Source organism: Oncorhynchus tshawytscha, linkage group LG24 (genome assembly GCF_018296145.1).
Source record: "Oncorhynchus tshawytscha isolate Ot180627B linkage group LG24, Otsh_v2.0, whole genome shotgun sequence".
Taxonomy (NCBI): domain Eukaryota; kingdom Metazoa; phylum Chordata; class Actinopteri; order Salmoniformes; family Salmonidae; genus Oncorhynchus; species Oncorhynchus tshawytscha.
Window position 1 is genome coordinate 7,300,138 of NC_056452.1, and position 72,089 is coordinate 7,372,226.

At 42.4% G+C, this 72,089-nt stretch overlaps 2 protein-coding genes and 1 pseudogene across 3 annotated transcripts; 1 reads left to right on the forward strand and 2 right to left on the reverse strand.

Annotated features, from left to right (window-relative positions):
- Nucleotides 1-23,256: 23,256 nt before the first annotated feature.
- naglu (N-acetylglucosaminidase, alpha) lies at nt 23,257-39,967 on the reverse strand. 2 transcript variants are annotated; one of them, XM_024386991.2, is made up of 6 exons: nt 39,447-39,967; nt 28,733-28,880; nt 28,374-28,520; nt 28,191-28,276; nt 27,759-28,015; nt 23,257-27,449 (listed from the first exon to the last, which is right to left on the reverse strand). In XM_024386991.2, exons 1-6 carry the CDS (start codon nt 39,854-39,856, stop codon nt 26,242-26,244), a joined length of 2,256 nt encoding a protein of 751 aa, XP_024242759.1. In that variant the 5' UTR covers nt 39,857-39,967; the 3' UTR covers nt 23,257-26,241. The 2 variants fall into 2 exon arrangements, with proteins under 2 accessions (XP_024242759.1, XP_024242760.1); XM_024386992.2 differs by having other exon boundaries at nt 39,691-39,780.
- Nucleotides 39,968-62,690: 22,723 nt separating this feature from the next.
- LOC112223308 (C-reactive protein) lies at nt 62,691-64,141 on the forward strand. Its single transcript, XM_024386320.1, has 3 exons — nt 62,691-62,798; nt 62,971-63,041; nt 63,323-64,141. Exons 1-3 carry the CDS (start codon nt 62,695-62,697, stop codon nt 63,937-63,939), a joined length of 792 nt encoding a protein of 263 aa, XP_024242088.1. The 5' UTR covers nt 62,691-62,694; the 3' UTR covers nt 63,940-64,141.
- A 3,617-nt stretch (nt 64,142-67,758) lies between these two features.
- Nucleotides 67,759-68,533, reverse strand: LOC112223265 (annotated as a pseudogene).
- Between the last annotated feature and the right edge of the window lie 3,556 nt (nt 68,534-72,089).

Here is a 72,089-nt window from a genome sequence, read left to right on the forward strand (position 1 = left end):
GCTTTTTAGAAAACTTTCTCAAGCAAGATTTTGCTAGGGCTTTCTGCGAGTGGTCTAAGTGGGGAAGGGAAAAATGAAAACTAGCTTTTATTGGCAGAGGTTTGGAACTCTTTGATATAGGTCTATTAACCAATTTACTGCAGGGTGATGTCACCACGGAAAGCTGAAATTCCCTCCCATGTAAACCTGCTGATTTACAAGGTTCTGTGTAAGTTGCTCGTTCAAGATACAATCATCAGGAAATAACACTGACGTCACACTTTTGCAGTGTTAGTTTTATCAGCTGTGAAAATGATATAAAACACAAGCAAAGCTGAATTTTTACCAACCTGGGCCTTTAGATCTGCTTGAAAATCAGTGGTAAGGTTTGAATATTGCTGTCTATGAATGATTCCCAACCAAATGTGCTGAGCTTGATCAATTCTGGGGGGAAAAACAATGGGTATATGTTACTCCAAGTTATGCAAAGTTGGTAGAATTTATTCACAGCTGTATTAGCTGCCAAAGGTGGTGCTTTCACCATTAAAGGCAGAGTGCACTCAAAAATGTTGATAATGCTCTTTATTGCAAGAGCGGTCTGAAAAGATGACTTGAAATTTCAGCCTGTCTGTGGCATGGAGTTTTCGCATTCCACGGTGATATCACCATGCAGTAATTTAGTTAATAGACCAATAAGAGAGTTCCAAACCTCTGCCAATAACAGCTAATTAAATTGATTCCCTCCCCACTTAGACCACTCCAAGACAGTCCTAGCACAATTCTCGCTTAAGACATTGCCCTTTGAATAAGAAGCTATTTTTGACCATTAATAAAAAATAATTACAATAAGGTACTTAATTGAATTTGAGCCCAAAAAGGGCTGCATTGTACCGTTAAATCCAAGCTGTTAAAACACAGTGCCTTAAGAAAGTATTCACACCAAGACTTTTTCCACATTTTGTTTTGTTACAGCCTAAATTGTAATTCATTAATTTGAGATTGTGTCACTGGCCTACACATAAATGTACAAATTAATTACAAATGAAAAGCTGGAATGTCTTGAGTCAAGTATTCACCCATTTTTGGTAAGCCTAAATAAGTTCAGGAGTAAAAATGCCCTGAACAAGTCACATAAATTGTATAGACTGACTGTGCAATGTGTTTAATGTAATCATCTCTATACCCCACAAATACAGATAATTGTAAGGTCCCTAAGTTGAGCAGTGAATTTCAACCACAGATTCAACCACAAAGACCAGGGAGGTTTTCAAATGCCTCTTAAAGAAGGGCACCCATTGGGAGATGGGTAAAAATAAAACAGACATTGAATATCTCTTTGAGCATGGTGAAGTTATTAATTACACTTTGGATAGTGTATCAATACACCCAGTCACTACAACGATACAGGCATCCTGTCTAACGGAGTTGCCGGAGAGGAAGCAAACTGCTCAGGGATTTCACCATGAGGCCAATGGCGACGTTAAAACAGAACTGAGGGTGGATCAACAGCAGTGTAAGTTTCCTGGGTTGGGGTCAATTCCACATATTCAATTCTAATTCAAATCTCTCTCCCTATAAATACCATTTAAATTCCAGGTCAGTCTTTTGTATTAGAGAATTAAAATCCTCTGAAATTGAATTCCAAGATTTCAGTTCCCAATTCAATATTATCACCAACAATTCCACATATTCAATTCCCTCAGGCTTTCAGGCTGACCAATGCACTGTTCAGATAGCCAAGCGATACTGGAAATAGGAATGCAGGTTGAAATGATTAAAATCAAATCCTATAGTAAATTCTGTTCCATTAACATGGGAAATGTAAAAATATTTAATTTCAATTCAGAAGATTCAATGTTTTTCCAATTCAAACACAATTTTAAAAAGTCCAAACAGTTTAATTCCAATTCAATAACTTTGAGGTTAAAAAAAATTACTACTACTACTACTACTACTACTACTACTACTACTACTACTACTACTATTATTATTATTATTAATAACCTACCTACCTACTGCCTTCGGAAAGTATTCAGACCCCTTGACTGTTCCCACTTTGTTACGTTACAGCCATATTCTAAAATATATTATTTTGTTAAATCCTCAGCAATCTACATACAATACCCCATAATGACAAAGCAAAACCATACCTTATAAGTATACAGACCCTTTGCTATGAAACTCGAAATTGAGCTCAGATGCATCCTGTTTCCATTAATCATCCTTGATGTTACTTCAACTTGGAGTCCACCTGTGGTAAATTTAATTAATTGGACATGATTTGGAAGGCACATCCCGGTCTATATAAAAGGTCCCACAGTTGACAGTGCATGTCATGGCAAAAACCAAGCCATGAGGTCGAAGGAATTGTACGTAGAGCTCTGAGGCAGGATTGTGTCGAGGCACAGATATGGGGAAGGGTGACAAAAAAAATGTCTTTAGCATAGGAGGTCCCCAAGAACTCAGTGGCCTCCATCATTCTTAAATGGAAGAAGTTTGGAACCACCAAGACTCTTCCTAGAGCTGGCCGCATGGCCAAAGTGAGCAATCGGGGAAGAAGGGGGTTGGCAGCGTAGCCTAGTGGTTAGAGCGTTAGACTAGTAACCGTAAGGTTGCAAGAACAAATCCCCGAGCTGACAAGGTACAAATCTGTCGCTCTGCCCCTGAACAGGCAGTTAACCCACTGTTCCTAGGCCGTCATTGAAAATAAGAATTTGTTCTTAACTGAATTGCCTAGTTAAATAAAGGTACAATTTAAAAAAAGGCCTTGGTCAGGGAGTTGACCAAGAACCCTATGGTCACACTGACAGAACTCCTCTGTGGAGATGGGAAAACCTTCCAGAAGGATGACCATCTCTGGAGCTCTCTACCAATCTGGCCTTTATTGTAGAGTGGCCAGACAAAAGGCACATGACAACCCACTTGGAGTTTGCCAAAAGGCACCCAAAGACTCTCAGACCATGAGAAACAAGATTCTCTGGTCTGATGAAATCAAAATGGAACTCTTTTTACCTGAATGGCAAGCATCACGTCTGGAGGAAACTTGGCACCATCCCTACGGTGAAGCATGGTGGTTGCAGCATCATGCTGTGGGGATGTTTTTCAGCGGCAGGAACTGGGAGACTGGTCAGGATCGAGGGAAAAATGAACAGAGCAAAGTACAGAAAGATCCTTGACGAAAACTTGCTCCAGAACACTCAAGAACTCAGACTGGGGCAAAGGTTCACCTTCCGAACAGGACCACAAACCTAGGCACACAGCCAAGACAAAGCAGGAGTGGACAAGTCTCTGAATGGCCCAGCCAGAGCCCGGACTTGAACCCAATCGTACATCTCTGGAGAGACCTGAAAATTGCCGTGCAGCAATGCTCCCCATTCAACCTGACAGAGAGGATCTGCAGAGAAGAATGGGAGAAACTCCCCAAATACAGGTGTGCCATTCTTGTAGCGTCATACCCAAGAAGACTCAATGCTGTAATCGCTGCCAAAGGTGCTTCAACAAAGTACTGAGTAAACTGTCTGAATACTTATGTAAATGATCTGTTTTTTGTAATACATTTGCAAACATTTCTTAATCTCTTTTTGCTTTGTCATTATGGGTTATTGTGTGTAGATTATCCTCAATTTTATATATATATATTAGAATAAGGCTGTAACGAAACAAAATGCAGAAAAAGTCAAGGGGTCTGGATACTTTCTGAATGAACTGTATATACACACATAATTCATGTGTACATTACTCTTTATGACAACCTGAACCTCCTTGTCATCCAAGTGAGGATAAGTACAATGTAATTACTTGGTGTTACACTTCATTTTAACCAGCTAAATCCTGTGCATCTTGGATGTGTATTTACTTGTAATTATTGTGTAGCTACAACGCACATGACCCATTCTGACTATCTAAAATAACCACAGTAATACACCACAGAGTACATATCTGCATAAGTACAATGTTGTCGCTAGTTGTTACACAGGAGTTAGCTACTTAAAGGTGAAGTGTGACTTCAGATTTACTTATGACCATAGCCGCGGGAAGATGTTTGGGGGTGCTGCAATTGTTTTTGCATGCACTACAGACGCTATATCAGTCTGCTATCAGAGGAAGAGTAAAAGCTCAGTGAACAAATTGTGAGAAAATATTTTCTAATAAAATGTAAAGATGTTTTTTTACGGGTGCAGCACCCTCAGCACCCCTACTTTGTCATGCCTTGGTCTTAGTATTTTGTATTTTCTTTAATTATTTGTTCAGGCCAGGGTGTGACATGGGTTTATTGTGTTGTCTTATTGGGGGTTTTGTAGGCATTGGGATTGTGGCTGATTAGGGGTGTGTCTAGCATAGGCTTGGCTGCCTGAGGCGGTTCTCAATCAGAGTCAGGTGATTCTCGTTGTCTCTGATTGGGAACCATATTTAGGTAGCCTGGGTTTCACTGTATTTTGTGGGGGATTGTTCCTGTCTCTGTGTAGTGTTCACCAGATAGGCTGTAATTAGGTTTTCACGTTTCGTTTGTTTTTGTATTTATTTTAGTTATTTCATGTATCACTATTTTTTCATTAAAGAACATGAGTAACCACCACGCTGCATTTTGGTCCGAGTCTCCTTCAACAGACGAACGCCGTTACAGAATCACCCACCACACCCGGACCGAGCGGCGTGGTAACAGGCAGCGACAGCAGGAGCAGCGAAAGGAGGAATGGACATGGGAGGACGTTATGGACAGCAGGAGTATGGAGTATACGAAGTGGGAGGAAATAGACAGGTGGGCGGTCGACCCAGAGAGTGCCGGAGCCCGCCTGGGATTCGCTGGAGCAGTGCGAAGAGGGCTATAGGAGAATGGAGTTGAAGAGAAAGACACGGCGGCGCAGAAAGAAACCCGAAAGTCAGCCCCAAAAATTTATTGGGGGGGGGCTCAGGGAGAGAGTGGCAGAGTCAGGAGTCAGACCTGAGCCAACTCTCCCTGTTAATCGTGAGGAGCAGCGATCAAAGGACTTCTGGACTTGGAAAGAGATATTGGACGGAAAAGGACCCTGGGCACAGCCTGGTGAATATCGACGCCCCAAAGAAGAACTGGAGGCGGCGAGAGCCGAGAGGCGCTGGTATGAAGAGGCCGCACGGCGACGCGGATGGAAGCCTGAGAGTCACCCCCAAAAATGTATTGGGGGGGCTCACAGGGAGTATGGCGATGCCAGGTAGGAGACCTGCGCAAAGTCCCTGTGCTTACCGGGGGCTAAAGAGACCGGGCAGGCACCTTGTTATGCTAGTGAGCGCACGGTGTCTCCAGTGCGGGTGCATAGCCCGGTACGGTACATACCAGCTCTTCGTATTAGCCGGGCTAGAGTGGGCATCGAGCCAAGTAAGGTTGGGCAGGCTCGGTGCTCAAGAGCTCCAGTGTGCCTGCACGGTCCGGTCTATCCAGAGCCACCTTCACACACCAGTCCTCCGGTAGCAGCTCCCCGCACCAGGCTTCCTGTGCGTGTCCTCGATCCAGTACCACCAGTTCCAGCACCACGCACCAGGCCTTCAGTGCGCCTCGCCTGTTCAGCGCTTCCAGAGCCTTCCTTCTCTCTAGCGCTGTCGGAGCCTCCCGCCTGTTCAGCGCAGCCAGCGTTTTCCTCCTCTCCTGCGCTGTCGGAGTCTCCCGCCTGTTCAGCGCTTCCAGAGCCTTCCTCCTCTACAGCGCTGCCGGAGCCTCCTGCCTGTTCAACGCAGCCAGAGCTGCCAGTCTACATGGAGCAGCTAGAGCTGTCAGCCTGCAAGGAGCAGCCTGAGCTGTCAGCCTGCATGGAGCAGCCTGAGCTGTCAGCCTGCATGGAGCAGCCAGAGCTGTCAGTCTGCATGGAGCAGCCAGAGCAGCCAGTCTGCATGGAGCAGCCTGAGCTGTCAGTCTGCATGGAGCAGCCTGAGCTGCCAGTTTGCATGGAGCAGCCAGAGCTGTCAGTCTGCACAAAGCTACCAGTCTGCATGGAGCAGCCAGAGCTGTCAGTCTGCATGGAGCAGCCAGAGCTGTCAGTCTGCATGGAGAAGCCAGAGCTGTCAATATGCATGGAGCAGCCAGAGTTGCCAATCTACATGGAGCAGCCAGAGCTGTCAGTCTGCATGGAGCAGCCAGAGCTGTCAGTCTGCATGGAGAAGCCAGAGCTGTCAATATGCATGGAGCAGCCAGAGTTGCCAATCTACATGGAGCAGCCAGAGCTGTCAGTCTGCATGGAGCAGCCAGAGCAGCTAGATCCGCCAGTCAGCCATGATCTTCCAGATCTGCCAGTCAACCAGACTCTTCCAGATCTGCCAGTCAACCAGACTCTTCCAGATCTGCCAGTCAACCAGACTCTTCCAGATCTGCCAGTCAACCAGACTCTTCCAGATCTGCCAGTCAACCAGACTCTTCCAGATCCGCCAGCCAGCCAGGATCTGCCGGAGCAAACTACCTGCCTAAGCTTCATCTCAGTACTGGGCTTCCTCTCAGTACTGGGCTTCCCCTTAGTACTGGGCTTCCCCTCAGTCCCGGGCTTCCCCTCAGTCCCGGGCTTCCCCTCAGTCCCGGGCTGCCCCTCAGTCCCGAGCTGCCCCTCAGTCCCGAGCTTCCCCTCAGTCCCGAGCTGCCCCTCAGTCCCGAGCTGCCCCTCAGTCACGAGCTGCCCCTCAGTCACGAGCTGCCCCTCAGTCCAGTGGGGTTCTGGGTGAGGACTACGAGGTCATGGTCGGCGGCGAGGGTGGACTATCCCAGGACGCAAGGGGGAGGAACTAAGACATTTATGGAGTGGGGTCCACGTCCCGAGCCGGAGCCGCCACCATGGACAGACGCCCACCCGGATCCTCCCTATGGTTTTGAGGTGCGTCCGGGAGTCCGCACCTTGGGGGGGGTTCTGTCACGCCTTGGTCTTAGTATTTTGTGTTTTCCTTAATTATTTGTTCAGGCCAGGGTGTGACATGGGTTTATTGTGTTATTGGGTTTTTTGTAGGCATTGGGATTGTGGCTGATTAGGGGTGTGTCTAGCATAGGCTTGGCTGCCTGAGGCGGTTCTCAATCAGAGTCAGGTGATTCTCGTTGTCTCTGATTGGGAACCATATTTAGGTAGCCTGGGTTTCACTGTGTATTTTATGGGTGATTGTTCCTGTCTCTGTGTAGTGTTCACCAGATAGGCTGTAATTAGGTTTTCACGTTTCGTTTGTTGTTTTTGTATTTATTTTAGTTATTTCATGTATCGCTATTTTTTCATTAAAGAACATGAGTAACCACCACGCTGCATTTTGGTCCGACTCTCCTTCAACAGACGAACGCCGTTACATACTTCCCTTGGCTATGCCTATGAGGAATTACTATATAATGACATATTACTCATTACCAAGTGAAAATACCTACAGCCAAAAGATGAGTTTCTACTTTGGTTAACTTTATAGCAACATGTAAAAAATAACTTACATTTCTTACAAAATAAGGATTTTTATTGTTAGATTAAACAAAGATTTTAGCCTACTCAATAACATAAAACAAACTTTTAGTGGTGACTCAAATCTATAGTCTATAGTATGGCGAGTAGCGTAGATCGCTAACTAATTTAGAAAAATGGGATTGTCTTTTTCTTCCCTTTAACATTACAACAATGGAAATCGACAACTCTGTCTCTTCTCAGAATTCATTTGATTATTTCTTGTAAGCATTTCCCATCCTGGAGTCTGAGACCTTGTGTTTTAGGTTATTGTCCTGCTAAACAGTGAATTCATTTCCCAGTGTCTGGTGGAAAGCAGACAACCAGGTTTCCTCTAGGATTTTGCCTGTGCTTAGCTCCATTCAGTCTTTTTTTTCCATCCTGAAAAACCTCTGTCCTTCAAAATTACAAGCACACCCATAACATGATGCAGCCACTACTATGCTTGAAAATATGGAGAGTGGTACGCAGTAATGTGTTGGATTGGCTTTGCCCCAAACATAAACCTTTGTATTCAGGACAAAACGTTAATTTTTGGAATATTTGTATTCTGTACAGGCTTCCTCCTTTTCACTCTGTCAATTTGGTTAGTATTGTGGAGTAACTACAATGTTGTTGATCCATCCTCAGTTTTCTCCTATCACAGCCATTAAACTCTGTAACTGTTTTAAAGTCACCATTGGCCTCATGGTGAAATCCATGTGTTGTCCTTCCTCTCTGGCAACAGAGTTAGGAAGTACGCCTGTATATTTGTAGTGACTGGGTGTATTGTGTATTGTGCCGTGACTAACATTAATCTTAAGACAGTTAATTAGATAATTGTTATGATTAATTTAAAGAGTTAACTCATGATCTGGGGCACCACGAGAGCGGTTCTTTAATGAGTTACCATCTCTCGAATTAAACTCAAAAAGGTCTTTACCTATCATGTCTATAAACAGTCAATTTGATAGTCATAACATCATATCATTATTGTGTCGTAAACTCTTTGCATCTGAAAAAGACAGCCTTCAGCCTACACATTGTTTTCATTTTTTATTTACTAGCTATTTAAAATGGGAACACAGGATAAACACACACAGTGTAGACCGGTTGACTGGAGAATTAATGCGCTGAAAACAGGATGCTTGTTAATGAAGCGAGAGAGGGACAGAGATACTTAACATTGCCACATTCAGAAATGACTCCCACCTCCCAATCATATACTTTTGCACACAAACCTCCACCCGCTTTGAACAAGAAATCATGAATGTATTGACGTGAAATGCCGGGTTTCGCCGGGGATCTCTCGGTGAACGTGGCAGCCTTGGAAAGGGGGTTGGGCCCTTTCGCGGCACGCTTGTGAGGCTCGGATTGTCTGAAATGGTTCCAAGAACACTTCTCCTGTTGTTCTTCTTCGTAGTTGTCCTGTATCCAGTAATTTGTCGTGCAGCCCTGAATAGAACTACAGAGTTGATTTTCCTTCCATTTGCTCTTGAAGATGCTTCTTTGAAGATCGGCTAGCCAGTCGTATCGATGGTGCCCCAGTGGGGTAATGAGAGTAGCATTAGACGATGGTTTGAGCAGAGTAACAGGATGGTCCTACTTAAATTCGCTTTCGAATATACTATACTTACGACAGCTAATCAGATGTACCAGTAATTGTCCGAGAGGTGAGTTTATAGTTTCCACCTTGTGTTGAGATTCATAGTTCAAACCCTTTTAAAAACTTGCAGCTGCAGGTTCACACTCTTCTGGTCTACTGTGTTCATTCGTAACCCATCATTTATACCCTTTGCTCAAGAGGGGCGATTCCGGTAGGTTGGCACACTCCCTGACCTCACTTCGGGGCCGGTGATTACTCACTGTGCAAAGTTATGGGTAAAAAATTCTTAACTTCTCAGATCACATCCCTCTTATCAAAAAAACTTGCAATTTTTCATATTACATGCACAACCCATAGCATGGAAACGTAATCTATGTAGTGGGTATACTTTCCAAATTACAGTATTTCCTTTATAACATCACTAGTGTTCTATAAATTGCCTCAGACCATTCCACACGTTCTACGTTAGAAATATTGTTCCAGTATTCGCTTTTGAACGTGTTAAGAGTTTCAGTGGGGAAAAGGGTCTGTTGAGACAAAGCACATTCCTTTGTTGAATTCGGAGAGCACAGGCCTGGATCTTCTCCCTTGATTTACAACAGGACGTGAGTTGTTAATCCCAACTAGTTCTTTCCTTCCCCCTTTACGGCCGAGAGGGGGTCTGATTGAAGTTATTCATTGCAAACCCGATCTGACCTATTTGGATTCTCATGGTCAGACATGACAATTGATACACCATCAAGTATAATTTATAACTTCACTATGCTCAAATGTCTTATTTTATGTGACTTGTTAAGCACAAACTTACGTTCTCTCCTGTGTTGATGTTTTTGACATTGTTTCTTTTGCAACGATCTTTCATGGTCTGGATTTTGAACACGGACACTGTTCTCAACCTCGTTTTTTTAAACACTATTACATGACATCAGTGTCAACACATACGGGCACGTTCGAGGTCGTCGTTAAATAAATTGCACCAATTCATCCCATCCAAAAGTGAGACTGTTCCTCAACATTAAAACCCTTGCAAGGTTACATAATGGAATAAGAGTTTGTGTTGACCATTAAGTGTATTTATAAGCCATTATTCAGCCAAGCTTAATAGGCTTACAATTTGGCAAGCATCAATTTAAACCATTACTGTTTCTTAATGTAATAAAAAAAAATAGTTAAAGTAATTGACCCATTGTCAAATGCAACATTAAATGATTCAACAAGTATGTTTTTTTTTATGTGAACCATTTGTTAACCCGTTTTTGCCATTGGGCCTGGGCATCACACTCCAGATCTTTATTGCCGAGTTGTGGCAATGAGGTGGTCGGTTTTCAATTGGCTAACACTGATCACGTGGTTTGTGCAAGCTGAAATACAGTACAGTGCATTGGGATGCTATTGGAAACTTGTCCACCAGCATGGTAAGGAGGTATTTGTTGTTACACCCCTGTACTTAGACTGCAATTACCACCAGTTACATATTACTACAGTGTATTACAATACTTAGGGTAATTACACTGTAATAAGGACCCCTTAAAATGAAGTTACCAACATTTTCTTCCACGTTTCTTCTATTAGAATATTGTGTGTAATCTGTATATAGACCCTCGTAAAACTGACTATCCTACCGATCCTAGACTTCGGTGATGTCATTTGCCAAATAGCCTCCAACACTCTACTTAGCAAACTGGATGTAGTCTAATCACAGTGCCATCCGTTTTGTCACCAAAGCCCCATATGCTACCCACCACTGCGACCTGTATACTCTCGTTGGCTTGCCCTCACTACATATTCGTCGCGAAACCTACTGGGTCCAGGTCATCTATAAGTCTTTGCTAGGTAAAGCCCCGCCTTATCTCAGCTCACTGGTCACCATAGCAACACCCACCCTTAGCACACGCTCCAGCAGGTATGTTTCACTGGTCACCCCCAAAGCCAATTCCGCCTTTCCTTCTAGTTCTCTGCTGCCAATGACTGGAACGAATTGCAAAAATCACTGAAGCTGGGGACATATCTCCATCACTAACTTTAAGCATCAGTTGTCAGAGCAGCTTACTGATCATTGCACCTGTACACAGCCCATCTGTAAATAGCCCACCCAACCTTCCCCAAATTGTTATTCATTTCTGCACCCCAGTATATCTACTTGCACATCATCATCTGCACATCCATCACTCCAGGGTTAATGCTAAATTGTAATTATTTTGCCACTATGGCCTATTTATTGCCTTACCTCCCTAATCTTACTACATTTGCACACACTGTACATAGACTTTTTCCTATTGGTGTTATTGACTGTACGTTTGTTTATCCCATGTGTAACTCCGTGTTGTTTTTGTCACACTGCTTTGCTTTATCTTGGCCAGGTCGCAGTTGTAAATGAGAACTTGTTCTCAACTGGCCTACCTGGTTAAATACAGGTGAAATTAAAATAAAAAAATAAAATAGAGTGAATGTTTGAATGCATCCCACATGCGACCACATGCACACAAGAAAAGCTACATAAATGCACCCCTCCAAGACACAAATTTCATATTTTCATTGCATTTCTTATGAGGCGAAATCAGCCATTTAAAAAAAAATAGCTTCACAGAAAAGAGCAATTTCTCAAGCAAGAATTTTTCTGAAACTGTCGGAGTAGTTTGAGTAGGGAGGGGTGTTGTAACTCTAGGGGTCATGGGATCACATTCCCATAGTGTGATTGTCATGAGACGGGGTGATCTCTCTCTATGTTCACCCCCAAAGACCCCTTTTTGCCCAACCCTCATATCATGAGTCATAAACCTTTCAGGAATCAGGGAAGGGACTGTTGTTTCTGGCCAACCAGGAATAATTATAGGCAGATGGAATCAGACAGACAACTGACTGGTCTTTCTGCTCTTCCGAGATATTGCTGACAGAGTGTTCACTAGGATGTATAAACAAAAGGAAGCAGTCACACCAGGAAAAGTTAGAAATCTGTCCCTCAAGAGTGTGGTGTGTCTAATAAAGGTTTCCTTGTTCAACATCCCATGATGTTGGACAGGAAAACACCCAACTCCCTCTCACAAGAACTTTCGTAACACAGACAAACGATTAAGTATAGATTTTTAACTCCATCCCCCATGATGAGGCCATCGTAAGAGTCACACCCACCCTAATAAAAACTGCTCCCTGGCAGTTGTAAATTGAGATAAACTCAGACAGACAGGAGACTGGGAAAATACCTGTCGAAGAAGAATAGACTAAAAACAAAAGGGTCTGTTCAGGCGGGGCCATGCTATGGCTTCCCAACTACACCGACTAATGGAAAATTGAACCGACTTTGAGGAGAAAGAGACATCTTGCAAGACGGAGAGAGGAGTGTAGGCATGAGAGTTGTCAGTCTTGAATTGAAACTTTAGGAAACGGCCTCCTCACAGAGAAACAGAATACTGACCTGGACTAAAGAAAAATGGACAGAACTTAACACTTAGCTGAAAAACAAAATGGCCCACGTGTGGGGTCTTACACACCTTCATACCATGTGCTGCAACACAAAAGTTGACTGCACCAATAGACGGTACTGACACGGGTCGAGTAGAGAGAGGACCTGACTAAGGCTGGGTGTATACCGTATTTTACTAGATACCGGTATTGATGCACGGACCGGTTTGAGATTTACTTTACCTTCTAACGGTATTTAAGTTTGTTAAATGTGACACACAATGTGTAACGTCCATTTGTAGTTTACTCCGCTACTTGAGTCATCCCTCTCCTCTCTCTCTCTCTCTCTCTCTCTCTCCCCCTATGCAGCTTTCCATACATACCTAGTCCCACCCCCGTCACTCAAGGAGCGCATCTGTTGTTGCTTGACCACGAGACATTTTCGTTCAGTCTGCATGGTCAGTGCAGCACATGCAACAATGTTGACAACGATGTTTCCACTTTGATCTTAATATAAATCCACAAGCATTCTATAATTACCCATATTAGTTTGTGTTTCTTACATCTGCAGCTAGTTTGTCTTTTCTTGGCAAGTTAGGCCAACTTGCCAAGTCACTGTTGCTTCATACTCGTTGCCAAACCCACTGGCTACAGGTTATCTACAAGTCTCTGCTAGGTAAAGCCCCGCCTTATCTCAGCTCACTGGTCACCATAGCAGCACCCACTCGTAGCACGCGCTCCAGCAGGTCTCCCTCACTGGTCACCCCCTAAAAAATGCTTTTTTTTTGAGAGGATGCTCAGGGGACCGTAGTGTAGTTACAAATAAATTGTAGACTGCAAATTGACAGCAATACGCCCAAACAAATCATGTTTAACTAAAATGTAATAATTTCAAACCTTGCTTACATTTGTATAAGATTACGTCTCTCTCTTATGCGTGGAAATACTTGAACAGATTTCCCAAATTAAAATCACTTGGAGCTGATTTCCTGGTGTTTGCACAGTTTATGGCAAAAACAAATTGCTTACAGACGGAGCAACAACGGCTTAGCCGAGAAGTGGTATGCCACACAAGCTCACAGAACGGGACCACCGAGTGCAGAAGAGTGTAGCGCATAAAAATAGTCTGTCCTCGGTTGCACCATGCGCAATGCCAAGCGCTGGCTGGAGTGGTGTAAAGCTCACCGCCATTGGACTCTGGAGTAGTGGAAACACATTTGGCGGATGCCAGGAGAACGCGACCTGCCCGAATGCATAGTGCCAACCTTAAAGTTTGTTGGAGGAGGAATAACAGTCTGGGGCTGTTTTCATGGTTCGGGCTAGGCCCCTTTGTTCCAGTGAAAGGGAATCTTAACACTACAGTATACAATGACATTCTAGACGATTCTGTTCTTCCAACTTTGTGGCAACAGTTTGGGGAAAGCCATTTCCTGTTTCAGCATGACAATTCCCCAGTGCACAAAGTGAGGTCCATACAGAAATGGTTTGTTGAGATCGGTGTGGAAGAACTTCACTGGCCTACACAGAGCCATGACCTCAACCCCATCCAACACCTTTCAGATGAATTTGTACGCTGACTGCGACTGTGAGCCAGGCCTAATCGCACAGCATCAGTGGCCCGACCTCACTAATGCTCTTGTGGCTGAATGGAAGCAAGTCCCGACATCTAGTGGAAAGCCTTCCCAGAAGGCTTCCAAAAGGCACGCATCAGCAGCTTTTGTGCATAGAGGCCTGGGGATTCTAAAAGTGTTTGTTAATTAATGGTCAATTACCAAGAAACCAGCAGTCATTTGCATGATTTCATGACCGCCACAACTGATACCATTCCATTCAATAATAAAAAGAAAGACGATACAAGTCTCTAGTAAAATATTTATGCCGAGTGCCAGGTCTCTCTATTCAGAGACATCAGTATCAAGCCCATCCGTCAGTCTGGACTTCATCACATCATCTTGCAAGTCTGTATCATTAGTAATCCCTAGGGATGTGCATCTTTTCCATACGTGTTTCTGTGAACACATATACAGTGTCACTGTTCTATAACCAATGGCAGTTAGGATAGGTAATATCTGACACACAAACGGGTACTATGTTGAACATGTCAGATTAAACCTAGCCCATCTGGCAAAAGCATCTCCAGACCATGTGTAAATATAGGCAGAGTTGAGGCACATGGAATGAAAAGGGTGTAATTATTGTTGGACATATGTGCTGTACTGTATTATTAGTAATCCCTAGGAGTGTGCATCTTTCCCTTTCAATGCGATTTGATACGTTGGCTATCAAGATACATTGGCTCCGATAAAATACAGGAACGATACGCATAAGTATGAAAAGATTAGGTGCGAATTGGTTTGATTAGAGAACGAATTGATGCAAACTCGTTCCATGCAATAAGATACGATTCCATGCATTAACATCTGTTGCAAAAACACATTTTCCCATTGTAAATTAAAATCTGCTGCTGATGGAGCTCCCGAAGCCACTCCTGCGTTGTCTTGGCTGTCTACTTAGGGTCGTTGTCCTGTTGGAATATTAACCTGCTCCAGGGCGCTCAGCACCTCAGACTGGGGCAAAGGTTTTCATCAAGGATCTCGCTGTACTTTTCTCCGTTCATCTTTCCTTCGATCCTGACTAGTCTCCCAGTCTCTGCCTCAGAAAAACATCCCCACAGCATGATGCTGCCACCAACACCGCTTCCGAGTGTATTACTCGCTAATGTTCAGTCTCTGGACAATAAAGTAGACCAGCTCAGGGCGAGGATCTCATTCCAGAGAGACATCAGGGACTGTAACATACTCTGTTGTTTCACAGAATCATGGCTCTCTCAGGATATGCTGTCTCTGTCCAAATAGCCAGCTGGGTTCTCAGTTCATTGTGCAGACAGGAATAAAGAACTCTCCGGGAAGAAGCAATGTGGGGGTGTACGCTTTATGATTAACTACCCAGGGTGTGATTGTGATAACATACACGTATGCATGTACTATGTAGGCACCTGTGCAGAGCCATAAGGGAGACTAAGCATCTACTACCACAATCAGATAAGGGGGTGCAATGTAGCACCTCTTTTTTGTCCCCCCAACTTTGATTCTGAAATCCCCATCACCCACTAATTAACTTGTAATCTTGCAGATTAAATGTTTGAGCTTGTGACGTCTCAATCAATATCTGTTTACAAATTAGCTATGACATTAAGATTTAGCATTATTAATAACCTAGCTAATTCCATAGGTTGTCACTCAACTAATTAAAACCTAATTAAATGCCATTTTAGCATTTGAATGCTGAAGGTCCTGCGTAGAGATGTGCAAGAACAGGCTGCCAACCTAGTGTTGGTCAGCGTTTAAAGCTAGGCAGTGTGCAGTTTGACCACAGCAGGCTACTGATATTGCCTGGGGCATGCAAAATTACTTTAAGATCAATGACTGTCAGCAGTTACATGCTTAGTTCGACACTGGAGATGAAGTTTTAATGGGAATTGTTATGTTTGTACTTATAACAAATGTCTGTGTTCTATTCATGTGCTGTTCTATAAACCAATTTCTGTGTTCATTCAAGTGGCTGACTGTACAAATCATCTATCAGTAGCTGCAATTTGGCAGTACACCCAGACTGTTTTGAGAACAAAAGATCTCAGTTTCAAGGTCTCAGCTTAGAGAGAAGCTTCGTGAGGTGTTGGTAGGTCACATGAATGAAACAAAACGGTAATGATAAATTAATTATGCTAAATCATGCAAATATAACTTGTCTGTGTATAGCCGTATATAAGACAACTGTTGGGACTGCCCCAGGAGAGCTCCTGATTGACATGTGTACTATGGTGCATTGAGTTGGTTGGAACCTCTCCAGCGCGCTGACAAACAATGATTCATTTAAGATTGACTTCAAGTGTCCCTGTGTAAGAGTTCTTCAACAAGGTATTTTCAGGAGGTAGAATGTTATTTTTTTATGAGCAAGAATAAAATGGTGAATCAGCAATTCATAATGTTTGAATCAATTTTCTGACGGATGCATGCTACATATGGACAGGTTTGGGGTCTACGGACCAATGTACTTGACTAGAATCTTAAACATTTGAATCGTGACGATTCGTATCGGTGAATGTTACACACCTAGTAATCCCCTCATTGTGGATACGTTGAGTGCCAGGTCTCTCTGCATCTGAACACATACACAGTGTCACTGTTCTATTACCAATGGCAGTTAGGGATAGGTGATATCTGATATTAAGCTTTATTAATTTAAAATCGGTTTTAGAATAAGGCTGTAACGTAACAAAATGTGAAAAGGTCTGAATACTTTCCAAATGCATTGTAAATTAATTGGGTTATAAAATGTATCAAAGTAATGACGTGGGTTACGTGAGGGCATGTCTGCATGATGCGGGCCCCCTTGCTGGTATACTCTATACATTTTCGGCTCAAACTGGACATCTCTCGAACAACTGCAGCAGGCAATCTTATGAGGTGGTATTGACTTGGAGGGCCTGTGACAGGGTGATATAATAGACAGCCAAGTAGTAAATTGCATTTTGTTCTACAGAAAGGACAAAGCTTTTACTAATTCACTTCATAACCAAAACGGACTCTAGTAGTTATATCTGCTTGGCTGGGGAATTAGACTAGTCTATCAAGCAGGGTATTTTTGAATACAACTTTTCACTTAACACACACTACCTGTTGTTGATGAAGCAGTCTGTGTAGTCAGAACAGTAACTGTCAGAGGCCTCGGTGTTGGAGTGTCTTTTTCATAGGAATCGAGGGATACTCTGGCAACAACGAAGGTGTCACAAGGGTACTTGTGTCACATGACACTTATTCTGAGGTCTTGCCTGACAAACTGAAAATAGCACGTAAACAGTGAATTAAATTATTTTTGGAGGTCGCTAAACCATTCCTAAAAATGTTATGATACCCACCTTTGCGCCTTCTGGTAGGTCCTGGCATCCGTTCATGACTAGGGGATCAGTCTGGCACCCAATTGTGCACTTTGTTTAACAGAAAAGGGGTCAACGATTGTCATAGCGCGATAAATAATGTAATCTCATATGGAAGCTAATTCTATGTTTTACAGATGAAGACTGACTGGCTCGAGATCGGATTTAGACTCAGGCCGGCGATGCCATTACACTATGCAACCAACTGTGACATGTTTTGCTATGGCCCTGGGTTGGTTTGAGTTTGTTGCTGTTAGTTACACTGTTGTAGTCAGACATGACAGACATGAGTTAGCTAGTACCACCATAGCTGCATCCGATATTGATTTGTGCCCTAGATATGGGTTGACCCTCGGAGGGTAATGTGACTGTTTCATCTGAATTACACTAACTTAGTGGCATGGAAATACGATGACATTGCTAAAATATGCAAATAACTAGTAGGAAACAACATTCCCATATCATGTTGTATGAGGATTCTGTGTTATGCACTATAGCCCGTTACCATATATGTGATTGAATATTATTTGCTGTTGGCTTGTGTGGGTATATGTGTTATGCAACATAGCTGACTTGAGACATTGTTAACAGTTTCAGGGCCATGGGCCTTTCTCATGATGGAAAAATACAGAATAACATGACAGGAACTGTGCAATTAGTAGGGGGGGACACACATTCAGAACGTAGTGTTGCGAGAACAACCGGTCTTTTGTTAGATAACAGGAGCCAGGTACCTGATAACTGTATATTCTACACAACTTCAACGACTGACCGCTGAAGCGCTTAGGGGGCTGGTACCAGCTCGTGAGCCAACAATCAACGATAGGCTGGGTGAGTCTAAACCACGCGCAGTCTCTATTCTGTGACAGGCCGGCTCGGAAGCAGGAACTACCTCTGTTCAGAGTATATTATAATATCTTTGTCAGGAACAAGTCAGTTCTCTGTTTTGCCCTGCGAGGTGTGACAGAGAGCCCGTATATACGAAAATTGCATTTACCATTTATTGCTTAGCTAATAAAAAATTCTTAGCATACAATACGGTGACTCAATGTCATATTTATCCTGATATCAGATTCGATTGATGCAACCCTAATAGTTGTAAAATTTACTTTAGAGAGTTGGAAATGTTGACATTAGTTACTAGCAAAGTTTGTTAAAAAAAAGCTAGCAATGCTAATGTTAGCTAGCTAAAATATAGTGGTCCTCTCAATCGTAGTTAGCTGGCTAAAGTTACACTGCATCTAAAGTCAATTTGGCGACATCACAACAAAAGGTTTTCCTACTAATCATTTTCCTACTTTTTAAATGTTTGTGTTTCCAAGCCAAATCCTAGTTGTATTGAGCTAGCTAGCTACCTTAACTGGCTAACATCAGCTATGCTAGCGGTGATAATGATTGTCAAAATATACATAACCATCAGACTATGGTCTATTTCATATTGGCATGGTTTCGACTTCGTTTTGGGCCTAACACCAGCGCCAATATATCCTCCAAACACCGGCATTATCACTTATACTCACCACCACTAGGGACCAACGAACCCTAACCATCTATTCTGCATGATAGGGTCCTTTAGCAGGGCTGGCAAATGATTTGGCTGTGGATCCTGCTGGAAGTATGCATTACATGGTCAATTCATATAGGGCTTTTCAGTCTAAAACGTCCATGATCCTTTGAACGTGTTGGGGGCAATGAAACAACAGAGCCCCATTGAATGAAGGAAAGCAACGTAGGCGAAGGGTACATTTGAACGTGGAGCATGATTTGATGACAATTGTAATCCAAACCCAACCTTCATTTACTCATGGTGACGAACTGAGGTTCCAAACTCAGTTTTAGACCAGACTGCCTTTACGACCAAAATATTTTCTATTTACACTTTAGTCAAATTTGACTCTAGAATAAATGCTTTTGGCTCATATTGATGCCACATAATCCCCTTGAAAATGGCCTAGTTGGTTTTTAGGGGGACTCCCTCTTTCACAATCTCCCCCTGAAGGTCCGATAAGAGGTTACACAAACCGGTTGAGTGTGTATAATAAATATTTATGCAACTTGTACCTCCCCTCAAAGATATTACAAGCATACTGTAGATAGTTGCCTATGTTCTTTGGCTTGTCATTTTTATCTCAGAATTTGTTTTTCTTAAAAGACAAAACAAACTTTATCTTGATAAAGTCCTTCTATATCAGAAAGAGGATGTCATACTTGTCTCCCAGGGTGGACCACTCTCATACAGTGATTTCGGAAAGTATTCACATCCCTGGACACGTTGTTACAGCCTGAATTAAACATTTATTGACATTGTTTTCTTCCTAGGCATAATGCAAGGCATTATCACTGGGATACGAGGTGACAACAGGGCCTAAAAGTACAAAGTGTTTGTTAGGTTTTAAGCCTGTTAAAATATGTTTACAATTATTAAAAGACAAAAAGTGTTTGTGATTGAATTGTGTTTGGGAAATAAAGATGGTAATATTTCATTCAGTACAGACATTTTTAGGCGGCTTAACTTACCCTGTCCCATGGCTCAACTTACCCCATATCCAGTGTACTTTTTGCCAAAATACCACTTTCTTTGGACAAGCTATATTTTCAAAACTGTTTACATGAATTCTGATTATTTCCAGGGATATACAACATCCTGAAATATATGTAGATATCTTTGTTAGAAAACTATATTTCCCTTGACAGTGATGCTAAATGTAATAATGGCTCAACTTACCCCACTCTCCCCTACAGCAAGTTAGGGTGTTTTTGTTACTATAAAAAGGTGAACAGAGACTGTTTTCCTGGCGTTGTAGTAATGTTCGTTCATGAGCAAACAAATAGTGCAGCTCTGATTCATCATTGAACTGTTCCGTGTGATAGTTTGATAAATCCCAATAAATTTGTTGCGCACGAAAATCCTAGAATCTATACGTACGCCTGAATTTAATAAGAAATGTATGCACGGTTGATGAATGAGGCCACTGCAGATTTCTCCTATATCTCATAGTTTGAGCTAAGGAACCTGGCAAGAAATCCCCCATGGGAACAAACAGTGAAGAGCAAATAGCAGAACTGAGGAGTTTTTATGTCTGTAATTTAAAAAAACTCCTTCTGATTGGCTGGGCCTGGCTGTCAAGTGGGTGTGCCTACACCCTCCAAGGACCACCCCCATGGATGCGCCCCTGCTCAGTCGTGATATCCATAGATTAGGGCCTAATTAATTTAGGGCTGTCCCCTGACTAAAACAAATCTTAGAAAGATGACGTTCGGTCGATGACGTTCGGTTTAAACATGTATTTTTTCATATATAGACACACCCTATGTGTTTTAATAAAACCAACTACAGTGCATCCTGAAAGTATTCAGACCCATTGACTTTTTCCACATTTTGTTACAGCCTTATTCTGTAAATGCTTATTCTACACACAATACCTCAATTTCAAAGTGAAAACAGGTTTTTAGAAATGTTTGCAAATGTATATTAAAAAAACAAAAACATTTACAATTATTCAGACCCTTTGCTATGAGATTCAAAATTGATATCAGGTGCATCTAATTTCCATTGATCATCCTTGATGTTTTTACAACAACTTGGAGTCCACCTGTGGTAAATTCAATTGATTGGACATGATTTGAAAAAGGCACACACCTGATTATAAAAGGTCCCACAGTTGACAGTGCATGTCAGAGCATAAACCAAGCCACGAGGTCAAAGAAATTGTCCATAGAGCTCCAAGACAGGATTGTGTCGAGGCACAGATCTGGGGAAGGATACCAAAAAATGTCTGCAACATTGAAGGTCCAATAACAGTGGCCTCCATCAATCTTAAATGGAAGAGGTTTGGAACCACCAAGGCTCTTCATAGAGCTGGCCGCATGGCCAAACTGAGCAATTGGGAGAGAAGGGCCTTGGTCAGGGAGGTGAATAACCAGAAGATAACCAGAAGAAGAAAAACAACCTGACCCAACTATTCTCCTCCTGCTGCTAACTTGGGTCCGGTCCAAAACCAGTGAACGAACTTGCAAAACTGCAAGTTTTGAAAAGAGCAATGACGGCTCTTTGTTTATAATGCACTGTCCACTCTCCCTTGAGGCTCTCCCAAGTTGATGCCCAAGAGACCAAACACCCTCAGATCACATTCTACACTCGGATTGGACAGTGAAACACACACGCTCGCACCTGCAGGCGACGTGCAGATGTTTCATTTCTCTCTCTTTCCGTCATTGCTGAAGCCAGCAAAAATTCCTACTATTTATTTATGAGTCCAGGTTATAAACAAAAAGTCGGATAAATTCATGGTTATTGCATCATTTTCAGATATATTTGAAGCGATTTAAGATGAAACAATGTAATTTTACCTGGCCAGAGAGCAGGGCATTCATCAAATACTGCTAGTTGTTCCCCTTGCAAGGGCCGCAGCATTTGTGGAGAAATGGATAACGATGCATCGAGGGTGGCTGTTTTCGATGTGTTCCTGGTTCAAGCCCAGGTAGGGGCGAGGAGAGGGACGGAAGCTATACTGTTACACTGGCAATACTAAAGTGCCGATAAGAACATCCAATAGTCAAAGGTATATGAAATACAAATGGTATGGAGAATAATTCCTATAATAACTACAACCTAAAACTTCTTACCTGGGAATATTGTCTCATGTTAAAAGAAACCACCAGCTTTCATATGTTCTCATGTTCTGAGCAAGGAACTTCAGCTTTATTTACATGGCACATATTGCACTTTTACTTTCTTTCCAACACTTTGTTTTTGCATGATTTAAACCAAATTGAAGAGGTTCCATTATTTATTTGAGGCTAAATTGATTTTGATGTATTATTATTAAGTTAAAATAAGTGTTCATTCAGTATTGTTGTAATTGTCCTTATTACAAATAAAATAACATTTTTTTTTATAAATAATTTTTTTAAATAATGAAAATCGGCCGATTAATCGGTATCGGCGTTGAAAAATCATAATCGTTCGACCTCTAAGCATAATCTGAAAATCTGTCAAATTGAATATTTCCCCAATTGTTCATGTCCATATAGCCTAGGGCAATGTGGTAAAGTACCCAATTCATTGTAAAAAAATATATATATATTTTTTTTTTGCTCGCTCACCTCACTTTTCTGGGGGGAGGAATCCATTAAACAAACAGTTAAACAATTTTTGTCTGGCCTTGAAAAAAAATAAAAAAATGGAATAAAATAAAATTGGCCATGCAGCATTTATGGTGATATGGCCTAAGGAGAAGTCAGGGCATTCATACTTCTTGCGCGTCGCAGAGCTGTTGTCAAGGAAGTGAGTTTGTGTTTATACAGGATGTACCACCGCCACCGATCGGCAACAAATGTCAATGTGGAGCTATACAGAGCCCTCCGCATTGATACAACATTTGGGAGGCGCATGGCGATGTGGAACAGAGCTTGTTTTTGGCCTCTGGAGGCTCAGCAATTGTGTCGCACCCTCCTACCACATTTTTGGATCAACCATAAATTGGCTTTTAGTGTAGGCCTCTGCAATGGATTAGTTCACCGTCATTGTTTTAGTCGAGCAGTGAACTATCTCGGGCGGTCAAACAATCGGCTATTGGGGTCAGCCCTAATTGATTTAAATTGACTAATTTCCTTATGAACTGTACCTCAATAAAGTCTTTGAAATTGTTGCATGTTGTGTTTATATTTTTGTTCAGGATATCATAACACACTACCATTATTTATTTTTTTACAGCTGAAGCAAGCACACATTTCTTAAATTGACCATTTTTATAGGTCGTTTTATACCATTTTTATAGGTCGTTAAGCCATGCTAAGCCGCTTCCACATGAAACGTCTTAGAATGTCTCAAATGTTTGATTGTAAACAAGATTAGAAGTAATGTATTTTGTAAGTCACAGAGCATAAGGGTGAAAACCAAGAAGGCGGAATCACTTTCCTTAAACGTATTCATAATGGAAAGAAAATAGCCTTTATTCACGTGTGCGCTCAATTCATATGATCCTACATTTCTTGATTCTCTGAACAGCATTGTTAAAATTAACTGAATTCCATCTGGTTATTTGAACAGACATGAATGCCATGGGAGAAATCTAATAAAACCAACTACAATCCACATGCAACCAAGGCTCTCCAGCATATACTCTCTGATTACAACCTCATTGATGCCTGACGAGCACATAATCCTAAATTTAAAAAAAATAGTACACTTTCTCCTCAAACAGGCATATAACATTCTCACAAATCGATTTCATACTATTATCTACACCTGTATTTTATTTAATTAAGAAAATAGAAATTCAACATATGAGCATGTCTGACCACCACGCTTACTACTGCCAACTTCAGAATCTCCTAGAAGAGTCACAAGATGGCGTTTCAACGTTTCTTTACTACAAAATCCTGAATTATTTGATCAATTTGAAATTGAATTAATTCATAATGATCAATAAAATATTTCAGTCGATGACCCCTGGATTCTATGGAATGCCACCAAAGATTTTATTAACAATAAGGCAACTGCATTTGGATCGAATAAATCACAATTAACATTTAGAAAACGGATTTCTTAACTGTGTTAGAGCGTTCTCCACAAACTCTTTAGACCAGGTAGCCATTTTTCCAAAGTCAAGACAGAACTTAACTTATTGATTAGACAGAGAGCATAATTTGCCATCAATAGAGTAATACTCAACCATTATTTACATGGTAATCGTCCCAGTTGTTTACTAGCCAACAAGCTAAGTAGTAACGATCAATTGGCTGATATTAGCAACTACTGAATCTGAAACACGGTAATTACTATCAGAACACAAATTAATTCAAGATTCTCTCGCTTCTATAAAGACCTGTACACCTCTGATTGCTCCTTAACGCATCAAAGATCATAGATGAAGCTGAATTGAGCTCAAGCTATAAAACGTATCTAATCAAAATCAGTCCTAATGCCTCTCAAGGCACCGGTGGAGGACTTATGGAATCCCAATAGTTCCCATTTAAAATATTTGGGAGTAGAAGGCTCCCCTTCTGGCTATTGGGATCAAATCCATATTGCCGTACAAAGAGGGAAAGACGTAGGACTATCCGTGCCAAGCTTTCAATTGTATTTCCAGGCACTAGCATTTCGCCACATCCTAAAATGGTTAAGACATGATTCCTCTGCACACCGGCTGAGTACAGAGAGACATACGGTGTCTGCTATTGCCCTGGAAGAGGTAGTCTTCACTCATACGGTATATCCCTTCAACAATGTAAACTACACTTTGGTCCCATTATTGTTCACACAATTTCTATTTGGCGCAAAATTGAAAAAACAATGTAACTGGGAATCAAAATGGCATGCCCATAGGCCAACATTCCACAATAATGCCTTGCCATCTGGAGGACGGCCTTTTGCGTCACCCCAATAGTCCAAATGTGGAATCCGTACCCCTATCGATATCATGAACAATAATGATTTGAGAACATTCCAAAATTTGACAGATACATTCACATTACAGGGCAATTCCTTTTCTTCGTATATTTACAACTTAGGTCAGTTATGCTGGCCTATGGAGTCCCTTGGGAAACCCAACTACTGAAACTTCCAATGATGGGATTCATAAATAAATGATCTGGGCTCCGAAAGGACTGCTCTCTATAATACACTGAGTATACAAAACATTAAAAACATTGCTCTTTCCATGACAGACTGACCATGTGAAAGAGCAGGTGTTCCTAATGTTTTCTACACTCAGTGTATTAATTAATGGTGCAATTAAGTCATATTAATCTATGCCGGTTATAGTAATTCAGTTTAAGGCCCAGTGCAGTCAAAGTTCAGATTTTCCTGTGTTCTGTATAATTTTTGTATAACGGCTAATGAAAAGAACACTGTAAAAGTGTGAAAAAGAATGTGATCAGTGTTATTTCCCAATAGTTGCTGGTTGAAAAATACAACCCAGGACCTTCTATTCAGCAGGTTTTGTATGGGTTCTGGCTTGCCTCGTGTTTTGGCTCGTCTTATCGAGGCAAAATAAGTTATTAGACCAATAATAAAAATAAGACTTCTGCAAATAACAGTTCGTTTTCAGGTTGCATATCCCTCCCATTAGGCCTCTCTGCTTCCTTCCACAATCCTGACTGTGATTAATGCAACACTCTGGTCCCATTTCCCCGTTCCACACCCAGATAGTCCTAGCAAAATGCTTGCTTGAGAAATAATTGTGCTAAAAAGCTATTTGTTTATTTAAAAAAAAATGTTACTGTAAAACTCCTTAACTTAGTTGTTACCCAGAAATGATTTGATATTGAGCCAAATACAGCTGCACTTGGCCTAGGGTTAGTTCAGTGAAATGCATGCCAAGGCTCAAGCAAGGCTATTTAACAGTGAAATATATATTTAAATATTTGTTTCCTTACCTTGAAAGCAGCCTAATTTCATGCCCAAATCATCTCCCTTTTTTTGTTTAAACCAAGTAATTGGTAAGCAATTAGGCAACACAATCCATTTAAGAGATCAATAGGGCATTATATTTAAAACATGCTAAACGAGGGAGATTGACTTGCATTAGTTTTTGCTCTGAAAATACACATTTTACCATTTGTTGGCAGTGGTAGTTTAACAAAACCGAAGTGGATTGCAGTCACTCCTTGTCCATAGACTGCTTCGAAGGTAAGAAGAAAAATATCAAAATGTCATTTTGCTGAACTCTATTTAATGTCATAGTTCTTTTTCCTTACACATTTAACATATGTTTGGATGTCTCATCTTCAATATGTACATTTGTATGCTGCTCTAGTAATCTCAACAATCCACAATATAATTATTTACAAAATAAAAGGGTATTTTAAGCCTCTGAGTACATTCTACAGAAAAGTGATTGGGGGGAGGGGGGAGAGACATTCTTCTCGCTGTGAAAGGAGATAAGTCTTTCGGCAGATTACAGACAGGCTCACTTTAGTCTCTCCAAAGCCTGTGGATAATACTTGAGGAAGATTCTGCTGACTATGTCGTAGGTGTCACCCTGTGGTTTGGAGGGGTACTTCCGCTTGTTGAAAACAAAGCCCTTCTCCACCTGGAAGACGGCCTGGTTGAAAGCGTCTTGCCTGAAGGGTCGGCCTCTCTCCAGGCACTCCACCAGGGTGTTGACAAACAGGCTCCATCGCTGGGAATAGTAGTCTTCCATCAGGCCACCCCACTCCTTGCTGGCATAGTCCAGAATGTTGCCCTCGGGCCCCCACAGGGTGATCTGGTTCCGGGCGTTCATGTCGTACAGCCGCGCCTCCACCTCATCCAGGGCCAGGGAGCGTGCCTGCTCCAGCCACGTCCCCAGCAGAAAGTGGCCGTCGCTGGACAGCAGGCGCTCCAGCTCAGGGAGGAGGTCGTACACCAGCACGCCCCCCGCCGTCAGGAGTTCCGGAAGCTTCTGGGCCTGGAAGGCATCCCGGATCTCGTGGTAGTAGTCGGTGGTGAGAAGCTGCAGAACCTCTCGGGTGACGTCCACCAGGTCGTATCGAAACGTCTCTTGGGCCATGAGAGGCCAGGCCGCCCGGTACAACAGCCTCCAGGCCTCGTACAGGTCGGCCCGCTGGTACCACACCTCTGTGGTCTTGTGCAGCGAGGGCCGGTGCACCAGTGGACTCTTGTTGTGGTTCTTGTAGTGGGGCACGGTGCAGTTGTAAACGCTACCAAAAAGCAGTCTCCAGGCGGCTGTCAGGTTCTCGTGGGTGCTGCCGTAGCGGCGAACCGCATACAGCGACACCCACTTGGCCAGGTTGACTGGCTCTTTGCGCCACGCCAACTCGCTCATCAGCTCGTACACCACAGGGTTCTGCTCGATGCCCTCCGGTGCCAGCCCGAGCCCAACCAGGGTGGAGTTGGGGAAGGCGAGAGCATCGAAAGGCCCTGAGTTGATGCTCTCTACCGTGCCAAAAAGCCCGCTATTGCCACCAAAGTTGTGAAGCATGCACCATATGAAGGGCTGGCCGTAGAAAGACTTGGTTAAGGAGAAAGCCGGCGTGGACTCTGCAAACAAGTCCAGCACAATCATCCGACCGATGGGCACTCCGTGCAGAAGGGCCTGAATCTGGGCAGGCTTCCAGAATGCTGTGTCAAACACAAAGAGCCAGCCCTGCATCAGCCAAATGGCCCGGGGATCCACTGGAGACAAAAAAAGATTTTAGGGTGAGAGAGAAGAAAGGCAGAGCTCTTGATATGGCTAGGAGTATGGGCAAGGGGTCTGTGTACAACCCCCACAGGTGGCACTATGGCAGGGCACCCTGGGGTTATGAAAGTAGGACGATTACAGTAATTACGACCAAATGTATACTGCCATTTTAACATCCGCTAACTGTTGTGGCCGGAATTCCCAGAAGAAAAACTACTTAACACATTAGAGGGTAACAAAGCTAGTGTCAGCTAATTAACAGACAGCGTTTTTTTTTGCGGCGTTCGGCATGCACGTCTCACCAGAGGTCATGGTGTCGAAGACTGCGCGGCTGACCGAGGACAAGTAGGTGGGGTCCGAGGAGGTCGGCGTCATCTCGTTGAAGGTGTCTGTGTTGTAGATGTGGTCTGTGCCAAATTGCTTGACCAGCTGGGACAGGAACAGGGAGCCGATCGAATGGAAGAGGGGGTCACGGGGGTCCAGGGTATATGCGCAGGAGTAGCTGCAGTTGAAATGGCTCCAGGGTGCCAGTTTGGTCACGTTGGCTTTCGGAAAGAGCCTGGAAAATGGAACAAACAAGGACTGAACAATCCAGGAAAACATTGTTGCCGAGCACATTGATCTTAACTGATTCAAATACCTCCAAATGGCTATTTATTTTGTATTCCAACAACAACAAAAATATAGAACGGAAGACATGGATGGATGAAACGGTTTTGAATAAGCAGTCATACCTGACGATGCCCTGAGGCACAATCCCAGAGAATGCCGGCAGGACAGGCAGCATTCCAAAGGATCTCATTCGGTCTAAAATCTTGAACTGGAGTGCAGAAGAAATATACAACATATATATCATTATTATTCCAAATGCAGGAGGGAACCAATGTGTGTATGGAGACCAATCAAAATGTTTGTACTTGAAGGTAGAGCTGCTTCACATGCCAGGACTGCGGTAGGGGTCCGCCCCACTGGAACAGGTTCCCCATACGGTTCCAGGCTAGGAAGGCGGGGCCAGTGAAGAAGTGGTCAATTTCAGTCTGGTTCAGCCCCAGTGAGAGGAACACCTAATCCATCAAAAACAGCTAGATGTCAGAGTTGTTCTAAAATACAATACAATACAGTTAAGACAAAATGTGTGTTTAAATAGGAAAAAGTTAGCAAAAAATTACTTTGCACTTTTATCTGGCATTACCCCCACCTATTAGTAGGAAATTAGTTGTAATATGCATTCCAGTTTGCTCCACCTCAGCACACACACACTATGGGATCTCATTACCTCTTGCCACAAGGCCTCTTGTCCAGTAAATGCCAAAGGCAGATTGATGCCATTCAGTGCCATCCAGTCGATCTCTCTCTGCCATCGTGGCCAGTCCCACCACAATGTGGAGTAGCTCTGAGTGCATACGTTCTGATAGTACCTGAATCTAGAAACAAGAGAAAGGCATTACCAGGGAGATACACTGGGACGTCAAGAAAACATTGGTGTTTAGTTGCTACACTGGACACAATGTGTCCTCAATCCCATTGAGCACATTTGGGACCTGTTGGATCGGAGGGTGAGGGCCAGGGCCATTCCCCCCAGAAATGTCAGGGAACTTGCAGGTGCCTTGGTGGAAGAGTGGGGTAACATCTCACAGCAAGAACTGGCAAATCTGGTGCAGTCCATGAGGAGGAGATGCACTGCAGTACTTAATGCAGCTGGTGGCCACACCAGATACTTTTGATTTTGACCCCCCCCACCTTTGTTCAGGGACACATTATTCCATTTCTGTTAGTCACATGTCTGCGGAACTTCTTCAGTTTATGTCTCAGTTGTTGAATCTTATGTTCATACAAAAATTTACATGTCAAGTTTGCTGAAAATAAACGCATTTGACAGTGAGATGATGTTTATTTTTTTGCAGTGTTTATATATTTTTGTCTCTACAACAACTGTCAAGTTCAGTCATGGTGTGGTGCTCAGTACCTGGATGTACAAACTACAAGCAAGCACAGGCTGCTGGGTTAACATTTCATTGGTTGCATTACTAAGAAGTCGAGCAGCGTTAACGTAGTGTTTATCTAAACCAATATCTAGCTAGCTTTCATAATATGCTGGCTAAACATTCCGAAGCAATTCAATGTAATTAGCCAGCTGCTATCTGGCAATGTGATTTGTAACTTTGCAAGCAAATGTAAGCTACGCTAAGTTACGTTAGCTACCGGACCATATCTATCTATTAGCTAGCCAACTAACTACTGTAGAGGCTAACTTGACTGGCCTGTGTGTTCGATTAACATCTGCAGTGACATCAACCGATCCCATTAACATCTGTAGTGACAACATCAAGCTCAGCACCAGGAACTAGCGCAAGTCACCTTTGCTAAATCTTTCCTTGACTCTGTGAGGAGCAAATAGTGTATTCAGAAAGTATTCAGACCCCTTGATTTGTTCCACATTTTCTTGCGTTACAGCCTTATTCTAAAATTGATTAAATAAAAAAATATTTATTTTCATTTATTTATTTGTAATAATGGCAATTACAACAATACTGAATGAACACTTATTTTAACTTAATATAATACATCAATGAAATCAATTTAGCCTCAAGTAAATAATGAAACATGTTCAATTTGGTTTAAATAATGCAAAAATAAAGGGATGGAGAAGAAAGTAAAAATGCAATATATGCTCTGTAAGAAAGCTAACGTTTCAGTTCCTTGCTCAGAACATGAGAACATATGAAAGCTGGTGGTTCCTTTTAACATGAGTCTTCAATATTCCCAGGTAAGAAGTTTTAGGTTGTAGTTATTATAGGAATTATAGGACTATTTCCCTCTATACCATTTCTATTTCATTAACCTTTGACTATTAGATGTTCTTATAGGCACTTAGTATTGCCAGTTTACAGTATAGCTTCCGTCCCTCTCTTCGCTCGTCCCTGGGCTCGAACCAGCAACACAACGACAACAGCCACCATCGAAGCAGCGTTACCCATGCAGAGCAAGGGGAATAACTACTAGAAGGCTCAGAGCGAGTGACGTTTGAAATGGCGCTAACTAGCTAGCCATTTCACTTCAGTTACACCAGCCTCATCTCACGAGTTGATAGGCTTTAACAGAGAAGTCATTAACAGAGCAATGCTTGACACACAACGAAGAGCTGCTGGCAAAACGCACAAAAGTGCTGTTTGAATTAATGTTTACGAGCCTGCTTCTGCCTACCACCACTCAGTCAGATACTTAGATGCTTGTATGCTCAGTCAGATTATATGCAACGCAGGACACGCTAGATAATATCTAGTAATATCATCAACCATGTGTAGTTAACTAATGATTATGATTGATTGTTTTTTATAAGATAAGTTTAATGCTAGCTAGCAACTTACCTTGGCTTACTGCATTCGCGTAACAGGCAGTCTCCTCGTGGAGTGCATTGAGAGGCAGGTCGTTATTGGGTTGGACTAGTTAACTGTAAGGTTGCAAGGTTGGGTCCCCCGAGCTGACAAGGTGAAAATCTGTCGTTCTGCCCCTGAACGCGGCAGTTAACCCACCGTCCCTAGGCAGTCATTGAAAATAAGAATGTGTTCTTAACTGACTTGCCTAGTTAAATAAAAGGTATAAAATAAAAAAATACAAAATAATCGTCACGTCGGCGCCCAAAAATACGGACATCCGATTGTTATGAAAACTTGAAATCGGCCCTAATTAAATCGGTCGACCTCCAGTCTGAATACTTATGTATTTCATATATTTAAAAAAAAATTGCTTTGTTTTTGCTTTGTCATTATTGGGTACTGTGTGTAGATTGATGAGGGGGGAAAACTATTTAATTAATTTTAGAATAAGGCTGTAACGTAATAAAATGTGGAAAAGGTGAAGGGGTCTGAATACTTTCCGAATGCACTGTGTACTGCATAAACATGGTGTGTGTCTTGTGGTAATACATGGTGTGTTATAAGTTGGCTACAACTTCTACTGTAGTATCTCTGTCTTGTAGCTGCTTAGTTGATTGTTTATGCAAAGCTTGAAGTCTAAATTGGAGAAAATTAGTACGGAGGAGATGTTGTGGGTGACTGACTGGCGCCTGTTAAGTGTGTGAAGGTTAGTATGCATGATCTATTGACACGAGTGGGGTAGGTGGGTGAATGTCGTACTTTGAATGCGTATTGATGGGGACAAAGTAGTAAAATGTTGCCTAATCACCAACTTGTGTATGTTCTACAGACTAATCCTGCTGCTGACCTTGACACCAGCATTTGTCATACAGATCCTGTAGATTCATTGGATGAAAGCTTTCAGCCGGGAACAAGCTCAAGCTCAAGCTCATCTGATCTCAGCCAAATCATAATTGACTTACACTTCACTGTTAATGTCGTGTCATGGGAAATAACTGCCCCATGCGCTTTACAATCCAACCACTGTTAACATGATGACATTGCTGGGGTTAGCTGATGTGCGACTAATGCACTATGGCTAATTGTAGGGCACAAATGTCCACAGCCCTCACGATAAACAAGGAAAACTCCATTGTAACAACACTCCATTCTTCACGTCCCACTGATTTACACTTTAACAGGGCCCAGCCACAGCACAAATGTCTACAGCCCTCATGGTAAACAAGGAAAACTAAATTGTAACAATGCCCTGTTCTCTCTCTCCCCCCCCCCATATTTCACATGCGGGGTCAAACATAATGTGCAATATTTTTCTTTCCACATTCACCGCGATTGTCTGTCGATTTAATGAACGAGCATTGATCGTGACAAGACTACATACAGTGGCTTGCGAAAGTATTCACACCACTTGGCATATTTCCTATTTTGTTGCCATACAACCTGGAATTAAAATGTATTTTTTGAGGGGTTTGTATCATTTGATTTACACAACATGCCTACCACTTTGAAGATGCAAAATATTTACTACTGTGAAATAAACAAGACAACAGAAAAAACAGAAAACTTGAGCGTGCATAACTATTCACCCCCCTAAAGTCAATACTTTGTAGAGCCACCTTTTGCAGGAATTACAACTGCAAGTATTTTGGGGTACGTCTCTATAAGCTTGGCACATCTAGCCACTGGGATTTGTGCCCATTCTTCAAGGCAAAACTGTTCCAGCTCCTTCAAGTTGGATGGGTTTCGCTGGTGTACAGCAGACTTTAGTCATACCACAGATTCTCAATTGGATTGAGGTCTGGGCTTAGACTAGGCCATTCCAAGACATTTAAAATGTTTCCCCTTAAACCACTCGAGTGTTGCTTTAGCAGTATGCTTAGGGTTATTGTCCTGCTGGAAGGTGAACCACTATCCCAGTCTCAATTCTCTGGAAGTCTGAAACAGGTTTCCCACAAGAATTTCTCTGTATTTAGAGCCATCCATTATTCCTTCAATTCTGACCTGTTTCCCAGTCCCAGATGCTGCCACCACCATGCTTCACTATGGGGATGGTGTTCTCAGGGTGATGGGAGGTGTTGGGTTTGCGCCAGACATAGCGTTTTCCTTGATGGCCAAAAAGCTAAATTTTAGTCTCATCTGACCAGAGTACCTTCTTCCATATGGGGAGTCTTCCACATGCCTTTTGGCAAACACCATACGCGTTTGCTTATTTTTTGCTGAATTTTTTTTCTTTTTTTCTTTAAGCAATTGCTTTTTTCTGGCCACTCTTCCGTAAAGCCCAGCTCTGTGGAGTGTACGGCTTAAAGTGGATGTGGCGGCAGGTAGCCTAGTGGTTAGAGCATTATGCCAGTAACCGAAAGGTTGCTAGATCGAATCCCCGAGCTGACAAGATAAAAAAATGTCATTCTGCGAGCTGACAAGATAAAAATCTGTCATTCTGCCCCTGTTCCTAGGCCAAATTTTTGTAACTGACTTGCCTAGTTAAATTAAAATATTTAAAAAGTGGTCCTATGGACAGATATTCCAATCTCCGCTGTGGAGCTTTGCAGCTCCTTCAGGGTTATCTTTGGTCTCTTTGTTGACTCTCTGATTAATGTCCTCCTTGCCTGGTCTGTGGTTGGCCCACAGGTCAGTACTTCTCCACAACTTCATACCCTGACCTGTTTGGAGAGCTCCTTGGTCTTCATGGTGCCCCTTGCTTAGTGGTGTTGCAGACTGGGGTATTTCAGAACAGGTGTATATATACACACTGAGCTCATGCGGCACAATTGGCCCAGCATTGTCCGGGTTTGGCCGGGGTAGGCAGTCATTGTAAAGAAGAATTTGTCTCAAATGACTTGCCTAGTTAAAAGGTTACACACACCACAATGACCAAAAAGGCATTTTTTGGGGCATTTACACATGTCCCCATTACCAGTAAAACAATCAAAACCTATTTCTTTCACTTACTTCCTGTGCTGTTTCGTGGTTCATTTGTTTCATTTTCAACCAGGATTTCTCATTCTATGGCACGCAGTTTGGGTCTTTGCATGTCAAATAGTGTTATTTGACATGTAAAATAAGCTTGTTGACCAATCAGGACCTGAATATCACTGCACATCATAATTTAAAGTGTTCATACATTTTCTTTGTTGTTATTACACCATCACTCGTATTTCATATCTCACAACGATTCTTCAATACGTATGCTATGATGCTGGTAAAGTTGTCTCGCGCACCTACACTGCTGGTCATTAAAAAAAAACTAGCTAGCTCATGGATGCAAACAATGTTCTTCCCACAAAACAACATAATCTGTTTCAGTAGCTATAGTTAGCTAGCTAACTATATAGTTTGGTGTCATGATCTAAAATAACCCTAATTTATAAGACAGTTCTTATTTGATTAATGGTGGTTGGACCCATCTATGTGAAGCTTGCCACAATAAAGATTAGCCACAATAGTGGACTTTGCGGTTAGCCTTCAAAATAAAAGTATGTAATTGACAGTGATGCAAATGAATGCAAATAGTAGAATTATGCCATAATTGAATATAAAATGCCAGACGAGGATGTTTAATCACACTGTACAGCCTTACCTATGGATTGTGGATCAATGACATGGGGTATCAGCCTACTCAGTGACACCCAGAGGACATTAGCGTCATAGCTCTTATTGCGGGACTCTGAAACAACTGAATTGAGCAACATGTTGTCAACCTATGGTGTATTGAACACTATTCCCGAGGAAAAACAATACTGCGTGGATGTTTGAGTCCGATAACCGAGGAGGACATTGGGAAAAAACATCTTGGGTATTGAGTAGACTGATACCCCATTTCATTGATCCCCAATCCTTATTTAAAGCTGTACAGTGCAATATGAATGGCAATACACACAATAGGTTGACTGGGGAGGTGATTTCACACAGTCAGTCTCGCGATAAGAGCTAATATTTGCATAAACCTTTAACAGTTGTGTTCTGTGGGTGTAACCATGTAGACTAATACCCAATTTCATTGCTTCACATTCCAACCTTGTTTAACATTATCTTGTCTAAATATGGCACAATTCCACCAATTGTAACCTTCTGCATCACTTTCAAAGAGGTACTTTTATTTTGAAAGCAAACTGCAAATTCCACTATTGTGCCTAAAATCCTTATTGTGGCTAGCTTCACAACACATAACCCGGCGAACCTCACTAGCCAGATGAAGCTAGCTGGCTGCTTATAACGTTAAACTTTGGGCAACAGGGTTAAGTAGCTGGCTAGCTATTTATTTTCATGAGCTGAAGTTCAATTTCAATAGGCGAACAAGTGGCTACCTAGCTAATACTTCCTCACAAGGATTCCTAAATCATTGCTAAGAATAATGAAAATGACTGCAATTTCTACTGGTCATCGTTTTCAGGCTGGTTGTATTGGTGCTAGCTAGGTACCAAGCTAAAGCTAACTACCCCAGAAGTTGCAGTTGAAAAAATAATGCTTTATTACCAACATGGTATTCTAAACACATCATTCGTGGCCTGTGTTTGCAGACTTTTTTTGTACAGCTTTGACAGCGCTACTGATAGTAGTGGTGGCGCTTGGCTTGCACGTGCAAATTCAGAACACACAACATTCTATAATAGAACTGTTTTTTGACTCGTCAAATAGTGTTATTTGACATGCATCTTTTTTGACACGCAAAGCCCCAAAACGGCGTTCCATAGTATGCCGTGAAGCTAATAGCAGTGACGCTATTACTGTGTAACTCTGGTAGGGCAACATGTGTACCGGTGCTCGAACAGTCGGTGAAAGCCAACATCACAACAAAGAACGGTTGATTGTCAAGGGCAATAAATGCCATTATCTTGGCGTTAATGGATTTCACCTTCGAGTTATCTTGCTGAAATTCTTACTCTTTCAAATGACTGCTCGACTTGTTGACTGCTCGATCCACACAGCAGACATTGTGGGCTAGGTTAGGAATGCTGTTTTGCATACAATTGTATCTTACGTCATTACGTCATGTAGGTATGCACATCAGCTTTGACATCAGTTTTGCACAATCAACGTTAAACTAGACATCGGGCCGATACCGATGTCACCATTTTTAGCTAATAACATATGATTCCAATATATCGTGCATCCCTAATAAGAAGTAATCGGGTAGGCCTATTTTACGACGTTTTCACGGATCAGAGAATGACACCTCACCCCCTTTCACGCTAAGTGGTTATCGAAAGAGAGCTGCAAATATTTTTTTAATAGGCTACGTTGAGGAACTATTGTCATTCACAATGGGTGTAAAAACAGAATTTGTTTACTTGCTGTCTGAGGTCAATAAAAAATTATTTTGAGAAGTAAGCAGTGGTGAGTTAAGACAATCAGAAATTCTATCAGATCACCAAATGGGCACATTTATAGGCCTACATTTGCACGCAGGCCAGGTAGCCCAGGTCTACTTTTATGGATAAATCAGGTGCATGTCCTTACTCAACATTGACAGGAGCGCTACAAACAAACAATAATGAAAAAAAATTGACAACTCCTAAACAATAATGAAAAAATTGACAACTCCTAAACAATAATGAAAAAAAATTGACAACTCCTAAACAATAATGAAAAAATTGACAACTCCTAAATGGAATGAAATAAACCAAAACTTGTTCCTCACAAGTGTAGCTTAGGTTGTGCAGTCCGCAAACAACGTGTCCACTTCGACAATGAGAATGGTAAAAGACTAATAAGAATATATTGAATGCATTAAAAGAAATTACCGTAACCAAACAAACATTGTACATTAGAAATGGGAAATAACAGTAAATGTGATACTTGTGTGCCATCCCCGTGGCCTCCACAATCGATTAGACCACTGAGACAGGCGTGAATCAGACCAGTGTCTCATATCATAAAAATCTATATATTTTAGACTGCTTGACTAAAAAAAAAAGATCTTAGTCAACCAACAGCCTATCGACCGAACAATACTGAGACTGAGTATCTCAGATGCTTTCTCCAGTGAGATCCTGTACATTCAGCCTCTTGCGAATTGAAGGAAAATTAGGAAACAGACTAAAGACAAATTATTTTATTCATAGTCAATTTTGGGGGGGTATACATGGCTTCCCTTGGCATCCATGAATGAATACAAGCCACTGCTCTCCGTACAGGAGGAGCATGTCCCCATGCTTCGCAATAGCAAGTCCCTCATGTACGTGCCTTTCTGATGGCCTCATTCCAGCCATATCCCACTTATGACTCAAATGTAGCGAACGGCTACATTACATTGCTTCTTCCGGGTCTCGAACCCGGGTCTCCCAAGCCATTGGCACAAGAATGTACTATTAAAACCTCTTGCATTCGTGAGAATCGGCCTAGGGCTAAATTGAAATGTTTCTTACAGAAGAAATCTGGAAAACATATGCATAACCAGGTAGCAACGAAAAGGGAATAGTTTGGAGAGTATGGGAACATTAAACTAAAAAGGTGAGGACACAACAGTTCACCCGACGAGACTGAATCCAAACATTACACTGTTCATTTTACATTTACTATACTTTGCGGTTCCTTATGTTTCCAAAAACTGTACCGCAAGCAATGTGTGCTCACCTTCTGACTGAGCGTCTGGGCTCTTAACAAAAGTCCCCCGGGAAGAAGATATCGTCATCAATAGGCACTAAAGATAGTTAGCATCTATGAATAAGGTAACTTGCTCACTGCTCCAAAAAAGATCTCACTAGGAGGTCGTAACAAGCCAAAGGCGCTAAAGGCTGTATGTATGCCCTTGCATAGCATTCTCATATTTGTGGTGGAACTAGATTTCCACATCTGAGCAGCTTTTTCAAGCTTCTAAACATAAACGTAAATCCCAGACACTCCATTTAGTATGTATGTCATGTAATCAATTTGTGGATGTCCCATCACCAATTTCATATGATATGTTGCAATTTACCATTCATATTATGTTACGAATTTTCTAAGCATACAATGTGTTATGATTTTGCAATACGTACAATATGTTGAAACAAACGTAGGAAATGATACGAATTCTAGCTAGGTGGATAACATCAGCTAGCTGGCTAATGTTAGTTAGGGGTTAGGGTTATGTTTAGGAGTTAGGTTAAAGCATTAAGTTTGTGGCTAGGGTTAGCCAGAGGTGTGGACTCGAGTCACATGACTTGGACTCCAGTCAGACTCGAGTCACAAATATAATGACTTGCAACTTGACTGACTTAACATCAATGACTCGTGACTTGACTTGGACTTGAGCCTTATGACTCGACATGACTTGATACCCTCCCCAAGCCAAAATATTAAAAATGATGCTATTAAAAAAAAAAGTGTTCAGCGCATCAACTCTTCATTTAATGGATTACAGTTTGAATAGGACAGCAGCTAATCAAATTGTGCCAGCTGAGAAAAAGTTGTGCGGGTGAATTCAGATGGAGCCCTTGGAAAGATGATACCCAAAGTTATTATTTTTGGATATAAAGACGACGTTGTATCAACAAAAAATGGATTGCAACTTGCAAAACATACAGGAAGAAAATTACAGATGGAGGCGCAACAATTTCCAACTTTGTTCGACATTTGAAGCTGCACAAAGAACGGTAAGTCGTGGCTAATATAGCCAACAGCTATACATTTTATTACTTTACTAGTGTTTCATGTAGGCTAACGTAACATTAAATCAATGAGCCTCCACATAGTCAGTCAGTGCGGGAACGTGATCATTGCACCCAAGATTGAGCTACAACTGGCTAGGCAGTTGGTAGCCTAAATCCTGCCTGATGTTACTATTGTTCCTAAAACCATTGACATATGTTAGCATACTGTAACCACACAGAGTGTGTGTGTGTGTATTAAGGTTGGGCGATTGTGTACAAGCCTACTTCACCCGATTGCGCCCCATAGCGATCCTTGATAGTCGATTACTATTGGGGGAGTGTGTCTTTCTCATGGCTACCTATGTATTTCCATGGAAATATCATGTTTATTTGGAAAGTAATAAATATCTAGATATTTTTAAAAGCATTGATTATTTGTATGAATGTAATATACTAATTATTACTCTTGTTAAAATATGAAATGGTATTTAATTTGGTGAAGAGCACATTATGACTTGTTTAGGACTCGAAACTCAAAGTTTTGGACTTGACTCGGACTTGCCTGTCTTGACTTGGGATTTTAGTGCTAAGACTTGAGACTTACTTGTGATTTGTAAAACAATGACTTGGTCCCACCTCTGGGGTTAGCTAAAATTGTTAAGGTTAGGGGAAGGATTATCTAACATGCTATGTAGTTGCAAAGTAGCTAAAAAGTCATAAGTAGTTCAAGTTACTAATTAACAAAAAATATCTGTGAAGAGTTTCAAACTTGCAACCTTTGGGTTAGTAAACATAACCTTAAATAACCATCTCGCTTATGTAACCATACCAATCATAACAGATCATACTCTGATTCAGAAGGGTTGGGTTAAATGCGGAAGACACATTTCAGTCGAAGACATTCAGTTGTACAACTGACTAGGTATCCCTAATTTGAGTGTCTCGTGTTTACTATGTTACGTCTAGTCTATGAGCCCAGGTTGCCCTATCACATCCTGTGAGGACAGTAGTACTATCTCCGCATAAAGTTTCGTTCACTTACCTGTGTTGGGTGCTGATGCGCAGTACGCCTGTGAGTTGCGGCAAAGGGCGAGGAATGTTAAGTTGATTACCTGACCACGATACGTGACAATTGCAGAAGTATTTTAAGTAGTTGTAAATCCCAGAGGCGACTGCCACCCCAGTGCTGCCTGTGGCTATGATTTTATTGTTTTTCGCCGACCGGAGCTCACACACTTCCAAATTATCATTGGATAAAGTTCTGTTAACGGACACTATGAACTCACGAGATCTATTTCCAAGTAGACGTCTCAGAAGTTCCACTACAGCTCTTCCCTGAGTCTTGTCGTTGGCTTGCGGTTTTAAATGTGCGAGAGTCTGAAACTCGCAATGTGCTGATAAAATAGAGACTACTACAAGTAAAGCAATGCTATAAATACATTTAAATCTCATTTTGATCACAATCAACTTAAGCGAAAGAGTCGTATGCGTCCGTGTAATAAAATACGAGTTTGGTCAATTTTCAGGCAATCAGGAAGTTTTCGTTTTGAGAAATGCTCTGTGCCAATCAGAGTGTGATTTGTTTGGAGTCAATCAAAGTATTAAACCAATCACAGTCGAGAGGTTGGTAAGTAAATGGTAAAATCGTGGGGGAAAAAATAGTCACCCGATAAAGTCTGAGGAAGTTTTATTTTAGATTAGATGTATTTGGGTATAGAAAGGCACAGGGAATTTCCTCAGCAAAACGCCACAAATTATGCTATTTGCGTTTTCAAGGCTGGACCTACAGTAGGCCTATATGTAAAAATAATATATATATATATATATATATATATATACGGTCCTCTCAATATGATTCGCGTTCATCCGCCCATTCAAACCAATCAGGACGTTTACGCACTCCACGGCCCGCCCTGGCACTTCATTTTAATGCTTGTTTACTTACATTCACTGTCTGGTTGTATTTACCACATGCATGCTACCTCGTACATTTAGTATTGTTTAGTCAGTGCTACAAGAGTATTTATTGAGTGCAACTAGCATACTAATTATTAAGGGATATAGCAATAGTTATATTGTTTACGCGCTACTTCTGTAACGTGTAGCCTCTCGTGCCCCTGCACATGCGCATTTACTAATTGCATCATAAGCGCTGTTGCCAGGCCAGAGAGGGCCATAAAATCAATAGCCCTAGTCTTAGTTCTCTCTCCCTCTCGGTTTAAATTGCTGATGTGTGAATATTCCTGTGTTAGCCTGTAAAATTATTGCAGTTGTTGTAAGGCTTTTATCAGGGCATATGCTCACACATTCTGATATATATTTATAGTTTGCATGTCTATTTTTGATTTGCATATATGTATCTCTTAGTATCTTGTAAATGGATCCTGATGATTGCATTGTCTCTCCCTTTTTCAGAACCACAAATATATGAACATCTTCAAATGGAAAAGCTCTGTCAGCGCTCGTGTGTGGTGACCATCAAGAGTACAGGCCTCCACATCATGAATATGACCGGACAGCACTATAGTAGGCAGAACCAAAACATATCAGCATTAAGCACTAACGGGTGAGGGCATTCACAACTGACCATTCAGACGAGCTCCAGCTAGCCGTTTTTACAGTAGATCACTAACTGTGTACAACAAAGGCTTGAATGAATTCAGTCACAGGTTGATCACATTGCAGAAAACATTTGTCACAATTAAGCATATTTTTAAGTAAACAAAACATTTGAACATGTTTTAACCAAAACCAATTGGGGCCATACTTGCAAACACTAGAAACAGTTTAAGTTTCACAGTCTCAAAATGTGCATCAGCTAATTAAAATGGTTGATTTACTTGCACTTGATAGAACGGTATATTGTAGCTGGTCCCATCAGATAACCTGGCACACATTAGCCATATGTATGCTAACCAGTCATCTTAAGTTACCACAGCCACAAAGTCATAAGGCCTGCCTACTCTACCAATCAGATGAGTTCTTGGATCAGGGAAGCACACCACAGTATTTTTTTATTTTACCCCTATTTTAAGTTGACTGAGAACACATTCTCATTTACAGCAACAACCTGGGGAATTTAGCCAGGACACCACTTACAATAAGTGCCATGGTATCTTTAGTGTCCACAGAGAGTTACACCTGTTTAACATCCCATCCGAAAGACAGCATCCTACACAGGGCAATTGGGATATTTTTTTAGATCAGAGGAAAGGGTGCCTCCAACATCACTTCTAGCAGCATTTGGTCTCCCATCCAGGACCAACCCTGCTTAGCTTCAGAAACAAGCTAGCAGTGGGATGCGGGGTGGTATGCTGCTGGCAGTCTGAGTCATTAATACCCATAAAACCTAGCAGTCAAACAAGGAAATGGTTCCAATCATTTTTCTACCATTCATTTTTCCTATAGGGGATTTTAGAAACAATTAAAATAAGGTCTGTGTTTCATGTAGGCTTACCCTGGCATGACGTCTTGATAACCGTGTAAATCTCTCTAGGACAATGAGACTTTAGCCAATATGTTTTCCTGTATAATATATTGTGTAATTTTGGAGTTACTTTTATTGTAATTGACAATAGAATATGTTTCTAAACACTTATACGTTAATGTGGATGCTACCTAATATAATGTTTACATACCCTACATTATTCATCTCATATGTATACGTATATACTGTACTCTATATCATCTACTGCATCCTTATGTAATACATGTATCACTAGCCACTTTAACTATGCCACTTTGTTTACATACTCATCTCATATGTATATACTGTACTCGATACCATCTACTGTATCTTGCCTAAGCTGCTCTGTACCATCACTCATTCATATATCTTTATGTACATATTCTTTATCCCCTTACACTGTGTATAAGACAGTCGTTTTTTTTTTTTTTTGAATTGTTAGTTACATTACTTGTTGGATTATTACTGCATTGTCGGAACTAGAAGCACAAGCATTTCGCTACACTCGCATTAACATCTGCTAACCATGTGTATGTGACAAATAAAATTTGATTTGATTTGATTTGATTACAGATAGTCCTGAATGAGTCGTGAATAATGAGTGAGAAAGTTACAGGCCCACAAATATTATACCTCCAAGACATTTTTGGGGGGAGGTATGATATTTGTGGGCCTGTAACTTTCTCACTCATTATTCATGATTCATTCAGGACTATCTGTAATCATGCGATATGCATGAGAAGGTAGCTTCAGTCTTTACTAAGTCTTTCTTAACAAAATTATAACAACTCTCATATAAAGTAAATTCGGTGTTTCCCTTCAAATCTCGGTAGGTAGGGGTTTTGTTCTATTTTTTATTGTCTTCTTTTATATTTTTTCTTCACCAACGGTCATAATGTAATGTTCATCCTTTTCTCAACGTCTCTCTCCCTCTCTTTTTTTCCCAGGCCTCCCTTTAAGCAAACTTGAAATAATTTGGACGTGGGTTGTGCACGACTCATTGGGGTTTATTATTTTTTATTTATTTTGATGTGGTGCTTAGAAAATGTAATTATACACATCTTGAACCTTATTTATGTGTGTTGCCTTGGTGGAGTCATTTCGTGTTTCAATTTCATTTAATGCATGGGAAAGTATATCCTTATACAATAACAAAAACCTATAATCATTCCATCTGACGTTAATCCCCTAACGTAAACTCACTCACTTTTGTACATCGCCTTGGTCCGTAAAATTGACCTTATTTTAGCACCCCAAAACCGTAATACTTCCAGATCAACTGTAATGTCAATACCACTGTAAAGCACAGTTTCTCCCCTTTCCAACAAAATAAATGACCTCCACGCTGCTCGTTTCTGCATGATTCAAGAAGGCAATGTGCTCCGTCGGGGCTTTTTTTCACTAGATCTGTCCAATTTATCACCTTATCGCCTCTAAAAATGTAAATAAAACACTATAATGCATTTATATAATGTGTCATTACATACCTATTTGAAGGTTTGTGGCGAATTTGAATCAGGGTTTTAGGGCGGTGCTAAAGTGATCTTCAGAAGTAAACATGGTCTTTTGAGAGTCATGATCGCTTGCAGTGAAGATGCAAAAAATGACTAGGTATCCCCCCTTACCCCCGTCACTGTCCATTTCTTGTTTTTAAACGATGAGAGAAGTGCTACACCTGGTGAAGAGAGATTGTAAGACAGAAATAGTTGCTTTACGTGTGCTGTACGTTACGGCATGACAAGTCACGATGTAACGGAGGGTCAGTTTTTTTCAACTTTTCTCCAATACTATAGAGCCATTACCGTGTCGATCAACGCTTGAATAGAAACGTGGTTCACACCCCAGATTTTGAAGTCAACACAGTCTCTACAGTCCCATTAGTTTTCTTTGCAGCCTCGTTTGAATGTCGCGGTTGCGCACATTTGTACGGAATGTGGTGAGTTTACCTTATTTGTCATCACCCTAGACAGTTTACAATAGGGATTCTTATCGGAGATGTCCTTCTCACCTAACATCCAATGCTGTTGAGATACTCTATGTAAGTTAATATCGTGAGAGTCTAATTCGAGCCTGGTGAGAGGGTTACATGCAGAAGCAGTGAAGGTAGTTCACGCAGAAACAATCGAGACACCTAGAGGAGCATGTATTCCAGGGCAGATTGGGATGCAGGTTGGGCGTGATGTAGGGAGCAGAATGGGCGAGAACACAAGAATGGTAGTAGACATGAGGAAGTTTGTTACATTTGTCACAGCAGCAATCAATTGTGAAGGAAAATTACATTTGAAGACTAAGAAGACATCGATTATAGTGGAGCAGGTGGTGAGGTATCTTGGGGTCACAGGACTAACATGGGAACATGTACAGGATGACCTCAATAAGATTGAGAATCAGTCCAGCCAGGAATCATGTATTGGTTCATTTTCATTATGGTGTTAATCCTTCAATGGAATGCCAGAAGTTTGATGGGTAATGGGCAATATTTCAAACAGTTTCTTGAGGACTTACCAGCCAAACCAGATGTGAAATGTCTCCAGGAGACATGGCTTAAACCTACTCTAGATTTTGTATTACAAGGTTATGTTGGAGTCCATAGAGATCGTGTGGCGGGGGGTGAGGAGGGTGTGCTACCTTTATAAAGCAGGAGATCCCATATACAGTACCAGTCAAATGTTTGGACACTTACTCATTCAAGGGTTTTTCTTTATTTGTACTACTTTCTACATTGTAGAATAATAGTGAAGACATCAAAACTATGAAATAACACACATGGAATCATGTAGTAACCAAAAAAGTGTTAAACAAATCAAAATATATTTTAGCACCCCTTGCCTTGATGACAGCTTTGCACACTCTTGGCATTCTCTCAACCAGCTTCATGAGGTAGTCACCTGGAATGCATTTCAATTAACAGATGTGCCTTGTTAAAAGTGAATTTGTGGAATTTCTTTCCTTCTTATTAATGCGTTTGAGCAAATCAGTTGTGTTGTGACAAGGTAGGGGTGGTATACAGAAGAAAGTCCTATTTGGTAAAAGACCCAAGTATATATTATGGAAAGAACAGCTCAAATTATCAAAGAGAAATGACAGTCCATCATTACTTTAAGACATGAAGGTCAGTCAACACGGAAAATTTCAAGAATTTTTAATGTGCAGAGCTACCTCTCCTGCAGAGGATACGTTCATTAGAGTTAGCAGCCTCAGAAATTGCGGCCCAAATAAATGCGTCACAGAGTTCAAGTAACAGACATATCTCAACATCAACTGTTCAGAGGAGACTGAGTGAATCTGGCCTTCATAGTCGAATTTCTGCAAAGAAACCACTACTAAAAGACACCAATTATGAAGAAGAGACTTGCTTGTGCCAATAGACATGAGCAATGGACATTAGACCAGTGGAAATCTGTCCTTTGGTTTGATGAGTTAAAATTTGAGATTTTTGGTTCCAACCGGCATGTGCCGAGTAGGGTGCCGAGTAGGTGAACGGATGATCTCCGCATGTGTGGTTCCCACTGTGAAGCATGGAGGAGGAGGTGTGATGGTGTCGGGGTGATTCGCTGGTGACACTGCCAGTGATTTATTTAGAATTCAAGGCGCACTTAGCCAACATGGCTACCACAGCATTCTGCAGTGATATGCCATCCCATCTGGTTTGGGATTAGTGGGACTATCATTTGTTTTTCAACATGACAATGACCCAACACACCCCCAGGGTGTGTAAGGGCTATTTGATCAAGAAGGAGAGTAATGGAGTGCTGCATCAGATGACCTGACCTCCACAATCACCTGACCTCAACCCAATTGAGATGGTTTGGGATGAGTTGGACCCCAGATTGAAGGAAAAGCAGCCAAAAAGCTCTCAGCACATATGGGAAATCCTTCAAGATTGTTGGAAAAGCATTCCAGGTGAAGCTAGTTGAGAGAATGCCTAGAATGTGCAAAGCTGTCATCAAGGCAAAGGGTGGCTACCTTGAAGAATCTCAAATATAAAATATATGTTTATTTGTTTAACACTTCTTTTTGGTTACTACATGATTCCATGTGTTATTTCATAATGTTGATGTTTTCACTATTATTCTACAAAGTAGAAAATAGTAAAACATAAAGAAAAACCCTGGAATGAGTAGGTGTGTCCAAACTTTTGCCTGGTACTGAAAGTGTGTGGGAGAGGGAGTTGAATGTGAGTATGTAGTGGTAGAGGTGTAGTTGGGAGGGGAAATATGGTAATAGTGAACTTTTACAACCCGTGTAAGAGACTAGAGTTGCTGGCCCTTAGGAATGTAGAAGGTCAAGATAGGAGACGGGTAATGTGGTGTGGCGTCTTTAATGCTCATAGTACGCTCTGGGGAGAGTTACGGACTGATGTAAATGAACAAGTGTTGGAGTAACTACTGCATGAGAAAGGGCTTGTGAGTCTTAATGATGGCCAGGAACCAGGATTGACCCATTAACTGAAAATGAATCTGCTCTGGATGTTACTTTGACCTCAAGTTCAATGGCAGGCAGATGTAGTTGGGAGGTTTTGGAGCAATCTACAGTGGGCAATGATCACTATTTTATCATGTGTACCGATTATGATTTTTCAACGCAGATACCGATACCGATTATTGGAGGACCAAAAGAGCAGTTACCGATTAATCTGATGATTTTTTTATCTATTTTATTTATTATTTATTTGTAATAATGGCAATTACAACAATACTGAATGAACACTTATTTGAACTTAATATAATACATCAATAAAATCAATTTAGCCTCAAGTAAATAATGAAACATGTTCAATTTGGTTTAAATAATGCAAAAACGAAGTGTTGGAGAATAAAGTAAAAGTGCAAGATATGCTATGTAAGAAAGCATACGTTTCAGTTCCATGCTAAGAACATGAGAACATATGAAAGCTGGTGGTTCCTTTTAACATGAGTCTTCAATATTCCCAGGTAAGAAGTTTTAGGTTGTAGTTATTATAGGAATTATAGGACTATTTCCCTCTATACCATTTGTATTTCATTAACCTTTGACTATTGGATGTTCTTATAGGCACTTTAGTATTGCCAGTGTAACAGTATAGCTTCCGTCCCTCTCCTCGCTCCTCCCCGGGCTTGAACCAGCAACACAATGACAACAGCCACCATCGAAGCAGCGTTACCATTTTTTTATATGATTTGTCAGTACATTATGTAAATGTTTTGCTGATACAGTGGTTCCGTTTTACATACAGAGCATGGGGAACAACTACTAGAAGGCTCAGGGCGAGTGACATTTGAAACGCTATTAGTGCGCGCTAACTAGCTAGCCATTTCACTTCGTTTACACCAGCCTCATCTCGGGAGTTGATAGGCTTGAAGTTATAAACAGCGCAATGCTTGACGCACAACGAAGAGCTGCTGGCAAAACGCAAAGAAAGTGCTGTTTGAATGATTGTTTACGCCTGCTTCTGCCTACCACCGCTCAGCCAGATATTTAGATACTTGTATGCTTGTATGCTCTGTCAGATTATATGCAACGCAGGACACGCTAGATAATATCTAGTAATATCATCAACCATGTGTAGTTAACTAGTGATTATGATTGATTGTTTTTTATAAGATAAGTTTAATGCTAGCTAGCAACTTACCTTTGCTTACTGCATTCGCGTAACAGCTTGTGGAGTGCAACAAGAGAGAGGCAGGTCATTATTGTGTTGGACTAGTTCAGTGCTTCTCAATTATTTTCTGTTACGCCCCCCCAGGAAGAAGTAAACATTTCGCGCCCCCAACTCTCCGCCGCGACTGTAAATAGTATCATTTGTCTATAAAATTGTTATAAGTACACCTCTGCATAACATTGTATCCATTGTATTTGATACTGAAAAATTTAATTAAATATAATCAATAAATAATACATTCAAATTGATCAGCAACATTAACTCAGGAGCACAATATATGAAACACTTTGACCTATAAAACAAAAATGAATAAAACTATTTGTGCTGATTTAAAAGAAATCTAAATGAGGAAGTCGGGATTAATGGCTACAAATGAGCACGTTTTGCAGAGCACAGCTTTTCGAAGAGGGGTTTGAAGCATGATACTGCAACTCTCAGCTCCTGCTCAATGTTTAGCTGGGACCTGTACTTGGTCTTCAGTGCAGCAACAGCAGAGAAGCCAGTCTCACAAAGATAAGATGTTGCACCACCAGTCAGCTACTTGCCCCCTCTGTCCCTCAGACTTCCTTAGCTGACATGGGCTAATTGAGTGACTTTCAGTGATTGACATAACGATTAAAACTGCTGATCCACAACCAAATTTCAAAATTGCACCTAGTGTATTATACTATTCTAGTATTGGCTTGGGGTGCTCAGGCCGCATGACCCCGAATGCAGGCTGCATGACCCCGACTGAGGGGGGCATCCGGCCTGCGGGCCACCAGTTGCCCATCGCTGACCTACAGGCTATGGTAAAAGTTTAGTGTATCAAGTGTGGCCGACAGTCTGCAATTTATTGAAAATTAAAGTGGAGAAATCTATGATAATAGTAGTTTCTCCTCTGATGTCAATCATCGAGGATCAGGTTCACGTTCTGAACTCTCAAGGAACGCTTACAAAGTGAGATGGAGGATGAGTACTTTTGTTGGCTCAGAGAAATGGCGATGCCTACTTTAAACGTAATATTTCCGCCAGCGTCTCCTTGGAATGACTGTCGGTGAATTATCTGTGTGTAACTAAAATGTGTTTTGAGCATTTTTGGCTAAGTTGACTAAAACCAGGGCCGGCTCTAACCTTTTGTGGGCCCTGAGCAAGATTTGGTTGACCCCCCTCCACCTCGCGGGCAAGACATTTTAGTGGCTGCCCCCTTCTTGACGACAGAGAGAAAAGTTTACGTTTTTAAGTACATTTCCTGCAATTCTACAAATTTTGCCATGGGGCAAAGAGAGAGAAATGTGCAGTTCTACAGCTTTTGCCATGGGGTGGAGATGCATTTTTTTTCAGTTTTAAAGCAATTCTACACACTCTGCCATGACTTATGCCATGTTAATGATATTTGAGTGAGAGTGACTAACAAAATCAATGGGGCCCCCTGGAGGTCAGGTCCCCTGGGCACGTGCCCTGCCTGCCTGGTCGGTATTCGGCCATGATTACTACAAGAGATAGCTGGCTAGACTAACTTATCTAATTGACTGTCATAATAAGAGAAAAATTGCTGATGCACAACCAAATTTCGAACTTGCAACTTGTGTATTCTACCATTCTAACTCTCAACAGTAAGGGAGTATGGTTGCTGCTATGTGGGTAGAGTATGTGTGTATGTTTTACTTCATTTCGAACTCGAGTTCTTACTGTGCTATAAACTGTCTCCAGATAGGACCACTGAATAATAGTCCCGTCATGGCCATGGCAGGCAGTGATTGGCCCCTCCACGCCATGATGCATAATGCCCCACCCCCGAGGGTATAATACGCACTATCCTGCCTGAGAGTGTCACTCTTGCTTTATTCAGCCACCGCTGTTCATCGGAGCTATCATTCTTATCTTCTGTAAATTAATCTATTCTTATTTTGGTCTAAACTGCTACATTTCGGATGGCCTTCGACAGAGTGGCTAAGACGTTGGTCCGTTTAATAGCCTGAGTCAGCTGGCTAGCTAATGTGTGTCGTTCTTGCAAGAGACAAGGATTCTCAGGTAATTCTTTCATAATCACCTTCCCAATCACACTCAAACAGTGAAGGAAGTAGACAAAATCACACTCAAACCGTGAGGGAAGCAGACAAAATATTGGTCATTATCAGAAATATTTTCTAGTGCCAAAGAAAGACGGTGGCATGAGACCAATCTTAGATTTGAGGGTGTTGAACAAATTATTACGAAAACGACCTTTCGCATGTTAACACACCTCCGTTTATTCAAAGTAGTCAGACATGCAGAATATTTCACAACAGTGGACCTCAAGCACAAGTTATTTTACGTACCTATTGTGGAAAGGCACAGGACATTTCTCAGGTTCTCATTTCAGAACAAAGAATACAAGTTTTGTGTCCTCCCGTTCAGCCTGAGCTTAAGCCCTCACTGCTTCACCGTTTCTGTGAATGTAGCTATTGCCCCCCCTACGATCACAGTGGATACAGATAATGTGCTATCTAGATGACTGGCTTATAATAGCGAAATCGAGAGAATTGGCTGAGACACACACTAGGATAGTGATAAATCATATCTGCAATCTGGGTTTCCTGATAAGTCAACAGACAAGCTTTTTAGGCTTGAAACTGAACTCTCATGTGCATGGGTCTAACAGTCAACAGACAGAGGTGCATTCTGACTGCAGGATGCGCACTCCACCGGAGCCGGACTCTTGCACGTAAACAACCTGCAGACTTGTTTACGTGTTGCTGTGCGTTTTGTTGTCAACCTTACTTTGCTACCTGACAACTTTACGGTTTTTACTTTTTAATTACTGTTTATATTTTTGGTTTTTCCCTCACTCAACTTTTTTTCATTCAACTTTTTCACTCCGGACGCTTTATCTGGACGTGGTTCGTCAGGACCTCCAACAGCCGAAGCTAAGTAGTAACATTAACATGATGCCTTCTAATTGCAGTCGCTGTACTCATAATATACAGGAGAACGATCGCCTTACGGCGAGGATAGCTGTGCTACAAGCCCAGCTTCAGACGCAACCGCTAGGCAATGGTAATTTCAGTGTAGGAAAGGATGAAACAGGGGCTGTGCCACCAGTAAGTACAGATAGTAACGTTAGTATAAATCGCCTCGCACAGTCCCCGCAGCCGGACAACTTTCTCATGGTTTCTGGAGGGAAATGCTGTAGGAATGCTCAACCGGTGTCGCTCATTCAGCCGACAGAAACTTTCAACCGGTTTTCCCCATTAAGCAGCAAGTCGGAGTCTGAGGCCGAGCCTTCTCTTGTCTCTACTCCTCCCGTTACGGGGTCTGAGACACCGAAGCTTCCCACCATTAGCTCTGACAAATTGAAAACCCTAGTCATTTGCGACTCCATTACCTGCAGTATTAGACTTAAAACGAATCATCCAGCGATCATACACTGTTTACCAGGGGGCAGGTCTACCGACGTTAAGGCTAATCTGAAGATGGTGCTGGCTAAAGCTAAAACTGGCGAGTGTAGAGAGTATAGAGATATTGTTATCCACGTCGGCACCAACGATGTTAGGATGAAACAGTCAGAGGTCACCATGCGCAACATAGCTTCAGCGTGTAAATCAGCTAGAAAGATGTGTCGGCATCGAGTGATTGTCTCTGGCCCCCTCCCAGTTAGGGGGAGTGATGAGCTCTACAGCAGAGTCTCATAACTCAATCACTGGTTGAAAACTTGTTTTCTGCCCCTCCCAAAAGATAGAATTTGTAGATAATTGGCCCTCTTTCTGGGACTCAACCACAAACAGGACCAAGCCTGACCTGCTGAGGAGTGACGGACTCCATCCTAGCTGGAGGAGTGCTCTCATCTTATCTACCAACATAGACACGGCTCTAACTCCTCTAGCTCCACAATGAAATATAGGGTGCAGGCCAGGCAGCAGGTGTAGTCAGTGTAGTCAGCTCAGCTATCCCCATTGAGACCGTGTCTGTGCCTCGACCTGGGTTGGGCAAAACTAAACATGGCGGTGTTCGCCTTAGCAATCTCACTAGGATAAAGACCTCCTCCATTCCTATATATGTTTTCGTCTTTTGAGCTTCTAGTCATGAAATCTATGCAGCCTACTCAATCACTTTTTATAGCTACTGTTTACAGGCCTCCTGGGCCATATACAGCGTTTCTCATTGAGTTCCCTGAATTCCTATTGGACCTTCTAGTCATAGCAGATAATATTCAAATTTTTGGTGACTTTAGTATTCACATGGAAAACTCCATAGACCCACTCCAAAAGGCTTTCGGAGCCATCATCGACTGGGTTTTGTCCAACATGTCTCTGGACCTACTCACTGTCACAGTCATACTCTGGACCTAGTTTTGTCCCATGGACTATCGGACCACCATTTTATTACGTTTGCAATTGCAACAAATCATCTGCTCAGACCCCAACCAAGGAGCATCAAATGTCGTGCTATAAATTCACAGACAACACAAAGATTCCTTGATGCCCTTCCAGACTCCCTCTGTCTACCGAAGGACGTCAGAGGACAAAAATCAGTTAACCACCTAACTGAGGAACTCAATTTAACCTTACACAATACACTAGATGCAGTTGCACGCCTAAAAACTAAAAACATTTCTCATAAGAAACTAGCTCCCTGGTATACAGAAAATACCCGAGCTCTGAAGCAAGCTTCCAGAAAATTGGAAGTCTGGAAACTGGAAGACTAGCTTGGAAAGACAGTACCGTGCAGTATCGAAGAGCCCTTACTGCTGCTCGATCATCCTATTTTTCCAACTTAATTGAGGAAAATAAGAACAATCCTAAATGTATTTTTGATACTGTCGCAAAGCGAACTAAAAAGCAGCGTTCCCCAAGAGAGGATGGCTTTCACTTCAGCAGTAATAAATTCATGAACTTCTTTGAGGAAAAGATCCTGATTATTAGAAAGCAACTCTTTAAATCTGCGTATTCCTTCAAAGCTCAGTTGTCCTGAGTCTGCACAACTCTGCCAGGACCTAGGATCAAGAGAGACACTCAAGTGTTTTAGTACTATATCTCTTGATACAATGATGAAAATAATCATGGCCTCTAAACCTTCAAGCTGCATACTGGACCCTATTCCAACTAAACTACTGAAAGAGCTGCTTCCTGTGCTTGGCCCTCCTATGTTGAACAAAATAAACGGCTCTCTATCCACCGGATGTGTACCAAACTCACTAAAAGTGGCAGTAATAAAGCCTCTCTTGAAAAAGCCAAACCTTGACCCAGAAAATATAAAACACTATCGGCATATATCGAATCTTCCATTCCTCTCAAAAAGTTTAGAAAAGGCTGTTGCGCAGCAACTCACTGCCTTCCTGAAGACAAACAATGTATACGAAATGCTTCAGTCTGGTTTTAGACCACATCATAGCACTGAGACTGCACTTGTGAAGGTGGTAAATGACCTTTTAATGACATCAGACGGAGGCTTTGCATCTGTCCTCATGCTCCTATACCTTAGTGCTGCTTTTGATACCATCGATCACCACATTCTTTTGGAGAGATTGGAAACCCAAATTGGTCTACACGGACAAGTTCTGGCCTGATTTAGATCTTATCTGTCGGAAAGATATCAGTTTGTCTCTGTGAATGGTTTGTCCTCTGACAAATCAACTGTAAATTTCGGTGTTCGTCAAGGTTCCGTTTTAGGACCACTATTGTTCTCACTATATATTTTACCTCTTGTGGATGTCATTGGAAAACACAATGTTAACATTCACTGCTATGCGGATGACACACAGCTGTACATTTCAATGAAACATGGTGAAGCCCCAAAATTGCCCTCGCTAGAAGCCTGTGTTTCAGACATAAGGAAGTGGATGGCTGCAAACTTTCTACTTTTAAACTCAGACAAAACAGAGATGCTTGCTCTAGGTCTCGAGAAACAAAGAGATCTTCTGTTGAATCTGACAATTAATCTTAATGGTTGTACAGTCGTCTCCAATAAAACTGTGAAGGACCTCGGCGTTACTCTGGACACTGATCTCTCCTTTGACGAACATATCAAGACTGTTTCAAGGACAGCTTTTTTCCATCTACATAACATTGCAAAAATCTGAAACTTTCTGTCCAAAAATGATGCAGAAAAATGTATCCATGCTTTTGTTACTTCTAGATTAGACTACTGCAATGCTCTACTTTCCGGCTACCCGGATAAAGCACTAAATAAACTTCAGTTAGTGCTAAATACGGCTGCTAGAATCCTGACTAGAACCAAAAAATGTGAACATATTACTCCAGTGCTAGCCTCCCTACACTGGCTTCCTGTCAAGGCAAGGGCTGATTTCAAGGTTTTACTGCTAACCTACAAAGCATTACATGGGCTTGCTCCTACCCATCTCTCTGATTTGGTCCTGCCGTACATACCTACACGTACGCTACGGTCACAAGCCGCCAGTTAAATCTAGGTGCCAGTTAAATTTAGGTGCAGAACTATTGTCCTCAGTCTGCGGAGTGGCATATCCACCCACAGGTGATAGAGGAGATTTTGCGCCAGTTCAGACGAGCTATTCGCATCTCGAAGCGCCACATATTTCCCTCTTTGGTATTCTATTCTGAATGACAATCCACCGTTGAGTCACAATGCCCTGGCCCAGCAGTGGCCCAAGCTTGTCTATATGTATTTCCTCCAACTGCCCTGCTACAACAGGTCTTGGACAGAGTGAGGGAGCACAGGCTGATACTAGTGGTCCCGTTTTGGCCCTCACAGACAAAGTTTGCAGAACTGAGTTCAATGGTGTCCGGAGCGCTTTGGACACTTCTGTTATGCACGGACCTTCTGTCTCAGGTGGATACACTGCTCAAAAAAATAAAGGGAACACTAAAATAACACATCCTAGATCTGAATGAATGAAATATTCTTATTAAATACTTTTTTCTTTACATAGTTGAATGTGCTGACATCAAAATCACACAAAAATGATCAATGGAAATCAAATGTATCAACCCATGGAGGTCTGGATTTGGAGTCACACTCAAAATTAAAGTGGAAAACCACACTACAGGCTGATCCAACTTTGATGTAATGTCCTTAAAACAAGTCTAATGAGGCTCAGTAGTGTGTGTGTGGCCTCCACGTGCCTGTGTGACCTCCCTACAACGAGAAGCGGCCAGCCGACTGTTCAACCTCCGCCAAGGGGCGAGACCATTGAGTTCTGCACCCTCGCCGCCGAATGTGGGTGGAATTCAGAGGCACTGGTTACCACTTTCCACCAGGGTCTAACTCCATCAAAGATGAACTGGCCGCTCAGCAACTGGGAGAGGACCTCGAGTCCCTGATAACGCTGGCAATCAGGGTTGACAACCGCACCGGGAATGTGTGAGACAGCGCCCTTTTGACACCACTCCAGCATTCCCGGTTTCCTGAGCACCCCAGTCCCTCCGAACCCAGAATGGAGGATCCCATGCAGCTGCGGCGCACACGTCTGAGCCCACAGGAGAGCGACAGGCACATTCGCAAAGGCTGCTGCCTCTACGGCGTAGGTCTCGGCCATCTCCGTACTACCTGCCCAGAGCTGACGGGAAACGCCAGGGCTCGCCAGGACAGGGGGAGACCCTGACGAGCTGTGCAGGTACTTCCCGGCTACCCAGACACTGTCTGTTTCTATCTGCAACCCTCCACTGAGACAACCGTCAGTACCAGATTCAACTCTTTGTGGACTCCGGTGGCCGCGGATAATTTCATTGATCAAGACTTCGCTAGAGAGTTACAGATCCCCTGTGTGAAATGTCCCATCCCTCGATGGATGCCCCATTGGCTCCGGTCAGGTGGAATATCAGACCAAGCCCATTCTACTGCAGGTTGGGGTGAACCACTCTGAGACTCTTATCCTAGGGTACCCCTGGCTAACGCTACATAACCCACTAGTTTCCTGGTCCATGGAAAACCTACTAGACTGAGGTAAGGACTGCCAGACTAAATGTCTAAGACCTCCAAGAGCCTCTCCGTGTCCTCCTGCATCCCTTGAAGACCAAGACTTCCGCTCTCCCTTCCGATACTTTGACCTCCGGGAGGCCTACAGTAAGAGGCAGGCTGCCACCCTTCCCCCTCATCGTCCTTATGACTGTGCCATAGAACACCTACCTGGCACCCCACCTCCCCGGGGTCCTCTGTACTCCCTCTTGACCCCTGAAGCAGCAGTCATGGACAATTACATCCGGGGGTTGCTGGAGGTGGTATTTTCTTGTTTTTATTACATTTCCTATAATTATAATATATGCCATTTAGCAAACACTTTTATCCAAGTGTAATGGTATAAAAGTAAATACATGTTTTATGAGTCTACATTGTCATTTCAGTACTACGTCTCCTTTCCTCATTCTTACATTACTTCTCTAACTGTGGCATTTAAGATAACAATTCTGATTCTAGGGTCTCAGCACTACAGCTGAAATCAACTGTCAATGTTTGTGACCCTCTCTGTGTGCCAAACGAACAAACAGTTTGTTCTTCTCACGGTGTAAGTTCAGTTTATGGTTGTTGAACAACAACACTAGTTCCTCATAGTCCAATTTGTGCAACAGGTTTATTCGGAAGTTCTGGAAGCTTGGGTAGAACCTCCCAAGTTTAAATGCAAACCGTTCTGATGAAGTCTGTCTTTGTCAAATATGAGGTCTGTCTGCTCTCCAATTCTGTCTGCTCTCCAATGGTCCTGACTTTCTTTGCGATGTCAAACTGGACATTGGCCCTTTGATGTTGGATGAGTTCTTTTGTGAGGCGCACATGGTGTTTTCAGTTGAAGTCCAATGTATTGTTGTTTCCTGTTCTACCACCTGTATGAGACACACTGGAGCTTTGTGGGACTTGATCAAACTGTAGTTTCAGATCCTTTAGGCTGTATTTTGTTCTCCCGACTTGTCTAAAATCCAGCATTTTCAAATTCCACAGTCTGCAGGTACTCTCTCCATCACCCTCATGTATAAAATCTAGAAAGCTCCTTTCCAGGAGTGACACTTTCAGCAGGCCACTATGATAACTGAAAAATATATCAACTACTGTTAATTTTCGATCTGGCTTCAATCTTTGCTTGATTATTGCTCATGGGGACTCAGTTGTTTCTGACTTCGGAAGGCCAGATGGCTACAGCCAGGATATTAACAGGTCGGTATCTGTGGTTGTTTGTCCTGTGGTTTGGCTTTGCTCCACTAGGTTGGCGGTGGACATCTCTTTTGTCATTGTTCATTGGTAGACAGTTCCCCTTTCTCCATTGGATGTTGTCTTTTAGAACTCCCTGTATATAAGGTCAGTAAGTGGAAGTGGAAATCTGCAACAGCAGGCATGGGTCCATGGGTTCAAAGTGAAGGTTCTTATTTTTCAGAGTAAATGACCCACGGACACTAGAGAAGCTTTAACCAAGTTTAATTCTTCCCAAAGGTTCTGTACAGCTGTAATTCAGGCACCTAAAACATTTCTATCAATCACAGTTATATACATCCTCCTTAAGACACACCTTCTCTCCAATCCTTACATCTTATGGTTCAACAGAAAGAGGGTAACAGGATACCAAACCCTTATTACTCCCTTAATGGAATCTGTCCACACCTCCTGACCTCAACCCTCACCTCCTGACCTCAACCCCTTCTTCACCTAATCCTCAGATATCCAACTGTCTTCCCTATATCAACACGTTGCTCTCCTCTCCTCCATAAAACACATTCCAAAGCCTTCTGGCTTTCTACAGAGAACACTTAACTTCTGACATAAAACCCTGTCTCTTTCGATTCTACTCTTCTTTCCAATCATTTATCTAATATCTCAATGTTCAAAATGGGAATTTATCTGCATTTTGCTTTGTCAACTTCACAAGCGGGGTCTGAGCGGTCTTGCCATCTACTTCTATTGAAGAATATGGGACATAACATTGTTTGCTCAACCTCATCAATGGAGAGTGGGGCACCTGTCGGGCGCCTATACAGGCATCACACTAAGAGTTGCCTGTATTGCGGGACTACTGGTCATTTCGTCGCCACCTGTCCACTAAAAGACCAGGCTCACCGGTAGGAGTGAGTACTCTGGGGGACCATACGGAGAACTTTTCCTCTTTCCTTACTTGCACCCCTTTTCATGCTATTTTGCTTTGGGGTAAAAAGTCCATCTCTCCACGTACTCATCGACTCTGGAGCAGATGAGAGCTTTATGGATGCTTCCCTGGCGTCCGAGCTGTGCATCCCCACTAAGCCCCTCTCCATTCCCATGAATGATAGAGCACTGGACGGGCGCGCTATAGGCTGTGTCACCCACAATACCACCCCCATCAACCTACGTGGATCAGGGAACCACAGCGAGATGATCCAATTCCTGCTCATTAAAACCTCTACTGACTCCCCATCCCGCATGCGGGAGCGTAATCATCGCCTGACACTAATTAGCATAACGCGACGGACATAAATATCCCTAGAAAATATTCCTATTCATGAAAATCACAAATTAAATATATTGAGACACAGCTTAGCCTTTTGTTAATCAGTCTGTCATGTCAGATTTTCAAAATATGCTTTACAGCCAAAGCTAGACAAGCATTTGTGTAAGTTTATCGATAGCCTAGCATAGCATTTTGTCCAGCTAGCAGCAGGTAACTTGGTCACGGAAATCAGAAAAGCAATCAAATTAAATCGTTTACCTTTGAGCTTCGGATGTCTTCACTCACGAGACTCCCAGTTAGATAGCAAATGTTCCTTTTTTCCCAAAATATTATTTTTGTAGGCGAAATAGCTCCGTTTGTTCTTCACGTTTGGCTGAGAAATCGCCCGGAAATCACGAAAACGGCAAAAAATATTCCAAATTAGCTCCATAATATCGACAGAAACATGGCAAACGTTGTTTATAATCAATCCTCAAGGTGTTTTTCAAATATCTATTCGATAATATATCCATCTGGACAATTAGTTTTTCAGTAGGACCGATTGGAGTAATGGCTACCTCTGTATTTTACGTGAGAATCCTTTGGGGGCATCAGGTGACCACTTACGCAATGTAGCCGCCTACGGCTATTCTTCAACATAAATGCGTAAAACTATGTCACAATGCTGTAGACACAATAGGGACTCATTGGAACGCAGCGCTTTCAAAATATGGGGCACTTCCGGATTGGATTTTCTCAGACTTTCGCCTGCAGCATCAGTTCTGTTATACTCACAGACAATATCTTTACAGTTTTGGAAACGTTAGAGTGTTTTCTATCCTAAGCTGTCAATTATATGCATATTCTAGCATCTTGTCCTGACAAACTTTTTTTTCTTCCAAAAATGAAAATACTCCCCCTAGAGTCGCAACAGGTCTTCTCGGGTTCCCGTGGTATTGGGATTCTCTTGGCTCCAGCGACACAATCCCCTTATTGACTGGTCTGCTGGTGCCATCATGTGCTGGAACCCATTCTGCCACGCTCATTGCCTGAAGTCAGTGCAGCCTGCCCTGGGACGTCTTCCTGGGGGCTCGGAAGTCGCCCCGGACCTCTCCACTCTTTCCGCGGAGTACCAGGCCTACATTGAGGACTCCATAGCTGCAGGGTTCATCCGTCCTTCTGCCTCCCCCGCCGGAACAGGGTTCTTCTTTGTGGAGAAGAAGGACAAAACCCTGCGGCCATGCATCGACTACCGGGGCCTCAACAACATCACTGTGAAGTACCACTACCTGCTACCACTAATCTCCTGGGCCTTTGAGCCACTCCAGGGGGCCACCGTGTCCTCCAAGCTGGACCTACGGAACGCCTACCACCTGGTGCGGATATGGGAAAGGGACGAGTGGAAGACTGCCTTCAACATGGCCAGCGGTCACTACGAGTATCTGGTCATGCCATTTGGCCTTACCAAAACCCCAGCTGTGTTCCAGGCTCTGGTTAATGATGTTCTCTGCCAAATGTTGAACCGGTTCATCTTCGTCTACCTCGACGACATCTGCGTCTTCTCCCGCTCCGCCCAAGAACACGTGCGCCATGTCTGACAGGTTCTCCAAGTTTGTGGGACACCACCTGGAGGGGCATATCCTGGGTGGACAGCCATACCCGGGGTGCCGGGCTCCAGTGGCGGTCCGCTTGTTGTCGATTCCTGGAGGTGGTCTTGAGAAGAGCCTACCGGGCTCTCTTCCAGGAACGACGACAGCGACGGACAAACATTTGGGCCGAAGGTATGCCGACCTCTTCCTCTTGCTCAGGGAAGAGCGGGGGCTGATAACCCAGGGAACACTCAAAGAGTGAGAGACCCTTGGCAGAGCAAGGCAAGGAAGGGTGCTATCTATTGTGCTTTTGAGGCCATTTCACAGCCGCCGTTCAGACCGCTGGAAAGCATGTAAATGAGATGTCTAATAAACGACCACTTTACATATAGCCAGTAAGACTAGCTGTCACCATTGGCTTCGGCTAATGGGGATCCTAATAAATCAAAGTACGTCCATAATCTCTTGGGGAACTCCCTGCACAGGAAGGCCCATTTCCTGCCAGCGTCTATCCCACTGGATAGTGGAGGCTATTATACTGGCGTATAAAAGCCAAGTTTATCACCCTCGGAGGGCTTGAGAGCTCACTCCACTAGAGGTATGGTGGCGTCATGGGCAATGTTCAAGGACATCTCTGTTCATCTACCTGCATGAGGTTCTACCGACTGGTTGTCACTGCGCCCTCGTTGGTGCATTCAGATCTCAATGTCTGGGCCACTGAGGGGTGATTCTGTCTAGACTACCTAGCTTTGGAGAGTATACGAGTGCTACGGGAGTTGGCTATATCCTCATAGTGAGAGACCAAAAAAATATTTGAAAGAGAACTTATTAAGGTTACTTACGTAACCTCAGTGCTCTGATAATATGAGTGAGGTCCCTCACCGCATTTCACTTCACATTGTGCGTAAGGAAGAAGAAATATACTTGATAATGAAGTTAGAAGACGGGACCGTGGCGCCTGATAAGGAGTGAGTTCCCCACTATTCACATATCCCGTAGTGAGTGACCTCACTCATATTATCAGAGAACCGGGGTTACACAAGTACTGTAACCTTAGGTTATTATACTAAAATGTGGATAAATGCACAGCTTCTTTTGACCAAAATCCTGGGCCCAGTTTAAAAAAATTCTTAATCTGGATCAGAATGATTTTTTGCTGTCCAAAATCAGATCTGTCTTTTTTTTAGCAAGTTCTTCAGAAAATAAGTGGATAGGATCATTTTGATCCCGATACTACAATATAAAGATCACAGATCTGAATTTTCAGTGTGTTTTTTAAACCTCCCACCTTAGTTACATTGACATTGTTTAGTTGTAGTGCCTTTCACCTGTCTAAATCCAACCTGAATCCACCCTTCCATTAGAATCAAGATCATCCAGATTTTTTCAGCATTCAAAACTATCCTAATCACTACTTTTTTTAATTTTGAAAAACGCAACTACCACATTTCATCTTGATTGAAGTTCAGATTGTATTAGCAAATCCGAATCCGAATGTTCCTAATCTAATTCTTCAGTTTCGAATAATCCAAATCTAAGATTTATCTGATTGCTAAAATCCAATCAAATAAATGTTTTTAAAAACTGGGCACGGGGCTGACCACCCACTACTGACCGCCCAGTGCGCACAACTGGTTGTGTCTTCCACTGCTCACTGTGCACCAACCATTGGATTGGTGGAGGCATAGCCTAGTGGGGCTTTCCACCATATTTCTTATACCAGTCATTTCCTTTCAAATCAGGGAAGTAGACAAGTTCACACTTTGGGAGGAAGGAGAGATAATTTTGTATATATAGTGTATGTGGACACCCCTTCAAATGAGTGGATTCTACTATTTCAGCCACATCCGTGGTGTATAAAATAGAGGACACAGCCATGCAATCTCCATAGACAAACATGGGCAGTAAAATGGCCTTACTGAAGAGCTCAGTGACTTTCAACATGGCACTGTCATTTCCAATTAGTCAGTTTGTCACATTTCTGCCCTGCTAGAGCTGCCCCGGTCAACTCTAAGTGCTGTTATTGTGTAGTGGAAATGTCTAGGAGCAACAACGGCTCAGCCACAAAGTGGTAGGCCACACAAGCTCACAGAACGGGACCGCCAAGTGCTGAAGTGTGTAGCGCGTGCAACACTCATTACCAAGTTCCAAATGGCTCTGGAAGCAACGTCAGCACGATAACTGTTCGTCAGGAGCTTCATGAAATGGGTTTCCATGGACGAGCAGAGGTACACAAGCTTAAGATCACCATGCACCATGCGCAATGCCAAACGTCGGCTGGAGTGGTGTAAAGATCGCATTGGATTCTGGAGCAGTGGAAATGCGTTCTTTGGAATGAGGAATCACGCTTCAACATCTGGCTGTCTGACGGATGAATCAGGGTTTAGCGGATGCCAGGAGAACGCTACCTGCCCGATTGCATAGTGCCAACTGTAAAGTTTAGTGTAGGAGGAATAATGGTCTGGGGCTGTTTTTCATGGTTCGGATTAGGCCCCTTCGTTCCAGTGGAGGGAAATCTTAACGCTACAGCATACAATTACATTCTAGACAATTCTTTGATTCCAACTTTGTGGCCACAGTTTGGGGAAGGCCCTTTCCTGTTTCAGCATGACAATTCCCCCGTGCACGAAGCGAGGTCCATACAGAAATGGTTTGTCGAGATTGGTGTGGAAGAACTTGACTGGCCTGCATAGAGTCCTGACCTCAACCCATCGAACACCTTTGAGATGAATTGGAACGCAGACTGCGAGCCAGGCCTAATCACCCAACATCACCGCAACCTCACGAATGCTTTTGTGGCGGAATGCTGCAGGGACTTGCTTCCAATGTTCCAACATCTACTGGAAAGACTTCCCAGAAGAGTGGAGGCTGTTACAGCAGCCAAGGGGGGACCAACTCCATAGTAATGCCCATGATTTTGGAATGATATGTTTGACGAGCAGGTGTCCACATACAATTACACTACATGGCCAAAAGTAAGAGTAAAATAAGAGTAATTCGGACATAGCCCTGAAGAAGGCTACTGTCACCATTTTCTGTGTCAGTGGGATTGACAAAGCTTCTAATAGGTTCTAGTTGTTTCTCTGTATAGAGGGTACAGAGTTTGTGTCTCGAGAATATACTGTGTGCAAAGATGAATGACCTGCAGCCTTGATTTGAATGACCCACTTACACTCACTGGTAAAACATGGCAACCAGAGGAGGAGAGTGTATTTATCTGACGCTCTTCACCATTGGTTCATAATAGATCCACCCCTTCCCCTTTAAAAGTCTATGACTTTTACAGTAGAAGAGAAAGACGCGGAAGAGAGCTCGAGTAAAACTGCTATCCTGGACATTTGCTTAATCAAGTCTTTTAAACAAGAAGACATGGAAAGGTAATTTTAATGACTTTACTAAAATATAATAGTTTTTCAATTGATTATGCAGATCGGCAACATTTAGCACTGTTTTTTTTTTTGTGTACAAAGCACTCAGAATGGTTCTTGAAGGCAGGTTTAACAGGCAGCAGATGTCATACTTTCAGTACCATTTGTTCTCTTTTTACAGTGTACTAAAGTGGATGGAGAAGCTGCTGGTTCTGCTGTTTCTGATCTATGGTTGTTATGCTGAACATCAAGGTGAATGATCTCTCAAGTTTTCACTTGTAATTTTAACCATGTAGTAGATCTGGCCCTACATGGACTTAACTGTGCAAATATTTGCTGTCACTGAGTGTCCGCAACTTCTCTTCCGATCATGTTGCATTGCAAATATTGTTAAATTAATCTGTAGTGAAATAACTTTAAAAAAAGCTCTATATTTTCATCATACTGGACATCAAGACATACTAGGTCAAGTTGATTTCTGTTACATTTCTGTTGGTGAGCTTTTCTCCTTCTCTCATTTTTAACCCATACAGATCTCTCAGGGAAAAAGTTCATCATCCCAGTCGAGACAAGCAACTCGTTTGTAAAACTCTCTGGCAACATCTCAAAGCCTGTTACTGCTATGACCATGTGTCAGAGGTTCTTCACTGAGGAACACCGAGACCAGTCCCTTTTTTCTCTAGCAACCCCCTCTGATCCCAAAGATATCAATCTGTGTATGCAATCAAAGGGTGGGTATAAACTGAATATCAGAGGAAATTCTGTTACTATCAGCGGTTTGCCAGAAAATAGAAATGCATGGATCTCTTTTTGTGGCACCTGGGACTCTAAAACGGGTCTCACCCAAATGTGGGCGAATGGGAGACGAAGTGCATCGAAGATTCTTAAGCCAAATGGCCCTATAAATGGAAAACCAAGTATAATCTTAGGTCAAAACCAAGGCAGTTATGGTGGAAGTTTTGTAGCATCACAATCCTTTGTGGGGGATGTTACTGATGTACACTTCTGGGACAGTGTCATCTCTCCTTGCCAAATCAAATTGTATATGCAAGGGAAAAACTTTACTCCAGGAAATATTCTCAACTGGAAAGCATTGGAGTTCACTACTGGGGGAGGGGTGTTCAAGGAGATAAGTGACTATAACTGTTAGTGAACCAAGAGCAATACATTTGTACCAGGTATTGCTAATGTGTTAAAATGTATTATGATTACTGTCATCATCATTTGTATGTTCATAGCAGCTTTCACTTTAAAAGCTCTGTTACGAATCAATATCCCATATTTTTTATGTTCCTGAGTAATCAATTAATAGAAAAGAATAGTGCAATAAAGTTTCAATAATTTCTGATAAATGTTTGTCTGTCTTTCATTTAGCGTTTGTATACAGATGACTTTTGAAATAGTGTAAAGTGTTATTTTCAGAGGAGAATGAAACCGAAAAAGAAAGATGTCTTTATTAAAAATTTTCCAGTGTGTCTGTGTGCACAAGGTCGTTGTGTAAACAGAAGATGAATGACTTTGCTGGCCAATTGCAACTACTAGGCAGAACCACATGCAGCTCTGTATTAACGCTGGAGTTCATGCACCAGCGTGTTGAAACAACTTTCCTGCAACTAAAAACCCACAAGAATAAACCAGCAGATTAGTTGATCTCATGTTACCGTGTCAAGCTTTGATTCCAAACAGCTGCGTCTGGGTTCTCTACTCCCGCTCCTTATAGGCCTATAACTCCTAGTCTGGTAAATGATCTAAAAAAAAAAGGCTTATTGTAAGAATATAGGATTATATTTCATACAAACATGTAATCTTAAATATCAAGATAATTATAATATAATTTGTGTCGTTTATTTTAAATAACTTGATGAGACAATTTGTTCGAAAGCCACCGTCCGCCATATTGGTAGCCTACTCCTCATGTCCCCTATACAGGGGCGCAACTTTGGTTTTAGAAGTGTTTACATGTTTTAATCCAGTCGGCTAAACACCCCAAACAGCCTACCCGACCGCTCGGTGGCGTCTGCATGGTCATAAAGCACACCGTTTCCTTGTTTTGTATCACATTCCATTGATTAAACTGAGCAGGACAATTTCAGAATGTGGGTGGAGCCCCACCATCCCCAGTGAAAGTTGCACCCCTGCAACTGTACTCTGAGTGTACAAAACATTAGGAACACCTGCTCTTTCCATGACATGGATAGACTGACCAGGTGAAAGCTATGGTCCCTTATTGATGTTATCTGTTAAATCCACTTCAATCAGTGTAGCTGAAGGGGAGGAGACAGGTTAAAGAAGGATATTATAGCCTTGAGACAATTTAGACATGGATAGTAGCTGCCCGGTTCCCATGTGTATCAAGAAAGGTCCACCACCCAAAGGACATCCAGCCAGCTTGACAAAACTGTAGGAAGCATTGAAGTCAACATGGGCCAGCATCCCTGTCGAACGCTTTAGTCAGCTTGCAGATCCATAACCCCACCCCGAAATGAGGCCGTTCTGAGTGCTAAACGGGGCGCAACTCAGTATTAGGAAGGTGTTCCTAATGTTTTGTACACTCAGTGTATATCTGTGCAATAAGTAGCGTAACATAAAACCTGAAATCATGGCCAATGTTTCGCCTGTTGTGACCGAACATGTTTTCAAGTGTCCTTGACAAAAGTCAAACTACTGCATGGGTCTGCTCATCTTTTGCGCACATGCATGTGCTTTGCGCAAATAAGTTTTCCTCAAATATTACAAATTTATTACATAGCCTACGTGTTATTCCTTTATTACTGTACATAGTCAATTGTCAAAAATGCAGAATGATATTTGACAAAGGACTAATAAGAAAGAGTACTTGAAAAAGGACTGGCCAGGTGGTAACCTTCACTGTGAAGTGTGCTAGGCATCCCAACATTTGCGCTGCTTGCTTGCACTAATTGACTTTCCATTATGGATTTTTTTTTAAACTTTGAAATGTACAACTATTACAAAAATGTACAAGAAATATGTATTATTATAATGACCCTCTTTGTCACTATCTGTTACGTTCATTAACACGCATATGACAACCAGTGCCGGTCAGTGCCATTCAAGGTGAGGGAGGACAATTTTTTTTAAATGAGCATAGCCTTATTTCTATTACAGAATATTGGATGACTGTCATTCATATTCCATTCACCCAGTTCAATGTAACAGCAATAGATTTAGGGTACTACATGATACACACATTTTCCCTATACCCATCATGAGGTTCAATGGAAGCATATGAATGAAAGTTTACAATGTCGGTACGCACAGGTTGAGAGACAAATTTGAGGACACAGACAGTGACACATGCACACATTCAATACCGCCTTGCACACTCTTGCCTGCATCTAGCTGATATAGGATGTAATCATTAGTCCAACAGTTACAGACCAGAGTTTCTATTGGACAAATTCATGTTTATCCCTGTTTTGTTCAGTTTGCTTCCGTTTAAGAAATGTTTTTCAACAGAAAAGGCGGAATGAATACACCCCTGATCACGTGTGAACACACAGCCAAGTTGTACTCGTTCTCGCATCTTTGCGCTCTCGTCCTCTCCCCCTTTCCCTTCGCTTGTGGAATTCAATGCACAACACATCAGCTGTATGTGACCAGGCTAAAAAACCTTTCCAAGCCACAGCCTACATCGTTGTCACCATATTAGCTAAAGTAACGTCCTAGTCAACATAGCTAATATAACTAATGCGCTAGTAAACCCGCTACAATCATGCATTAACATTAGTGTACAGTCAGTAAGCAGTTACATCGGCGGGCCAGGTGGCAATAAATTAGTAAAAACAAAAGCTTACCAAGCTTACCTTGACTTGGAAGAGTTTCAGGGTTGTGATGGATAGTCATAGCCAGCTAGCTAACATAGCATCCCTCTGCTTGAGCAGGGTGTTTCAGTAGGCCAAACTAGCTAGCTGCATTACTAGCTAAGTAATTGAAACTGAAAGTGAAAAAAAAATGACAATCTCTATATATATTTCTCTCTTGCTTCTCCTTCATTTTGGAGTAAATTAATTCGTTCAAAATTGTTAAATTATTATTTTTCTCTCTCTGAGTCAACTACTCACTACATTTTATGCCCTGCAGTGCTAGCAAGCTGCATTCATTACTACATTCATTTTCTGATCCTTTGATTGGGTGGACAACATGTCAGTTCATGCTGCAAGAGCTCTGATAGGTTGGAGGACGTCCTCGGAAGTTATCATAATTACTGTGTAAGTCTATTGAAGTGAGTGAGAACCATGAGCCTCCTAGGTTTTGCATTGAAGTCAATGTACCCAGAGGAGGATGGAAGCTAGCTGTCCTTCAGCTACTCTACAGAATGCTGTTGAGGCTACTGTAGACCTTTGCAAATTGTGTGCTTTAATCGATTATTTGGTGGCATGATTATATTTAGTATAGTTTTATCTAAAATGGATAACTTTTAAATGTTTTAAATTATACTTTTATGATTTCAGTGAGGAGGATGGTCCTCCCCGTCCTCCTCTGAGGAGCCTCCACTGATGACAACATGGCGCAATCCACTCGACTGCCTTCATCATACAAACCCAAGTCACGTAACCTTATCCAAATACTACTTGGGTGGTGGGATGGCTCACCACTGCCATCTGCTGTATGGTAACTAAACTGCTCCATGGCACTCCATAATGCTTTGGAATATATATATATATATATATATATATATATATATATATATATATATATATATATATATATATATATATATATATATATATATCCTTGACTCTTGAGTTTGCTCGTTCTGATATTTATTAATTTCTTTATTTTTACTTTTTGGATTATGTGTGTATTGTTTTGTGTTACTAGGTATTACTGCACTGTTGGATCTAGAAACACAAGCATTTCGTCGCACCTGCGATAACATCTGCAAATCTGTGCATGCGACCAATAAACTTTGATTTGATTTGCATCAGGGGAATATTACATTTTCTACTTAGAAGAGTGTATTCAGTAAATACTCAGGAACCAAGAAAATCGTATTATAGCATATAATAATGTTGAAACAGCTGAAACAGTTATCACACGCATTGAAAGACAGATAAAAAATCATGCTAGTGCAGGCAACATTATTAAAGTCACTCTTCTCCTTGAACACGTTCCCCTCAGTTATGTACTCTAATGCTTTCCAGTTTAGAATATTTCCAGGAGTGAAGGAATTCCCCTTCACATAAATATCAGATTTGTCAAGGAGGGAGGGAGGACACTATCCCATAAGTGGACATTGGCCAGGTCCCCCACAAAGGACTGTAATCTATGAAAGCACCACCCCATATGTGTATTGCTCTTAACCTAAAATAATACTTGGCTTTCCAATTATAGAAATGTCCGAAGTGACAAACTTCCATGTACTTCACTTCCCATTAATCCAGAGTTGGGTCAGACCAGTGTAAGAGTCCCAGGTCCAGCAGATGGAGTTCCATTCATTCTTATTATCTGGCAACCTCAAGAAATCCAGTCCAGCTTCTTTGATGTGCACTCAGTATGCTCCCCCCACATATGGTTTGAACAACAGCAAATCCTTATCATGACGGGCCTGCCAGTGAGACAATGGACTGGCCTCTGCCAACCTCAGAGAAGAACCGCAAGCACGCGGTCATAGCGGAAATGGGCGTCTGGATTTTAGCAGAGAGTTTCACATGGAATGTGTCGCTCTCCAACAGGAACGAGAACACTGTCCCTGAGAAATTGGAAAGGGTGTGGAATTGATTACAACATGATATCACGTGTCAACATAGCCTGAATTAGAGATCATCAACTAGATTCAGCCTCGGGACGATTTTCTGTTGAGTGTATTGTCAGGGAGCCAAAACTTAATTACAAATCATTTGTAGACTCCAAATTGACTGCAGGAAGCCCAAACATACAGTGCATTTGGAAAGTATTCAGACTCCTTGACTTTTTCCACATTTTGTTATGTTACAGCTTCATTCTAAAATGGATTAAAATGTTTTATCCCGCCTCATCAATCTACACACAATACCTCATAATGACAAACCAAAAACAGGATTTAAGAAGTGTTAGCAAAGTTATTAAAAATAAAAAGCTGAAATATCACATTTACATAAGTATTCAGACCCTTTACTCAGTACTTGGTTGAAGCACCTTTGGCAGCGATTACAGCCTCTAGTCTTCTTGGGTATGACACTACAATCTTGGCATACCTGTATTTTGGGGAGTTTCTCCCATTCTTCTCTGAGATCCTCTCAAGCTCTGTCAGGTTGGATGGGGAGCATCACTGCACAGCTATTTTCAGGTTTCTCCAGATGTTCAATCTGGTTCAAGTCACTCAAGGTTAGAAGGTGAGTGTTCTGGAGCCGGTTTTCATCAAGGATCTCTCATTATTCTGCACCGTTCATCTTTCCCTTGATTCTGACGAGTCTCCCAGTCCCTGCCGCTGAAAAACATCCCCACGGTATGATGCTGCCACCACCATGCTTCACCAAAGGGATGGTACCAGGTTTCCTCCAGAAGTGACGCTTGGCATTCAGGCCAAAGAGTTCAATCTTGGTTTCATCAGACCAGAGAATCTTGTTTCTCATGGTCTGCGAATCTTTCGGTGGCTTTTGGCAAACTCCAAGCGGGCTGTCATGTGACTTTTACTAAGGAATGACTTCTGTCTGGCCACTCTACCATAAATGCCTGATTGGTGGAGTGCTGCAGAGATGGTTGTCCTTCTGAAAGGTTCTTACATCTCCACAGAGGAACTTTGGAACTCCTTCAGAGTGACCACCTCCCTGACCAAGGCCATTCTCCCCTGATTGCTCAGTTTGCGGTCACTGTGTTCTTGGGGACCTTCAATGCTGTAGAAATATGTTGGTGTCCTTCCCCAGATCTCAGAGCGATTCGCTCTCGGACCGTTCAGAGCGACTGTTCAGAGCGCACACTGGACGCTCTGGATGAGGGGTTGATCCGAGCGTTCTGACCTCACAACTGCAGTCAAGAAACCAAGTTAAATGGCTAAAGTTAGCTAGCTTGCTAGCTACTTCCAGATAAAAAGCAGTACTTCCGGCGCCGACAGAGATGGCCGCCTCGCTTCGCGTTCCTAGGAAACTATGCAGTTTTTTGTTTTTTTACGTGTTATTTCTTACACTAGTACCCCAGGTCATCTTAGGTTTCTTTACATACAGCCGACAAGAACTACTGAATATAAGATCAGCGTCAACTCACCATCAGTACGACCAAGAATATGTTTTTCGCGATGCGGATCCTGAGTTCTGCCTTACAACCAGTGTAACCGAGTGGATCACATGCAGCGACCAAAAAAAAAAAAAACGACTCAGAAATAGAGGGAAATGAAGCGGTCTTCTGGTCAGACTCCGGAGACGGGCACATCGTGCACCACTCCCCAGCATTCTTCTTGCCAATGTCCAGTCTCTTGACAACAAGGTTGATGAAATCCGAGCAAGGGTAGCATTCCAGAGGGACATCAGAGACTGTAACGTTCTCTGCTTCACGGAAACATGGCTCACTGGAGAGACGCAATCCGAAGCGGTGCAGCCAGCGGGTTTCTCCACGCATCGCGCCGACAGAAACAAACATCTCTCTGGTAAGAAGACGGGCGGGGGCGTATGCCTTATGGCCAACGTGACATGGTGTGATGAAGGAAACATACAGGAACTCAAATCCTTCTGTTCACCTGATTTAGAATTCCTCACAATCAAATGTAGACCGCATTATCTACCAAGAGAATTCTCTTTGATTATAATCACAGCCGTATATATCCCCCCCAAGCAGACACATCGATGGCTCTGAACGAACTTTATTTAACTCTCTGCAAACTGGAAACGATTTATCCGGGAGGCTGCATTCATTGTAGCTGGGGATTTTAACAAGGCTAATCTGAAAACAAGACTCCCTAAATTTTATCAGCATATTGATTGCGCAACCAGGGGTGGAAAGACCCTGGATCATTGTTACTCTAACTTCCGCGACGCATATAAGGCCCTGCCCCGCCCCCTTTCGGAAAAGCTGACCACGACTCCATTTTGTTGATCCCTGCCTACAGACAGAAACTAAAACAAGAAGCTCCCACGCTGAGGTCTGTCCAACGCTGGTCCGACCAAGCTGACTCCACACTCCAAGACTGCTTCCATCACGTGGACTGGGAGATGTTTCGTATTGCGTCAGACAACAACATTGACGAATACGCTGATACGGTGTGCGAGTTCATTAGAACGTGCGTTGAAGATGTCGTTCCCATAGCAACGATTAAAACATTCCCTAACCAGAAACCGTGGATTGATGGCAGCATTCGTGTGAAACTGAAGGCACGAACCACTGCTTTTAATCAGGGCAAGGTGTCTGGTAACATGACTGAATACAAACAGTGCAGCTATTCCCTCCGCAAGGCTATCAAACAAGCTAAGCGCCAGTACAGAGACAAAGTAGAATCTCAATTCAACGGCTCAGACACAAGAGGTATGTGGCAGGGTCTACAGTCAATCACGGACTACAGGAAGAAACCCAGCCCAGTCACGGACCAGGATGTCTTGCTCCCAGGCAGACTAAATAACTTTTTGCCCGCTTTGAGGACAATACAGTGCCACTGACACGGCCTGCAACGGAATCATGCGGTCTCTCCTTCACTGCAGCCGAAGTGAGTAAGACATTTAAACGTGTTAACCCTCGCAAGGCTGCAGGCCCAGACGGCATCCCCAGCCGCGCCCTCAGAGCATGCGCAGACCAGCTGGCCGGTGTGTTTACGGACATATTCAACCAATCCCTATACCAGTCTGCTGTTCCCACATGCTTCAAGAGGGCCACCATTGTTCCTGTTCCCAAGAAAGCTAAGGTAACTGAGCTAAACGACTACCGCCCCGTAGCACTCACATCCGTCATCATGAAGTGCTTTGAGAGACTAGTCAAGGACCATATCACCTCCACCCTACCTGACACCCTTGACCCACTCCAATTTGCTTACCGCCCAAATAGGTCCACAGACGATGCAATCTCAACCACACTGCACACTGCCCTAACCCATCTGGACAAGAGGAATACCTATGTGAGAATGCTGTTCATCGACTACAGCTCGGCATTCAACACCATAGTACCCTCCAAGCTCGTCATCAAGCTCGAGACCCTGGGTCTCGACCCCGCCCTGTGCAACTGGGTACTGGACTTCCTGACGGGCCGCCCCCAGGTGGTGAGGGTAGGCAACAACATCTCCTCCCCGCTGATCCTCAACACTGGGGCCCCACAAGGGTGCGTTCTGAGCCCCCTCCTGTACTCCCTGTTCACCCACGACTGCGTGGCCACGCACGCCTC

Excerpts from the sequence above, each read along its gene's own strand:
- naglu (XM_024386991.2), bottom strand. The coding sequence starts at position 39,856 with ATGAGATTTAAATGTATTTATAGCATTGCTTTACTTGTAGTAGTCTCT. Across the intron at positions 28,881-39,446 it reads CGCATCAGCACCCAACACAG|ATTCAGGTACTATCAGAACG; the intron begins GTAAGTGAACGA and ends TCTTGTTTCTAG. Across the intron at positions 27,450-27,758 it reads CTTCGACACCATGACCTCTG|TGGATCCCCGGGCCATTTGG; the intron begins GTGAGACGTGCA and ends TTTTGTCTCCAG.
- LOC112223308 (XM_024386320.1), top strand. The coding sequence starts at position 62,695 with ATGACTTTTACAGTAGAAGAGAAAGACGCGGAAGAGAGCTCGAGTAAA. Across the intron at positions 62,799-62,970 it reads AAACAAGAAGACATGGAAAG|TGTACTAAAGTGGATGGAGA; the intron begins GTAATTTTAATG and ends CTCTTTTTACAG. Across the intron at positions 63,042-63,322 it reads TTGTTATGCTGAACATCAAG|ATCTCTCAGGGAAAAAGTTC; the intron begins GTGAATGATCTC and ends TAACCCATACAG.